This window comes from Sorex fumeus, unplaced genomic scaffold (genome assembly GCF_029834395.1).
Source record: "Sorex fumeus unplaced genomic scaffold, SorFum_2.1 ptg000037l, whole genome shotgun sequence".
Taxonomy (NCBI): domain Eukaryota; kingdom Metazoa; phylum Chordata; class Mammalia; order Eulipotyphla; family Soricidae; genus Sorex; species Sorex fumeus.
In genome coordinates, this window is record NW_026606094.1 from 41,704,148 (window position 1) to 41,776,236 (window position 72,089).

Sequence of the window (72,089 nt, forward strand, 5' to 3'; positions counted from 1 at the left end):
GCAAATGCGGCCATGTGGTCCAAGGAATACATTCACTCATGGGTGAGGCTTGGCCTGAGAGTGTGGAGAGCGGCCATGAACTTGGCAGCCATTGAGTTCTGGAGGTTTTTGGCTGCCATGACTGGGTCCCGTGAGGCAAGGAGGGGTCTCACCCGCCCCTCTCCAGGGTGCCCCGAATGAAGCAGCCTGGCACAGGGTCCGGCAGCATGGTTATGGCAAGTGTCATGTAAAACTCAATCTTAAAAAATTTAGAATATCAGGGTCTGGAGAGATAGTACAGTGGGCGAAGTGGTTATATCTTGCCCTTTGAACCAGGGAAAACCCAAGTTTGATCCCTGGCATCCCATATGGTCCCCCAGGGATTGTACAGAGTGATCCTTGAGCACAGGACCTAAGAGTAAGTCCTAAGAACTGGGCATAGTCCCCCCAATATGTCAAGAACAAAATAATGTGAGACCTTAAAACTGGATTATATTGTAATTCTAGACAGAGATTGGAGAATTTTAAGCTATAAAATAAAATTATCTAGTTATGATTCCAAAAGACTCAGTCTACTCAATAAAACATAAGACAAAAGTGTCAAGGGTAGAGGTGAAATTAATTAGGAGTAATTTTACTAGAGTTTATTAAAAAATAAATAAGGGTAAGAAGATGATGAAGAGGTTCCAGCAAATATTTAGAGGTTTAGTCAACTGAATTCACTAATAGGAAGCCCTAGAGAGAAATCAAAATTGAGTGGGGTTTTTGCCTTGATAGGTGAGTGATGATGCAAATAACTATGTAAGGCTGCCTGGGGAAAGTTGATGTTACACAAATGGTGCAAATGAAATTTCTGTGCTTGCAGGGGTAGACTTTAAAGGATCCCTGAGAGCCCACATGTGGACTCGGGACTTTATATATATATATATATATATATACACATGTATACACACACACAGATATATATATGTATGTAAAAGGACTTTGGGTGAGGAGCATACATCAATTCCATCAAGTTCCTAGGAGAATAATAATTTAAAAAATCTCTGGAAGGTTAAATCAGGCATTTCCTGACATCTTGTCTTCTGAATTTTCATTCTTTTCTTTTGTATTTATGATTATATCAAAGCAGAAATGTGAACAGAAAATATTGGTAATGAATTTAAAATACTTGCAAATCAAAAGATATTTTGGAGGGTTCTCTTTTAACAAAATAATACTCATTAGTCAATAAGACACCATATGTCTCTGAAAAAATTAAAAAATAAACTTCATTTATTAATTTTCTGTCAGAAGTCTTGCATGAATGACAAGATCAACAGTACTGACATTTTACCCTGGGATGACATTTCATATGAGAGATGATTTCCTTAATGGAGATGCAATCATTCCTGACTGTTGGAGAGACAATTTACACAGTAGGGAAAGAGATGTCCAAATTTGAAATGAATGGCACACAAAAATAGAAGTTTTCATAATCCAAGATTAGTTCTTAGAGGTTTATTTGAAGAATTATTATTTTATTTAAGTAACAGAAAAGGGAAAAAAGATAAGATATATCATCTCAAAATAAATGTATAAAAATAGAAAAATTGTGAAAAACCGCTTTTATACCTTCTTCAGCTCTCTGTAGTTAAACTGTAAAATTAACTAAGAAGAGAAACAACAACTTAGTTTATATCATGCAATGCAAGAAAGAATAGAAAAAGTTTATGTCTTAATAAAATTTTGTGAACTCTCTAAATTTCCTCTTTCCCAGAAAGTGACTATTTGAGGATACTAAGTGACAAGTTACAGGTGACCCATCAAGCGAAAATGATTTAAACCAAAGTAAGATTTCTAACCCAAATTCAGATTTTAAAATAGCAGTTTCTGTTTTTTTTTCTTTTTTTTTTGTAGGAGTACTGCTATTTATTCAGCCACTGATTAGCTGATTGAATTGTGCATGAACTCCACCTTACTTTTTTTCCCCATTTTTTATAATTTTATTTATTGAATCACCGTGAGAGCAGTTACAAAGCTTTCGGGTCTAAGTCTCAGTCATACAATGAAACACCTGTACCTTCACCAGTGCCCATTCTCCACCACCAAAAATCCCAGTATACCCCCATCTCACACCCTCCCCCTGCCTGTGGGGCAGATGAATTCCACATTACTCTCTCTCTACTTTGATCACATTCACTATTTCGACATCAGACCCACCATTATTTGAGATTTCACCCCAACACTCAGATCTGCTGAAAAGGCAACAATAGACAATTTGTGTTCTATTGCTGGTTATGAATAACATATGATGTCGTGTGGCTGCAGTAGGGCCATGTGATTTTGAAATTCTGAAATTTTAACACTTAAATCTGGAGGGATTTCTGCCAAAAGTCACTGGGTTTAGAGATCTGCTCCTGAGTCTCTGGGATCATGGCCGTTGAGCAGCTTGATGAGGATCCAGAGAGGCCGTTCGTGGGCGATGACTTGGGGGTCTCATTGGGGTGGGGAGGACAGGCCCGGCTCCCCCCCCCCACCCCATCCCGTGAGGCCTAACAAGTTTCGTCACTGCGGGCCCAAGCCTGACTGTCCAATGGTCTCTGGAGGATGACAGCCACCAAGTCGCCAAGAGGGAGCAGGCGGAGGGACAGCACCCATTCCCCCCTGGGGTGGCCTGGCGACAGTAACCTACTGTGGGGTCTGGACACATTTCTGCCAAAAGCCACTGGGTTTCGAGATTTGTTTCTGAGTCTCTGGGATCAAGGCCGTTGAGCAGCTTGATGAGGAGCCAGAGAGGCCGTTCGTGGGCAATGACTTGGGGTCTCGTTGGGGTGGGGAGGACAAGCCCGGCTCCACCCCCATCCTGTGAGGCCCTGTGTGTCTCGTCACTGGGGGCCCAAATGTGACTATCTAGTGGCCTCAGATGGATGGCGGCCACCGGGCCGCCAGGGGGAACAGGCCAAGGCATGAAACCTATTCTCACCTGGGTTGGCCCAGCACCAGTAGCCTACTGCAGAGACCAGACGCATTTCTACCTAAAGCCACTGGGTTCTGAGATTCGTTTCTGAGTCTCTGGGATCATGTCCATTAAGCAGTTCAATCAGGAACCAAAGAGGCCTTCCCTCCAATTATATAGCTGAGCCGGAGGTGGTTTGTGGGTGTGTTTCCCACATACCTAACTTTTGGCCGTTTACTTTCTTGGTAAACTTTGCCCCAAGTTTTTGGGGTCTGGCCAAAGGCATAGCAGCAATTTTGGGGTATCTGGAAGTCTGAAGGCGCCATGAGGCTGCTGATGCACTCGCCTCACAGGTACAGATTCACCTGCTGGCAGCACCATACACCTGGCAGTTTCTGTTTTTATGTGACACGTCTAGTGATGCTAAGAGGCTATTCTTATGCTTAGGAGGTCACTCCCAGTGGCACTAGGGATTAAACTGGGGCCGGCTGCATGCAAGGCAAGTGCCTAAACACTGCACTCTCTCTCTAGTCCCCAAATTCATGTTTCAAAAGAAAATCACCACAAAGTTCCTGAAACTCTCACACTCTCCATTCTCAACTTTCAGAAAGTATGAGATACCTTTTCCTTAATCTCATTCTTATTTGGTTCTTGTTTGGGGGTCAGGATGGCCAGTGTTCAGGGGTGACACACGGAAGTGTCCACAAAACCATATGTGGTGCTGGAGTTTCAAACTGGGATAAGCTACATGCAAGGCAAGCACTTTAGCCCCTATTTTATCTCCTCACCCTTCTCATATTTGGATGTGCACTGAATAAACCCACAGAGAAAACATATCATTACTTCCATATAGTGGAGCAAAATGACTCTACTCTGACACTTGTCCCGGGAAATCAGGTAATCAAGAAATTGGCCAATTTCTTTGGCAGTAAAAGAGTTTCTTCTTTTGGATATTGGATATTGGTTTTTACTCTAAAGTAGCCAGGTATGTTTACTGGTCTTAGTTTTCCTATAGTCTTGGGTTGTAGGGTATATAAAGAAGAGCTTGCACTGAATATGGCTCAGTAGGGCTACTAAAAGGGGCCCCATCTGCAAAGACAGTATTGAAATAGACCTTAGGTCTATTTCTAAATTAACCTAGATAGAAACTTATATGGCCGCAATTATGGAGAATTTTAAATCTTCCATCAAGTATAAGCCTACTAGGGAATCAGAGGTGAGAAATTCAATGATGAAACTCTACCCAGTACATAAAAAGCACCTATGGGACTGTTAATCCTAGCCCTGTTTAACTGACAATCCCCCACCAAATTCAAAATCTAGCCTATCAAAGACAAATTAAAGTAATAGTTTTTAAAAATTATATTTTTCTTTCTCTCTTATCCTCCAAAGATAGAAAATCTTGAAGCGAATGTTAGCAAATTGACACATAAAATTACACTGGTTTGACAAAATGGAAGAATTTTTGCTGAAATTTGATCTTAAGTTTTGACCACTATATATATAGCAACAGATACTGAATGATTTCTGAATCTAGTGTCATGAAGCTTAAATTTCATTAAGAATCCACCTGCGCTGGAGAGAATACAGGAATTAAGGCTCATGCTTTGTATGCATGCTTTCATTGCAGCACTCATACTCTTGTCCTCACATTGAATGGCAGGCAACGGTTGGCCAGTAACTTACTAGGAGTGACCCCCAGACCTCCTGAACACTGCTCGTTAGGTCAACCTCCACCAGAAAAGAATAATTATTATGTATAAGTAGGAAATAATGACACCATAATGTGATGGGGAGGAAAAGGTCCACCCTTGAAAAGATTTAAATAAAGGGAAGGAAAAGCTGTTGTCTTATACTGAGGACTTACTAAACATAAAATTAAGTTATAAAGATAATTTTACAAATGTCATTCTATAAGTTTCCTTAAACAATTCTTCATAATTATCATTAAATATAGACTTATTCTCTCTTTTTTTCAACTATTGACATATCCTTTGACTCATCAGAAATTCTCTTGGGTTTCTAAGGATCAGAATGGGCTGGTGCTTAGGCATAATTGCAGAACTTTGTGTTTGATTCTTGGCCCCAGTTTTGTTACATACTATGAGATGAGTCTAATATTCTTTTTTGCTAAAAATTATGTAAAATCAAAAATTTTGGTACTGGGGTTAAGCAGCTTGCCCTGCATTCCACTGATTTGATTAGAATTCCCTGCACCATATACAGTCATTCAGGTACTGCCAGAAGTCATTTGTGAGCACACTCTGTGCTCACCAGGTATGTCTCCTCCCAAATCAAATAATAAAATAAACAAAAGGTTATACAGGTGTGAAAGATGGCTCAGTGGCTTAAAACACATTTCCAGAAGCTCAGAGCTCAGTGCTCAGAGGTGTCACAAGGTCCCAGGTGATCCTGACAGCTTCACTGTCAGGCATTTCCAGATATGGGAAAAAATCAAAACTATCAAAGGTTCTATGAATTATATTATCTTTTCATATCCTTATTACCCACACCCACCTCCATTAATAAACAGTTTGGTCAACAAAAATGGGTTATATCCCATCTATCTAATGGCCTCACCAAAAGATACTTCTAATCCAAACAAAATATGAACTGAGAAAGGATCTTGTGTGTGTGTGATTTCAGTGAAATAGTAAGAACAGAAATAAAGTTCTAGGTGGCTGAACAGTAAGTGGGACAGATGAAAAGTTCTACAACAACAAAATGAGCCTCAATGCTTCTATGAGTACTAGAATGAATTAATTAAAAGACCAAATAGAATCATAGCAGATCTAATTTTTAAAAGTTATATCAACGGAACCACCATCTCCGAATGCAACAGTTATATATACCTAGGTAGAGAAATCAACATGATGAATGACCTGGCACCTGAGTTGCGCAGGAGAAAGAGAGCGGCTTGGAATGCCTTCAAGAGCATTGAAGAAATAACTAAAAGGACAAAGAACCTCCAGCTACGAGCACATCTCTTTGATTCCACTATTCTTCCTGCACTAACATATGCCTCAGAGACCTGGACCCTACGAAAACAGGATGAGAACGCTATTCGGGTCTCTCAAAGAGGAATCGAAAGAACTATGCTTGGAATATCACGATTCACTCAAATGAGAGATAGAATCCGGAGTTCTGATCTTCGTCAACGCTCAAGAATCAGGGACGCTGTCTCATTTGCCAAGACATCAAAAATCAGATGGGCTGGAAACGTAATGAGGTTTACAGACAACCGCTGGACTAGAGCCATTACTGATTGGATTCCACGGGACATCAAAAGATCACGTGGATGCCCACCTATAAGATGGTCAGACTTCTTCGTCAAGACCCTAAATGATTGGTTTGAGGCTCTGCATGTTCCTAGAACGAACAGATACCATTGGGCTACGCTAGCACGCAACCGGGATGAATGGAGACGTTACTGGCACCCGCTCGAATAAATCGATGAATAACGGGGATTAAGTGATTAAGTGATTAAGTGATATCTTGGGTCAGAAACACAGCTCAGTGGTAAAGCATTTATTCTCCATGTATGAGGACCTGGGTTCTACATCCAGCACCACACTAAACAATAACCAACCAACTATTCAAGCAAAAAAAAATCACCTAACTTACAAAATTGTTAAGTCTCTTTTAAGTACCTATGACCTTTAGTATTTTTATGACCCTCTAATGCTTTCTAGCTAATAAATTATGATGTGGGAATGAGACTGAAATATAATGTATTAGTATGCTAATATAGTCATTTCCTTATTCTGAATTATATTCAAATGATATAAGAATTCTATTCTACTATAAGTGGGTACTGCTTTACATTTCAGTAACAATAAAGAAAATAGGTTAGATAAAATGAGAATAGTTTATATACTACTAAGTATGAGTACTCTTGTTTCTGACAAACTGGAAGCATCACTACCAAAGATTCTTCTTGTAATTTTACTCCCATACTTCTACCTGCAGATTATTAACAGGAAGTATAAGAAAAGAGCACAATCAATGATTCGTGGTATAGCAGAAGCCCTGAAAAATATTTTTATTCCTCTAATATTAATGGTTGACAATGGGGAGGTGGGGTTGTCATAAAAACATGACTCAGAAATTCTTAGGATTTCTAGAAATAGTTCTAAGAAACTAACCTTTTAATCATATCCTCAATGTTAACAAGGTGCACTAAGAACAAAATAAAGTTTTTTTGCATAGGGATAAGATTTGTCCATTATGAATTAATGTATCAGAAACATTAAAACATGTATAGGGCTTAAGGCACTAACCTTAACTAAGTCAATCCTGGTTTCATGTCTAGCATTACATATGGTCCCTAAGAACCTCCAGGAGTGACTCAGGAGGAAAAACAAAAACAAAAAAATGAGTCTTCCCTCCTTTTTACCTACCTACTTCCTTCCTTCCTTCCTTCCTTCCTTCCTTCCTTCCTTCCTTCCTTCTATTCTGCTTAATTATTCTTTCTTAGTTATTTTTGTAACAACAGCTGTGTCTCAGCAGATAGCTGAGTGGGAGAAATTGCTCGAGCGGGCCCAGTAACGTCTCCATTGGAGACTTTGTTGTTACTGTGTCTGGGACAAATTAGGATTCAGTAATTTTTATATAAATGAACTAACTGTAAATCCTTAGGAAGAAAAGCAATAAGGGAAATCTGATACTTTCCCTTCACATATGCCTTATTTCAGAAGAATTATGAGGCCTCAGGCCCTCGACTTGACATTGCTATATTTTAATTTAGAAAGATAAGGAGTTTAGTCAATACATAGTCCTCATTTCCCAGTGGGACATGAGTTTTTGGTTAGGAAGAAAAAGAGCCAGAATTTCGAGGAAGCTAGTGAACACCAGAGAGGGATGTGAAGTTAATGACACTACCTTTGCACTTTCACATTCAGGCCTTTAACCTGTTATGTTGACTATTTATGGACTAGCAGAAATAAAAGCATCATAGATGAAAGATGTGAGTTCAATTAAGAGACAAAGACACAAGATCAGTGTGAAAAGTCTGAAATTCAGACAATACAAACACTTTTCATTTTACACAGACATGCTTGAATAGTACAATTTCACAACATATTAGATTTGTTAATTATTCATTGTCATGATTAAAATAATAGCTACACTAAAATATTTATTAAATATAATGTGATATTTAGGATTGGATTCTGAAAAAAATGACTATTATAGCTTAAAACTAGTGAGATCAAATAAAATCTATAGTAAATAGTATTTTCAACACTAATTTCTTAGTTTTGACAAAGAGTTCATAAGATGCTAACATTAGAGTAATCATAGTAAAAGGTATATGGGAAACTTTGGGGTTATCTTTGCAAGTTTTTGGGATAAAGGATTACACTGAACCAGATGTTTGGATGATTTTTATATATATAATTATGCATTTATTAAAAATTTATCATAAATCAAATTTTATTCCAAAATAATTTAAAATTAGAATACCTTATTTATATTGAAATAATGTGAATCAAACAATAAGTTATTCCAATGGCTTATTAGAGACTATTGGGTCTGTTAATGCAAAATTCTCTAGTGCCGTTGAGTTTAATGGGTTGCTGATACTTTAATCTGAACAGCCATGGAGAAGGCATTCTGTCAATGGCATTCTTTCAAAAACAACGTCTGCATCCGGTATGGATAATATCTTGGTTCATTTCATTTCATGTTTATTTTAGCAGCATATTTTAAAGGGGACACTTCAGTTTCACGTTTCTTTTACTATGTGGCAACCAGAGATGCAATAAATACCTACAGTTCTGACAGTGTTTTGTTCAAGGAAAACATTATGCTCTGTCTTTTGTTTATAGTACATAATGTTCCTTAGTGTTTTGGGATATTTTTATATCCATTTCTCATTTATCTTTTATTTGCTGTTATCATTTTCCTATGTGTATATTAAGGGAAAGGAAACTATTTGGATATCTCTTCACTAATAAGAACAAAACAAAACTGAGGTTACCAAGCAAGGGCAGAGTAGAAGAAGATGATCAGAAATGACATAAGGTCTATGGTGAAGGATATTGGCAATGAAAGTGCAGTGACATTGTACACCAAAACCATAAATGTTAACATTACTGTAACCATGTTATTTAATCTACAATATAAATAAAATTTTTAAAAGAAATAAACCTTGAAGCTATAAATAGTTTTGTATCTATATTACTTGTTGTTACTGTGTTTGGTGTATCGAATGCGTCACAGGTAGCTTGCCAGGCTCTGCCTTGCGGGCGAGATACTCTCGGTAGCTTGCTGGGCTCTCCGAGAGGGGGAGGAATCGAACCAGGTCGGCCATGTTAGCCGCTTGTAAGGCAAATGCCCTACCACTGTGCTATCTATATTATTCAGGCTTAATGGGAAGGCCCAGAAAAGGCAGTAATCCAAATGACAACAAATAATACCAAAATTGAAACTAACACTGACAACATACAACCTAATATCCTAGTGTTGTATGTTGAGTGGCAATGATGGCCCTATTGATTGGTGAAGAGGAAGAAGATTCAGTAGGGCAAAAGAATTATGATCTAATTCAAATAGTCACTGTCACAAGGATAGAAATGTGAAAAATATTTGTGGAATTAGTTCTGGCGGTTAAAAAAATTATTCCAACACGACTTCAGGGGAGCCAATTTTCGTTATGGTCATTTATCCTTGAATGAGAAAACAGAGAAAACCCAATCACTGTCAGTCCTGTTAGGCAGAGGAAAGGTGACCCCTAGTCTCATCAAGCCAAACTTCAAATGAGAGGTGGATAAAGACTCACTATTGCTTCCCCTCTTGAGGAACAGTTTCCCTTCTCACTAATCATTGTATCACTGTCATCTGTTGTTCATCGATTGCCTCGAGCAGGCCCCAGTAACATCTCCTTCATCCTAGCCTTGAAGTGCCACATTCAAGGCTCTTCCAGGGTCAGGAGAATGAGATCCATCATTGTTAATGGTTTTTGGCATATTGAATCTGCCACGGGGAGTTTGCCAGACTCTGCCAAGTGGGCAGAATACTTTTGGTAGCCTGCCAGGTTCTCCAGAGTAAGAACTAGATAATAAGATGCTTCCAGAAGCAGGGTTTTATAGCCTCTGGGTCTTGGCCGTTGATGAAATTACACGCGTTGGGGGCAGTTGGTGGGTCTATTGCCTAAATACTGGAAGATGGGGGATCTGGGTGGAGAAGGCCCCAGTCCCAATCCGAGCAGGCTTGGACATCTACACCCCGGGTCCCGCACACCTGGGTTCCTCTGCCTGTTCCTTCTCACTAACCATACTGAAATTCTTTCGTTTGGGCCTAGAGAGATTTGGGCCCAGAGAGAGACAGAGAGCTTGGAACGTAAGGCACTTGCCTTGCACGTTGCTGGCATGGGTTCAATCCCTAGCATCAAATTTGAGTCCACCAGTACACCCAGGAGCTAGTTACCCCCGAGCCCCGAAATGTAAGACAAAAACCAAAAAGGGGTGGGGGGGGGGAAGAGAAATGATTGGATTTCAGATCCCGTATCTTTATCACAAGTTTTAAATTCATTGTCTCCTGGGTGTTTAATTTAAAGATGATGCAAACTGTGAAGGAATCAACAAAATTGGGTTTTTTGGGGAGAATTTTTATGTCTTTTAAACTTTTGTAATATATATATTTGACTGTTTCACAAAGATTCTTAATTCCGAAGGCACCCATTTGTGTATCTTAAATCAAGCCCTAGGGCTGCTGGGCGCGTTGTCGATGTTTTATGCAGTATGTCCTCACATCAGGCCCACGCCTTCAACCTGTCGAGAAGACCAGGGCACCACCCCATCACCCGCGGGCTTCGCAGGCGTAGGAGAGAGCGCATGCGCAGCAGCCCGCGGCGGCGGCGGCGGCGGCGGCCGGTGATGACGTAATAAGCCGCGCGACGCCTCGGGGTAGTCAGATGTCGAGAGCCGGAAAACGGTGGTGGTCGCTGTCATGGTACACTGCAGTGGCGTGTTTTTCAGAAAGGTCCGTGACTGGTGCCTCTCAACCTGATGCTTCGAGCTGACCTGAAGGCATACCTTGAGGGTTCTGGTTCTTCGCTTCCCGTGATCCCCACGATTTCTGTCTCGGTTCCTCTTTCCTTCTTGGTGGTACCACAGTCCCCCCGGCATCTCCTGGACCGGGTTTGCCAGTGAGGGACAGATGTGTGTTTATCTACCTGGCACACGCGTGTTGGGGGGCGGGTTTTGAGGTTTCACCTGCCTATCTTTGAGACGCGCAGAAGAGCTTAGGTGGTGTTTAGCGTTCCCCATCGGTTTCAAATAGTTTATATTTTTTTGCCCTTTAATAACTTTCTCCAAAGCCTGCCCTTATATGTTTCCCTCGACTGCATTGTTTTTACGAGCTCTCTAAAAGCGATTTTATAATCATAGGACCCAAAATAGGCTTACCTTCTTGCAGAAGTGGTTAGTTTTTGTGCAGTGGTTGTTAGTATTGTTCTTGCTAAAAAACAAAACTTAACCAAAACACTTCAAATTGAAGAAAATATTTTTAAGAGCAAAAGTAATAAATGCAAACTGTGAAGGTGGCAGCATAATTTGTCCTAATGATTAACTTTATTGTTTATGACAAGGTTCTATTTCCAAACTTATGAATAAAATATACAGACATACTAAGAAATGTGACATTTAATGGAACTTTAAAAAGTTTTCTTTCAGAGGAAATGCATGGTTAGTAGTTCTTTGGAGTGAAGTTATGTTTTATTTAAATCTATTTTTCAGAAAAAATATTAAAAACGGATCTATTTGGACATGCCAGATAATCTTTCAGCCAACAAGGAAAATGCTTTGCATTTTTGTGGATAGGTGCTTAAGAGCTGCTTGTATGGAGCTTTACTCCTTTTGTCACAGTTTGTCTTGGCAAGGGGAATATTTGTTGATTTATTTGTTCACTTACAGGGTACATCTCTGATCTAGCCTTCCTGAATTAAAGTATATATTCTTCATTCCAGAGGAAAATGTCAGCTCTGATGACATTTATATTTCCTTACTATTGCATACAGCACTATTTTATTACTTATTTGAATACTCAGATAAAAATATATGCCTTTTCCCCCCTTCAGTCACACGTGACAGTGCTCTGTTTGCTTGAGGTTATTTCTGGCCCTGGGGAACCATGTATCGCAGGGTATTTAAACAAGACTACTGCATGCTAAACAGCTTTCCTCCCATCCTGCTTTCTCTTTGAGTCTCAAAGTCTGTGTAAGCTACATCTTTCCTGTGCCATTGACCACTGCAATGTCTGGTCAAGACTGCACCAGAATCATCAAGGCAGTCTTGGCTAAACAGGTTGGCTTGACTAGCTTCTTTTTTTAGAGTATTATAGAATAGTCAGTGGTATATCTGTATTTTGGTTTTGTTCTTTTTTAATTTCTTTTTGGCGGGGGCAGGGGTGGCACACCTAGCTGTGCTCAGGGTTTGCTCATGGCTCTATGTGCAGTGATCGCTTCTGGCGGTGCTTAGGGACCATATGTATTGCCAGGGATTGAACCCTGGTCAGCATTTTGAGAAGCAAGCTTTTTATCTACTGTACTATGTCTCCAGCCTTGTATCTGTATTTTGGAGAAAATTCCCAGATGTTTTTGATACATATAATTATACTAAATGGCTAAATACATAAATATTATTAATTTGAGAAATAAAGGGATTTTGGTAGACTGGAAGATGTTAGGACTGTAAAGTTAGCTCAGAAGGCTAGTGCATATGTTTTGCATTCTGGAGGCTGTGGTTCCACCTTCAGCTTCCATCGTCCCCTGAGTACCCCTGAAGCTCAGTAGGTTGTGACCAAAAATAAAACAGAAGTGTGCATGCACACACAGACACAGACACACACAGAAACTAGTTGACTGCACATCAAGTTCAGAGTTTAATGGGGGAAACAGAAGTTAATGCTAAGTGTAATGTGAAACTTCAAAAGTTGTCATAATGGAGTTGCTGAGATTGTGGAAAATTAAGACCTGAAAATGAATGTTCAGAAAGTAGTGATATTCTTAGTAGAGGAAAAGCATGAGCAGTGTCATAGGGATGTGATAGTGTATCAGTTACTACAGTGCAAGGAGAGGAAGGAAGTGAAACTAAAAGGGTAGGTGAAAAGCTTGAATGTAGTACTGAGAATTTTAGACCTGTATGTTGTAAAGTGCAAAAAAGCAAACCAAAAAACGTCAGTTTGAGTCAAGACAAAGTACAGAGTTAAAATCCATTTTCATAAAGGTAACAGCAAAATGAAGGAAATATCCAGGAAGATATGGCTGTATGCTGAAAAACCAATTAGGACCTAATGTTCTAGTTAAGATACTAGGACAGGTTGATCAGAAGTTCAGGAAAAAAAAAAGGGGGTGCTTCACAGAAACAAGCAAGTTTGGGTTAGAGATTCCCATATGGAGTTTTAGTGAATAAACTGTTACTCAGTTATTTCAGAGAACCTTGGAAAAGTTTGGTTTAGTCATATTAATATGTTGTGCTTGAAGTGACTTACCATTTCACTAATATTTTGAGAAAAATTACATATTTGAAAGCTTAAAATATCATTAATATCATTGAAATACATGTTTTGTTCTCAGTTGCTAACATCCTGGTGGACCTGTCTGTCATTTGGGTATAGAGACTGTTTCATCTAGATGATGATTACAAGTACAGGCTAGATCACCCCAGGAGAGAAAGTCTGTGAAAAAAAAAAGTGAGTGAAGAAAAGAACTAAATCTGATGCACAGAAAGCCATTATTTAAGTTTTAGTTTGCTGGAGTTTGATAGCATCAAGAAAAAGTCCAAGTTGAGAAGAAATTTAGAAAGGAATTCTAAATTGGTAAGATGTTTAATACACACATGTTCTCTTTTCTCTCTCTTTTGTAAGTATGGAAACTTCATTGATAACCTGAGACTCTTCACCAGAGGAGGAACTGGTGGAATGGGTTACCCTCGTTTCGGTGGAGAAGGTGGAAAAGGTGGTGATGTCTGGGTTGTTGCCCATGACAAAATGACTTTAAAACAACTTAAAAGCAAATACCCTAAGAAACGATTTGTAGCAGGAGAAGGAGCAAACAGTCGGTAAGTATTTACTGAGTGGCTTTGAATGTAAAATCAGTCTGTTCTGGAGAAAAAAAAAAGGTAAAGATAAGAATTTAATTTAATTTAACTGGAACCAATAGTATAGTGGGTTAGGTACTTGCTTTGCTCTTGGATAAACTGGATTCAATCCCTAGCACTATGTATAGTCCCCCGAGCACCAGGAGTGATCTCTGAGCACAAGCTGGGAGTAAATCCTGAGAACTGTCAGATTTGGCCCAAAATCAGGGAAAAAAGAAATTCAGCTTGTTTATTGATATATCCCTGCTATGTTTTCTATTTATTTAGGTTGTGGTCATCTCTTTAAAGACCAAAAAAAAAAAAAAACAAAAAAAAAACAAAAGAAACCTTCTCTTTATTTTTTTGTTAATGTTTGTTACTTTTTGTGTATTATGTTCACCTCAAAATATGAGAACAATCTTTCTCTTTCACTTTTATTTTTTATTTTTTTGGCTTTTTGGGTCACATCTGGCAATGCTCAGGGGTTATTCCTGACTTTGCACTCAGGAATTACTCCTGGCAGTGCTCAGGGGACTATATGGGATGCTGGGAATCGAACCTGGGTTGGCCACGTGCAAGGCAAATGCCCTACACGCAGTGCTATTGCTCCAGCCCCTCTCTTTCACTTTAAATAATAAAAACATTTTTTCCTATACATTTAATAATTATTTAATTATTTTTATGCATATAAAACTTAGGCACAAAATGAAATCAAAATGCTTTCCATCACTTTTACTTTAGTCTTTTTATTTTCCCTGTGCCAGAAAATTGTTCAGAATAGTTAAATAGCATTATAAATAGATAGTTATTGAAATCCATCTGTAGGAACTTACTATTTTACTATAATAATCGCGTTGCAATATACATCCTTATATAGGTAGTAGTATACTTGGTTGTTCAGCAATTTTTGATTTTGTTTTCTGGGCCACATCCAGTGGTGTTCAGGGGTTACTCCTGGCTCTGCACTCAGAATTACTCCTGGTGGTGCTCAGGGACCATACAGAATGCCAGGGATTATGTAAGGCCAAAGCCGTACCCACTATACTATTGTTCCAGACTCTCAAGTACTATTTTAGACTAAATTTCTGGAAGTATAATTATTAGTAGAAGTTTGTATCAGTTTATTTTCTTGTGAGAGTAGTCAGATGAGCCTCCTAAAATGAAAGTATTCTCATTAAAGATCAGGGTCTTCTTGGGGTTTTGTTTGTTTGTTTTGGTGGAGCGGGAGGCATTGTACTATACCTTGAGGTACTCAGGGACTAATCCTGACTCTGTGCTTAGAGGTCACTCCTGGAGTGGCAAGAGAACCATATATAGTACTGGGGAATGAACTGGGATTGGCTGTATACAAGACAAGCACCTGTATATCTCTATAATATCTCTCTCCAGGCTTAAGGTGACATCCCCACTCCTCCCGGGTATTGCCATTTTCTAGTCTGTGTTGTAACAAAGATCATTTCAGCTGTACAATAATTTATTATGAGTTTCGATGATTTAACAATGGTTTGTTGGTTAGTTTGACATCTTAATTCATTACTTAACATTATTTCTTGGGACTAGAGAGATGACTCAGAGGACTGGAGCACGTGCTTTGTATGTAAGAGATGCAGGTTTGATCCCCAGCACTGCATCTTCTCTTGAGCACCTCTAGGAGCCACCCTTGAGCACAGAGCTGGAAGTAATTCCTGAGCACAACTGCTTGTGGCTCGAACAGACAGAAAACTAACTTCTATTGTAATATGATTTCTAAAATGTAAATAAACAGATGTAATTTAATTTTCCTTATATATTTGACCCTTTAGGATCTATGTTAGAAGATTTTGTTGGTAGGCTTTGTAATCTCAAAATTTATTTTTAAGCTTAAGACATTTAATTCAGTGGATTTTTAATTAATTTTTTTTTGGGGGGGTGTAGAGTTAATGCACTGAAAGGCTCCAAAGGAAAAGACTGTGAAATTCCTGTACCTGTTGGTGTTTCAGTGACTGATGAGCATGGAAAAATTATAGGTAAGTGGCCTTTAGATTTTTTTTTTTTCTTTTTGGATTTGCCCGGTGATGCACAGGGGTTACTCCTGGCTCTGCACTCAGGAGCTACCCCGGTGGTGCTTAGAGGACCATATGGGATGCTGGGACTCAAACCCGGGTTGGCCATGTACTAGGAAAATGCACTATCTGCTATGCTATTGCTCCAGCCCCAGCGTTTAGATTTTAGGTTGAGAAAAATGTGAAAATGTACACATTTTCTTTAGTTATTCAGAAGCAGGGTTGGAGAGATAATATTGCAGATAGGATGCTTGCCTTGAATAATCCTTGCATCCTACGGGTCCTCTGAACACTGTAAGGAGTGGTTCCTGAGTGCAGAGCCAGGAATAACCCCTGAACATCGCTGGTGTGTCCCCCAAACCTAAATAATACAAAATATAAAATTGTTGGAAGCTATGGGAAATGTTTTGTGAGTTATTAAATTTTGATACTTTAACTGTTGATAAATGAGCTTCTCTCCTTATCCCATGTAAGGATTAACACAGAGCTTTACACATGCCAGGCAAGTGCTCTACCACTAGGCAATGTTCATGCTCTGTAAAGAACTTTTATTTGATTATTTTGTTTTGTTTTGCTTTTGTTTCAGGCAACACCCAGCTGTGCTCAGGGATCACTCCTGAGGGTGCTCAGGGGACCGTATAGGATGCCAGGATTAGAACCTGGGTTGGTGCATTCAAGGCAAATGAGAGTCAGTATTATCACTCAGACTCTCCAGCCCTGAACTAAAAAACAAAAAGACTACATAAAAACTTCTTAAAATTGACTGCTAAGTTTATGAATTGTAAAAATAAGGATATGTGCATGTTTTTTAAAAAGTTAACTTCTGACAAAAGTGTTGTGGGATCAAACTTTTAAGTAGAAAATTAATCTTACAGGGGATGGAGAGATTATACAGTAGATAGGATGTTTGTTTGGCTCACTACTGACCCTCGTTTGGTCAGTACCTTGAATGGTCCCCCAAACCTGCCATGAATGGTGCCTGATTGCAGAGCCCAGGAGTAAGCCCCAGGTACAGCTGGGTATGGCCTAAATTTCTTAGTGTTTAGCTCTTTAAATTTGTGAATTGTACTCTCTTGCTATCTGTTTCTATAGAAAAATAAAAAAAAATCTTTAGTAATTAACTCCACTTAGTATCATTCTTTCTCTTTTTAAGGAGAACTAAATAAAGAGAAAGAAAGAATTTTGGTAGCGGAAGGAGGTCTTGGTGGTAAACTACTTACGAATTTTTTACCATTAAAAGGCCAGAAACGAGTAATTCGCCTTGATCTAAAGCTTGTAGCTGATATAGGACTTGTTGGGTAAGTGTTATTTCTTTTAGTGTTTTTTTTTTTTTTTTATTGAATCACTGTGGGAAAAGTTACAAAGCTTTCAGGTTTAAGTCTCGGTCATGCAATTATCAAACACATTTCCCTTCACCAATACTTATTTTTCACCACCAAGAACCCCAATAACCACCCCCTCCCAACCCTCCCAATGCCTGTGAGGCAGATGTATTCTAGTTAACGCTCTATCTACTTTGATTAGATTCATTGTTTCGACAAAAGATGCACTATTATTATTTAGAGTTTACACCCCCAAATCAGACATGCCGAAAAGGCATTGTGAAATAATTTGTTTTCTACAGCTGGTTACAAGAATCAAATTATGTCACCCGGCAGTAATAGCGGCCGCACAATTTTGGATTTCTGGTATTTTACTTATTAAGCCTGGAAGTATTTCTGCTGAGAGTCAGATAATTATGAGATTGGTTTCTGTGCTCTGGAGCCTTGGCCGCATAGTCCATTTACTTTTCTGCCACAAACTTCCGGGCTCTGCATTAAGTCCTTGTGCTTCTAGAGCCATGGCCATGCTGGAGAGCCGCTTGTGGGGGGCAACTTGTGACCTTGGTAGGGTGTGAAGGATGAGCCGGGAATGCTCCCCTTCCCATGAGGTTTCAGTCGTCCTGTCATGACCAGCTCATACCTGGCTTTCCATAAAGCTCCGAAGTGGCTGCCATCTTTCTTTCCCTGTTTTTTTTTTTTTGAGAGATAATTTATGGATTTGGGTGTAGGAGGGGGCCATACTTAGGTGATTGGGGCTTATTCCCACTCAGTGCTCAGGAATCATTCCTAGAAGTACTTGGGGGACTACATAAGGTGCTGGGAGTGATCACGTGCAAGACAAGTGCTGTACCCATTATATTATCACTCTAGTCCTATGGGGAAGTAGTTTATGAATAGAAACTAATTATGAATGATAATTTGAGGGCTGAGCGGGTTCCATTCCTCCACCCCTCTTAGAGAGCCTGGCAAGCTACCGAGATTATCTCGCCCGCACAGCAAAGCCTGGCAAGCTACCCATGATGTATTCGATATGCCAAACACAGTAACAACAAGTCTCACAATGGAAACATTACTGGGTCTGCTCAAGCAAATCGATGAACAACGGGAGGACATTGCTAAAATTTGAGGGCAGGATTATTTCTAGTTTATGGAATTTGTTCACTGTTTGCATACTTCAAGACTCAGGTGCTCAGGACTTCTAGCTCTGAGCTCAGGGATCACTACTGGTGGGTCTTGAGGGGGACCATATAGATTGCCAGGGATTGAACTCATGTCAGCCTTTTTGCAAGGCAGGCTCCCTCCCTGTCCACTGTATTATCTCTCCAGCCCCTGAATTACTCACCTCATTTTTATGCCTCTTCAGGTCTTACCAGTAGTGTCTTATGAGTTCACAGATGCTCCATTCCTATGGTACAACAGGAAAAGATGTGATTTGTATTTTTTTTCCCCTCTTTTTGGGTCACACCTGGCGATGCTCAGGGGTTACTCCTGGCTTTGCACTCAGAAATCACTCCTGGCAGTGCTCAGGGGACCTTATGGGATGCTGGGAATTGAACCCAGGTCAACCGCTTGCAAGGCAAATGCCCTATCTGCTGTGCTATCACTCCAGCCCTGAAATGTGATCTGAAATGTGTATTGAAATGTGTATTGACACTTACCAATTCATTTACTTTTTTTCAGCAGAATATAGTTATGAGGATTAAGAGATAATAGATTTTGTAGTACTTTTTTTTAAAAAATGTTACTGGTTTAATAAAATTTTGTGCGTAAACTAAAATCTTCATCCATTCTCAATCTCATTTGGTAGGAAAATGTGTTTCAAGTTCCATCAGGACACTTTTGCAGTCTAAGAAGAATCTAGCAAGGATAAGTAATTAGGTGGGAGATTCAGGTTAGACTCTGAGTTAAAATGTCAGATCCTCTGAAGGCTGACTCAATAATCTTAGTTAAATTAGATAGTCTCTAAGCTTCTGTTTTCTCATCCTTAGTAGTAAATGGAGATAGTTCTTCCCTTGCAATATTATTGAATTAGGTCATTATTGTTGAATGTTACTGAATTAGGCATTTGCAGCATATGCCTTGAATTTGTAGAATGCTTAGTGATTGAACTGTAGTATCATTATATATTCCAACATTTTGTAACATTAATAAGCTTAGTGTCTTATTAAATTACATAATAAGACATTAAGCTTTTCAGAAGAGATTTTAAGTTACATTAAAGCATCGGGCTGGAAAGAGCACACAGCAGGTAAGGTGCTTACCTTGCATATGGCCAACCTGGATTTGATCCCTTGCACCATATATATTCCCCCTGAGAACCACCAGGAGTCCTTAATCCTTCAGCACAGCCAAGAGTAAGCTCTTAACACAGCCAGGTATGGCACAAAAAACCCAAGAAAAACAAAACGAGAAAACAACTGAAGCATCAAGATACCCCCTTACCCCCTTTGTTTCATTACTACTGTTCTTGTAATTATAGAGGGTCACACAACTGCCTGCCTGCTGTAGTGTTCACCAGAGATTGCACATCTGGTTGTGGTGCTGCCTCACTTGTGCTACCTTGTGTTCACCAGGATCACACTCATTTAGTTTTCATGCTCATGTGCATTCTGCTATTAGAGTTTGCCAGTGGCTGAACGTCTTAGCTGTAGGACTCACATCTTTTGATTCTGATACTATCCATGAGTCAAATCTTTGGCTGCAAATGTTTACACATGCCCAGTTATGGTGCTGCTGGAAATACTTTGTGGTGCTGAGGATCAAAAAAAGTCGAACTGCCAAGATTGCCCTCAATGCATGCAAGTGCCACTGGGAATTAAAACACCAGACCTTTCACTTGTCAGGCACATGCTTTTACAAACCACTGAGTTATTGTCTGGGTGGCAAAGAGCATCTATATTCTTCTTTCTTTTTGAGGGGTCACACCTAGGCTTCTGGCTCTGTGCTCAGAGATCTCTCCTGTCTCCTGGTGGGGCTTGGGAGACCTTATGCGGTACCAGAGATTGAACCCATGCAAGGCAAGTGCCCTACCCATTGTATTATTTCTCCAACTCCAGTATCTATATATATATTTTTTAAAATTGAATCACCATGAGAACAGTCACAAACCCTTTCAGTTCAAGTCTTGGTCAGTCATACAATGATCAAACACCCGTCCCTTCACCAGTGCACATTTTCCACCACCAAGAATCCCAGTATACCCCCCTCCCACCCACCCCCTGCCTGTGTGACAGATTTCCACTTTACTCTCTCTTTCTCTACATTGACCACATTCAGTATTACAACAAAAGACCCAACATTATTATTTGGAATTTTCCCCAACATTCAGACCTACCAAATAGATATCATTAGATAATTTGTTTTCTATTGCTGATTATGAAGAGCATATGATACCGTGTGGCCACAATAGCGGCCATGTGAATTTGGATTGCTGATATTTTAGTAATAAACCTAGAGGGATTACTGCCAAAAGCCCCTGGTTCCGAGATTGGTTTGTGTGCCTCTGGGATCTTTGTCATTCAGAAGCCTGAGGAGCCGTTTGAGGGTGGCAACCTAGAGCATTGTCATGGCGGGGAGCAGGGCCAATTCCACCCCCCATCCTGCAAGGCCCCATGTGCCTCGTCAGTGCAGTCTCATACCTGGCTGTTCTTTAGGATCTAAAAGATACAGGCCACCATGCCGCCGCCTCAAGGTAGTATAGGTGGAGGGACAGAAACCCTTTCCCCTCCCAGGGCAGCATAGCACCATAGTTAAATGCACAGTCCAGGTGCATTTCGGTTGGGCATTATATTTAGCTCAGATTTTCCCACCACCATTCAAGCCTGTTTTTCAGAGACAAATGCTAGGTCATTTACTTTCCATTGATCACTTTGCATATCAGGATAGTCCTGGTACCCGCATACTGGAGCCATGCTTGTAGAAGCTTATGGTTACCGGGATTCCATCTGGAGAAGGCGGGGAGACAGCACCTACCCCATCTGGGACCTCCCGGTGATACCAGCTCAGTATGGGGCCCAGAGTATTCTCCGGGAGTTGTGGAGCCTGCCAGCCGGTTTACTTTGCTGCTGTGTGCTCTAAGATGGCACTGGGGGTGGGTTGTGGGCATGACTTCGGGGATCAGAGGTTGCCTGGGAACCAGGGCAGTCCCCATGCGGTTCGCAAAAGAGTCCTGGTACCCGCATACTGGAGCCATGCTTGTAGAAGCTCATGGTCGCCAGGATTCCATCTGGAGAAGGTGGCATCTAGATTCTTAAATACAGTGGTGAACATATATTTCTAGTACTTTTACATTTAGCAACTATTCTTAAAAAGTATTTAATATTAATATCAGCATAATCAAATATCACTTAATTGTTATATGCCAATGAATTCAATCTTAGAAGACAGCATGTAACTTATATCCTTGTATTGCTCTTGTAAGATACAATCTTTTTTTAGACTCTAAAATTTTTATTACTTTAGGGGGGCTGGAGGATAGTACAGTGGGTAGTGCGTTTGCCTTGCACGAGGCCGACCCAGGTTCGAGTCCCAGCATCCCATATGGTCCCCTGAGCACCGGCAGGAGTAATTCCTGAGTGCATGAGCCAGGAGTAACTCTTGTGCATCGCTGGGTATGACCAAAAAAAGAAAAAAAAAACACGTAAAGCACAGCGGTAGGGCGTTTGCCTTGCACGCAGCCAACATGGCTGACCCGAGTTCGATTCTTCCGCCCCTCTCGGAGAGCCCGGCAAGCTACCAAGAGTATCTCGCCCACACGGCAGAGCCTGGCAAGCCACCTGTGATGTATTCGATATGCCAAACACAGTATGCCAAAATTTTTATTACTTTATAAAAAAGAAATCAAGTGTCTGCTTCTTAATCATTCTTACTCATTTTTTATCTTGTACTTTGATCCCCTTAGAAATATTTGCTCGTGATTTTGTTTGGTGTGTGTGTGTGTGTGTGTGTGTGTGTGTGTGTGTGTGTGTACGCACACACATGTCTGCTTAATTATTACTATGAAAATATGAGACTCTTGGAAAGAATTAAGTAAGTCCATCTAATGGTGACCATGAGCAAATGTGGTTGGAATTTATAAGTGCCTGAGTATAACAGGATATAAGAAAACACTGGAATTGAACCAGGAATTGAACCAGGGTTGACCACATGCAAGGCAAGCACCCTACCCAGTCTGCTATCTCTTCAGCCCCCATAGTGTAATTTAACTATAATTGACATGAAGCTTTATACTGGCTCTAGATGTAAAAAATAGTGATTTGATATTTGCATATCACAAAGTGATAACTATAGCTACACTTGACATAATTATACTTTTAAAAAATTTTAGTTTATTTTTATACGGTTGTTTACCATTGGGGTTGAAGTGATAGAACAGTGGGTAGGACATTTGCCTTGCACGCAGACAATCTGGGTTTGATTCCCAGCATCCTATGTGGTCCCCTGAGCACTGCTAGGAGTAATTCCTGAGTGCAGAGCCAGGAGTAACCCCTGTGCAACACCGGGTGTAAACCCAAAAAGCAAAAAAAAAAAGTTGTTCTTGAGCATTTATTACATTGAATATTCCAACACCAGTTCCACCACTGTTGCATCTCTCCACCACCATTATTTTCAGTTTTTCCAACCACCACCCAAACCAGCCCCAATTAGCAGGCCCTAAATTATTTTATATTGCTTGTTATGAATAATTTTCTAAACATGATTGAAAAAGATTTTCTTAGAAGAAAGTATGTATAGATTGTTGTATCTCACCTTGGAGCCATTAAGCCCTTATATAAGAAATTACTAACATGTTGTTACAGGTTAAGCCTTGTGTGTTAATATTTTATTAATAGAGATTTGTTACCTTTTACCTTACATCCCATCAAATGTGGTATATCAGTGGTGTAGAGTATGAGATGTTGCTCCAAAAATTCTAAAATTTTGAATTGGGTGATATAACTGGAGTTAAATTTTTAACTGGATAGTGACTTTGGGGTCTGGAAGCATCTCTGCAGCTTGTTGGTCTCTTCTGAAATTTATTTATGAGTCTCTGGATAATGGGTGGTTAATGAAATTATGGGCTGGAGCAATAGCACAGCAGTAGGGCGTTTGCCTTGTGTGCAGCCGGCCTGGCTGAGCCAGGTTCGATTCCTCCGCCCCTCTCGGAGAGCCGGCAAGCTACCGAGAGAATCTCGCCCACAGGGCAAAGCCTGGCAAGCTCACTCTGATGTATTCAATATGCCAAACATAGTAACAACAAGTCTCATGATAGAGATGTTACTGGGCCCTCTCGAGCAAATCGATGAACAATGGGAGGACTGTGACCATGACCAATGAACTTATGTGGTCCCAGACGCAGTTCATTGGCTTGATTGCCAGGCTCCCAGAAGAACAGGGAAATGACGGGGAGGTAGCCTACCCCCCACTCTGTGAGAGCCTGGAGATTTCGGTCACAAAACCTGCATACGTGAGTTTTTCAGCAGATTCTTTCCTGAATGAGGCTCACCCTGAGCCTGTGGAGTTTGACCATGAGCATGGCAGTGTTTAGAGTGTGGAATTTTCAGCTGCTGGGGTTATGTTTAGGTGGGTGGTGGGCTCACCTGCCCTTACCCTCCCACCCCAGGGTGCCCTGGATCTGAGACCTAGCCTGGGTCTCGAGTCATCCTTCATAATTATACATTTTTATGTCAATTTTTAAGATTTACTTTCTAAGCAAGTTACAAGCGTGTAATGTTTATTAAACATAATCACCTTGACACCCATTACATACTCATGACACATTTTGTAAATGAATATTTATATCATTTGGACTGCCTTTACCCATTTTGCTACTTATGCGTGGATTTAGATATTTTAAATTCCAAATATAAATGAGATGATAATGTATTTGTCTTTCTCTGTCTGACTTGTGTTCATCCAAGTTGAAACTGGCATAATCCTTTTTTGAAATAACCAGTAGTAGTATTGTGTTACATCCACATAGGCAGGCAGGCAGGCAGGCAAACAGACACATTTTTCTTTATTCATTCTTCCACTGATGGATACTTTAGACTTTTTGCATGTCTTTTCTGTTCTAGCAGCAATGCAGTGATCATGTGGGTGCCTCCATCTCTTTAGGTTAATATTTTTGTTTCTTCAGATAAATAGCTAGAAGTAGAATTACTATATCATACTATACTTCTGTTTTTTAAATCAATTTTTTCATTTGAAATTTTTATTTTTCTATTTTGGATTTTTTAAGCAGCACCCAGACTTGATGAGAATTGTTCAACCATATTGAAAGGTTTAGTGCTTATCTAATTCAGTAGCAATGTGATGCTGTGATGTCAAAACCCAGCAAGGCCAAAGGAGACCTTAACATCACTGACCCACATCCAGGGACTACATTAACCACAAGGACTACACTTGGAGGTGCTTGTGGGGGGCCTCTCAGCACTTCAGGGCTGTGCTAGGTCGGGGAGTGGGATGGAGCATTCAGTGCCAGGAATTGGACCCAGGCCCTTGCATGCACCCTGTACCTCTATTTTATAATTTTTTGAGGAGCTTTCATATTGTGACTGCACCAACTTGGATTTCTGTGTGTTGGATAAATACAGTTGAAGTATTGGAATGAAATTTAGGAAATCATCTCTTATGTGACCCTCATTTCTGGTACTATTTTTATACATGGTGGGCCTTTCTGAAGGAAATTTAATAATAAAATCAAAGTCTTCAAATAAGCATTAATTTTAATCAGTATTCATGCTCCTGGGAGAGAACAAGACAGAGTCTCCTACCCTATGCCTGACTGTCTCCACCAGGGCCCAACAGCTGAAGACCACCGAGGCCCAGCCAAGGCCTTGCTGAGAGCACTCTCCACACACTTGGATGAGCCTCACGCATAAAAGAACTGACAGAGGAACCCAGGTGTGTGGGACCCGGGGCTGAGATCTCCAAGCCTGTACAGTTTGGGACTGGACCTGCCAGTAACTAGACAGTTACACCCACCAACTGCCGTGTAACTCCAACAACGGCCAGGATCCAGAGATCATCACACTCAGCTCCTGGGAGAGAACAAGACAGAGTCTCCTACCCTATGCCTGACTGTCTCCACCAGGGCCCAACAGCTGAAGACCACCGAGACCCAGCCAAGGCCTTGCTGAGAACACTCTCCACACACTTGGATGAGCCTCACGCATAAAAGAACTGACAGAGGAACCCAGGTGTGTGGGACCCGGGGCTGAGATCTCCAAGCCTGTACAGTTTGGGACTGGACCTGCCAGTAACTAGACAGTTACACCCACCAACTGCTGTGTAACTCCAACAACGGCCAGGATCCAGAGATCATCACACTCAGCTCCTGGAAGCATCTTATCATCTCATTCCTAATTCGGTCAAACTGGCAGGCTACCAAATGTTACATGCCCACACGGTAGAGTCTGGCAAACTCCCCGTGGTATACCCAATATGCCAAATACCAGTAACAATGATGGGTCTCATTCTCCTAACCCTGAAAAAGCCTTGAATATGGCACTTAAAAAAAAAAAATCTCAGGGCTAGGATGAAGAAGACGTTACTGGCACCTGCTTGAGGCAATCGACGAACAACAGGGTGGTCGTGATCGTGATTGTGATCGTGATTCATGCAATATCATCTGAAGAAATAGATTAAAAATAGATTAAAATTGAACCTTCTCAGGTTTTGAGAAGGTTCAAGGATAGCCCACTGTTTGGTTTAAAGTTTTTAGAAAAAAATAAGACAACTAGAAAATGCTTGTTTGTATGAAGAGAAACAGTTCTATTAATTCTACCACTGTTAATTCTGCCACTGTTTAATAGTGACCACTTGAGTGGTCACTATTAAAGTTGTGCATATAATTCTGCATGGAGTGCTATTTAAAATAGTAAAAAACTTGAGACACCTTAGATGCCAAGTTAAAAAATTGTTTAAATTACAATGCACCATTGAAAGGCATTCACCCTATATGATTCTATTTAAAAAGGAGGCCATCCAACTATGAAGTAATCTTTCAAAAAAAGAATCAACCCAAATTGGAGCAAGGCCTTAAATCTAATTGTAAATTTATAGAAAATCCAGGGCAAGGGAACATGTGAAATGACCTCATGGGGTTTTCTGTGGCACAAAATCCAGATTGTGGGAAAGAAACTCTACAGGATAAATGACCCCAATTCTTTCAAGTTGCAACGGGGGATGGAGCAGGAACAGTAGTACAGCAGGTAGGGTGTTTGCCTTGCGCAAAGCCCCAACTTGGGTTCAATCATCAGCACCCCATATAATCCTCTGAGCACTGCCAGGATTGATTCCTGAATGCAGAATCAGGAGTAAGCTCTGAGTACCGCTGGGTGCGGCCCCCACACAAAAAAAGAATATTGCAAATGGAAAGCACAACCAAAAGGGAGACTATACAGAAAGAAATATAAACCACTCATTAAGCTTTTGTAAATATATGAACCTTATTTATTCCCCAATTCAGGCCATACATAGGATGATATCACTTATATTAGTATTTAGAGTCACTGGATGAGGAAATGCAGTGATTTAAAAGGAATGCCCAGATTACCCTTGGCCCCAGAGAATAAGAAGGAAAGAAATAGTGTGAAGGGGGAGGGCGGAAGAGATAGATGAGCAGCAATGGGGATAAGGGTCAAGGGGATTCAGGTATGTCAGTGGCTTAAGGAATGATAGAGCTAAATATCTGTTGTACCATATTGATGGTCCCCTATTCTTTTCTTATCCCCAGCATGACATATTCCTAGAAAAATAGACTCTTTTATGTTTAAAGTGTTCATATAAAATTTTAATTTTAATCCACAAAACAATAAGAGTAATACATTGTTGATATTTTGTAGAGGTAGAGGATTGTGTTTTTTTTTCTTTTAGGTTTTCTATGATTTGCAAGTTGTTGCTTTAAAAAATGATTTAAATTACTTACTCTATAAACTGAAACTTCAGTATTCAGAATGAACCTTCTTTACTTTTTCAGTAAGTATATATTGTTTCTAGATGTTCAAAATTATTTAAGACTTATATTCTACTTTTAATCCCAGAAACTGTCAAGGTATTCCAAAATGTATGGAATTCAGACAATACTGTATTAGTGGGCCAGAGAGATAGTACATGGGTAAGGTGTGTGCCTGTTTCCATCCTAGCACTTCATTTGCTACTCAGAGTACCACCAGGATTGATTCCCAAGCACGGAACTGGGGAATAGCTCTGGGCACAGATAGGTGTGGCCCCCAAACAAAACAAAAAACTGTATTTGTTGTAATGTGTGCATATATGTTGTTTTTAAATTCCAGATTCCCAAATGCTGGGAAATCCTCTTTGTTAAGTCAGATTTCTCATGCAAAACCTGCAATTGCAGATTATGCCTGTAAGTATAATTTATTATATATTTAATGCAATAAATTTTACAAAGTTAATCTTTTTCTAGGGATGAATAGAATGGTGACTATGGAGGAGGTCCCCAAATTTACTTAACCTAGTACCCTGTTTTTAGAGAAAAAAATTACTCAGTATCCACTTGGAAATCCACTTTCTTTAAATGAACAAAAAAATGGCACACCCCTAATAGTACTGAAGGCTGCTATGATCCCACGAGATAGGGGTAGGAGAGATGGGGTGCAGTATTGTTCCCACTTTGGGAAATACTGTCCTAGAGTAACTTTAGTTTGAAAATTCTTAGCAGAAAAATACATATGGTTTTTCTTTTTTTTTTTTTTATTAGTGAGACACCATGAGGTACAGTTGTAGACTTACGAATTTTTGTGCTTGGGTTTCAGTTATACAATGATCAAATATTCATCCCTCCACCAGTGCCCATTTCATACCACCAAGTATCCCAGTATCCCTTCCACCCCCCATCCTCCGCATCCCCCCCTGCCTCTGTGGCAGGGCATTCCCTTTTGTTCTCTCTCTCCTATTGGGTATTGTGGTTTGCAAAAGAGGCACTGAGTGGCAATTATGTTTGGTCTATAGTCTACTTTCAGCATGCTTCTCCCATCCTGGGAGGAGGATCCTCCCAACACCCTTTATTTGGTGCTCCTTTCTCTATCTGAGCTCCCATTGTTCCTAGTATTTTTAAATACTCTGTTGCCATAATTTCTCTATTGCCTAATTATTTGTGCGATTTAGCTATGACTTTATAAGCACTTTCCTTTTATCTAGCACCAGGGTAAAGGCAGAGATGAGTCGACTCCTCAGCAAGCACTTATTTCTAGGAACCATAGAAGGATTTGGGGTCAGAAAGATTAATAAGCAGAAATGGATACTATTGACTATTTGAGTTTACAGAATGGGGGGAAGGCAATGGATAGATTTCTTCTGAATAAAAGGAGTTGTAAAATAGTTTTATGATCAATAATACAGTGAATAGGGTGCTTACTTTGCACGTGATTGACCTGGATTCAATCCCTGGGACCCCAATGTGGTTCCCAAAGCCTGCCAGGAGAAGTGATCCCTGAGTGCAGAACCAGGAGTAAGCCCTAAGGAACACTGGGTGTGGCCTCCAAACCAAAAATAAGTAAAAATAAAATGGTTTTATGTAAGTATAGATTACTATTTCAGACTTCTTTGGGGAAGTGTCCTGCCAGGGCTGAGATATGAAGAGTAAATAAGCGCTTGTCAATGGTGCCAGTGGAGGTGGAAATGCCTTTTAGTCAAAGAAATAGTATATGCACAATGGCTCTGTGGGACGAGGTGGGGGGGATGGGGGAGGTCTGTGTCTAGAGACCATGAAAGAATCAAGGTGAGACTGAGGATATACAGAGACCGTACATAAGAGGCCATACATATAGGCCGTATAGTCTGAATTTGTCTTTCCTTTTCTTAGGGAGAGAGCAGGGTGAGGGCCAGAGAGAGGACCTACAGACTCACCTACAACAGACTTGACCACTGAGCCGTGTCCTTGGCCACCCTTGATAGTTATATTTTTAAAGCGGTCGACAGCCTTTATGAAAGGTCTAAACAATTTTATTTTTCAAAGCTAGCTCTCTTCATGTATTACAGAAAATGGATTGACATAGGATATAAATAGTTCTGACTGAGAATTGTGAACGAATATTAGGATTCTGTCATTAAGAACATTCAGCATGAAAAAAAATTCACCATGAGATTGACCTGGAAAATTAATCCAATCCAAATTGGACTGATGAAGTAGAGTTAACCTTGGACCAACCACTATAAGTTACCTGTCCAGTATTAATCATTATAATGGAGAGGACTCTTGAGAAAGATAAAGGAAGAAAAGCGAAAAAAAAAAAAGTTATAGGGAGGACACTAATACAGGCTTAGTGTGGCTTGAAGATAGCCGAGTGTGAAGGGACTAAACATTTATTATTATCACAGACCTATGGATAGGAAAATTAAATTCTGTCCTGTGTCCCCTCCTCCCCCCAAAAAACTTTTTTATCACACTCTTTTGCAGTGTAGTAGAGGAACTTTTAGGACCAGTGTAGTAGAGGAACTTTTAGGAACTTTTAGATCTATGTCTGTGCACATTGTAAAAATATGTGTTTTTTTTTAAACTATATTATTATTCTTATATTTGCTTGTAAGGGGCCATACTCATCGGTGCTCAGGGCTCATCCTGTTGCTGCCAGGGATCAAACCAGGATTAGGGGGCCTTAACGTATTATCTCCCCTATTGTACTTAACAGAATAATTCTGTCTTCCATTTCAACAAATGAGAACAGATTTTGAATTAAATTGTTCAAGGAAAAGAATCATTGCTTCCTACATTGCCCAGCCTTTACTCTAGTCATAGTTTACTGTTACTTTTTCTTTTAGTTACAACATTGAAACCTGAACTTGGAAAGATTATGTATGATGATTTCAAACAGGTAAGTTTTTTAATTAAGAGTTGTTGCCTCCTGGCATAAAATGGATGCCTGATCTGCTGCCTCCCCCACACTCACATTATGGGCAACTTCTTGATATCAACAATATGGCCTCATCCCACCCCACTGCTTGCCTCTTCCCCTTTCCTGCCTGACTTGGAGGGGGGATATATATCTGTGCCACGTCCGGCGCTGTGGGGCCGAGCCAGGGGAAGGCTGTCAGGGTGAAAGCAACACTCGAGACACACAGGGCTCCGTCATGCAGGAGATGGTGAAGGATCTCTCTTTATTGTCTCACAGCACAGGTATATATCCCCCCTCCAAGTCAGGCAGGAAAGGGGAAGAAATTGTTGTACTTGTTTTTGGTTCATGGATTTCTTTACATTGGACTACATTCTTTACATTTTACATTTACCAGAAGAAAAAAAATTGTAAGATTTTGTTTTATGACAAGTGAAATCAATTTTTCTGAAATCTGTTATAGTGATATATTGTAATATTATGTCAGGTTTGGTACCAGTTGTCTTCTTTATTTTATGTTTTTTTCTACTTTTTTCTCTTTGTAAGTTGTTTTACTTCCATATTATCTTTTTATTGTTATTTTTATTATTTATTATTCATTTTAATTAAATAGCACTGTCCTCCCATTGTTCATCGATTTGCTCAGGCGGACACCAGTAACAAGACTTGTTACTGTTTTTGGCATATCGAATATGTTACAGGTAGCTTGCCAGGCTTTGCTGTGCGGGCATGATACTCTTGGTAGCTTGTTGGGCTCTCCAAGAGGGGCGGAGGAATCGAACCCGGGTCAGCTCGAGTTGGCTGCGTGCAAGGCAAGCACCCTACCTGCTGTGCTACTGCTCGAGCCCATAATTATATACTTATGATAATTTATTATTATTATTTATTATTATCTTTAAATACATTATGTATACATAAAAAAAAGAATTTTTTTTTTTTTTTTTGCTTTTTTGGTCACACCAGTGATACTCAGGGGTTAACCCTGGCTCTGCATTCAGGAAACACTCCTAGTGGTGCTCAGGGGGAACATATGGGATGTTGGGGCCCGAACCTGGGTCGTCCATGTACAAGGCAAATGCTCTGCCCTCTGTACTATCACACTAGCTCTGAAAAATAAATTTTAATTAAATGGGATTCTGGTATACTAATGCTATTGAATTTTTTTTAAAGAATAACTATAAATCATTTGAATGACTAGAATAGAAATGAAATAAAGGGAAAACAACTTTAAATCATAATATACAATCAAGAGTTATTCTCTTTGGTAGTTGCCAAATGAGTTGAAAATTTATTAGCCATACCAAAGTCTTTCACATAGATATTTTGTAGCAGCTTTATAATTGTAAAAGGTTGGAAGCAATCATAATGTTCTTCAGTAGATGAATAGATAAACTGATATCCAGATATATCTAGAAGTACAGGAATATTTTTGGGACTCCCCAGGTCATATCAGGTACGGGTTTCAGGGATCAAACTGGAATCAGCTGCATGCAAAGCAAGTCCCTTATCTCCTATAAAATTTCTCAGGCCAAGATTTTAATTCTTTTTTGGTGGGTGGGAGCCTCTCAAGAGGTTCTTGGGAAGTTTGGGGGCCCCCACTGGCAGTTCTTGGCCAACTAGGCCAGTGGTTCAATGCAATAGCCAAAGGATGCAGCACTGCTCAGGGACCTGAAGGACTGTACCCAGCAATATATCAGGGACCTTGTGTTGCCGGGAGTGAACCCAAGTTGAGTGCTTGCTAGCCATGTGCCCTAACCACTGTACTATTTATATATATAATATTTGTAAATATAATTATAAATATTTCCTGCTCTCAACATTTTGAGTCAGTGTATTTATTTATTTGGGTTTATGGCCACACGTGGCAGTTCTCAGGGGTTGCTCCTGACCTTGCATTCAGTAATCACTCCTAGTGGTGCTCAGGGTACCATATGGGATGTCAGGGGTTGAAACTGGGTCAGCCTTATAAAAGGCAAAAGCCCTAACCTCTGTACTATTGCTCAAGGCTTCAAGTCAATGTATTTATTTTGCTATAAAGTTATCTTTGACTTATGGAGATGCATTGTTAATCAAAAGTAGGAAGTGTTTACAATTGAAATATGAAAATTTTGAAATGTGATTGTCCTTGCCATTTTTTAATTTATTCTGTTTTGTCAAACCATTTAACTTTGTATTAGGTATCAGTAGCTGATCTCCCTGGATTAATAGAAGGAGCACACATGAACAAAGGAATGGGCCACAAATTCCTAAAGCATATAGAAAGAACTAGACAACTACTTTTTGTTGTAAGTCATATGAATACCAATGTATGGTTCAAATAAATGTTAAAATCAATTAATTTACTTTTCCTGGAAATTTTTGTAATATTTAAAGTAGTAGCATACATTATTTCACTGAGTTTGTTTAGATGGATGTCAAATACAGCAAATAATCTTTATAATATGAAGGTGAAAATAGTATTGCTTACTATATTAAATACATTTAGCCATACTTATCAAGTACTTATCAGTGCACTGCACTGCACTCTCCTGTTGTTCATCAATTTGCTCGAGCGGGCACCAGTAATGTCTCACAACAAATTGTGAGACTTGTTGTTACTGTTTTTGGCATATTGAATACAGTCACGGGTAGCTTGCCAGGCTTTGCCGTGCGGGCGAGATACTCTCGGTAGCTTGCCAGACTCTCCCAGAGGGGCAGAGGAATCGAACCTGGGTCAGTCGCATACAAGGCAAACGCCCTACCCACTGTGCTATCGCTCCAGCCCACTTATCAAGTAATTCTTTGAAAATTTTGACATCTATTGTATGATATATTTATACCTACTGCATGGATGGTGCTAGAGTTTCACATATGTACAAGAGATGTATTGAAATGTATTATCTTATCAACAGTAGTTTCTCATTTTATTGACTCATTTTCAGAATAATATAGTTATTCTTTCACCTCATTTTCTGTAACTTACTTTGAATCACAGAATTATCCATATTTAAGTTTGATAATACTGTATCTTGAGAATATTAAAGCATTTTGAAACATAGAAATGTATAGCTGTTCTCATGTTTAAGGTTTTTTTTTTTTTCAGGTTGATATTTCTGGTTTTCAGCTTTCTTCTTACACTCAGTACAGAACTGCATTTGAGACTATATTACTCCTTACAAAGGTAGATCTTCTATTTCAGTATAGTATGCATCTTGTCTAATATGTAAGCATATAAAGATGTTTAAAATAAAATTTTATACTTAAAATATATACTTTATCTCTACCTCTATTTTTAAAGGTAAAATATACAGTCATCTAAATTTGCTGCCTTTATCAATACTCCTACATTACTATTGCAATTTTAAAATCCTACTTAATTCTAAATCCCTAATAAATTCTATTCAGACTTTTGCTTGCCTGAATTTTGACACTCATTATTTCTTCCTTTTGAAACATTCCCCATTCTTGGCTTCATGAATGATAATCTGATTTTACATAATTATATTTTACAATCTCTTTTCCTCAATCCACTTTTTTCTACTAATTAGGTATACTTTTGGGGGGATGAGGGAGGGATCGGACCACAACCAATGATGCTCAGGGGTTTCTCCTTGCTCTTTGCTCAGGGATCACTCCTGGTGGTGCTTGGGGAGCCTTATGGGATACCATGGATTGAAACCACTGTACAATCACTCCAACCCCTCATTAGGTGTAGTTTTGGTAGCTATCACGTCTATAGTATCAACTCCTGGCAGTACTTGGGGGACCATATGCGCTTTGGCATGTACAAAGCAAGTGCCATGTTCCCTATGCTATCACTCCAGACCCCAGGCATTTTATTTCTAAAAGAAAATATCACTTACCTTGAGAACTTTATATACACTATATTCTTTGTTCATTTTTGCTATCAGTGTGAGTAATAATTCTAGGGTGAACATTTGTATATGGGTTTTTGTGTCAACATTTTCTTTTCTCTTGGGTATACACTTAGGAGTGGAATTGCTAGTGCTGTTTAACATTTTGAGGAGCTAGTAACCTATTTTCCAAAGGGGTTGTACCTTGTACCATTTTAAAATCCCACTAGTAATGTATAAGGATTTCAGTGTAAAAAATATTTTTTGTGCCATAGCCGGTGGCTCAGGACTTACTCCTGGCAGAGTATTGGGGATCATATGTGGTGCTGGGGATCAAATTCAGGTTGGCCACATGTAGTCAGGAGCCCTACCTACTGTACTATCAATCATTCCAGCCCTCTCTGCATAAATATTAACATATGTTATTTTCTAGTTTTACTAATTTTAGCTATCCTAAATAGACATGAAGTGATAATTATGTTTTTGATTTGTGTTTTGTAGTGATTAATGATAGTAACTATTTTTTATGTACTTATTAGCTCTTTGAATGTTTCTGGAGAAATGTCTGTTCAGATTCTTTGTCCTTTCATTAATCGAACTGTATGTCTTGTTTTGATGGGGGGAGGGTGGAGAAGGGGGAGGGATTTGGGCCATACCTATCAGTGCTCAGGGCTTACCCCTGACTCCTGACTCAGCACTCAGGAATCATTCCTGGCAGGGCTCAGGGAACCATATGAGGTGCCAGGGATCGAACTGTGGTCAATTGTGTACAAGACAAGTACCCTACCCACTGTACTATCTCTCTGGCCCCTATCTATATCTATCTATGTATCTATATAATTTTTTTGTTGTTGAGTTGTAAGGATTTTATGTTTTGGAACTAAATACTTTACTGGAGTATCTTATTTGCAAATATTTCTTCCGTTCTGCGAATTGTCTTTTTCATTTATTTGTGATGTTCTTTGAAGCACAAAGTTTTAAAAAGAAATATTTGGGGGGAATGGTTTGATGCCATGCTCTTCAGTGATCAGAGCTTACTCCTGACCCATTGCTAGGTGATCACTCCTGGTGTTGTTTGGAGGACATCTGTGGTGCTAGGGATTGAACCTAGGTTGGCTATGTGCAAGGCAGGCACCTTACCTTATCTGTTTAGCCCCCATATTTAAAGTTTTAATGAACTCCCAGTTTTTGTGTGTGTGTGTGTGTGGTTTTTTTTTTTTTTTTTTTTTTTTTTTTTTGCGGGGAGCCATACCCAGTGGTGCTCAGGGCTTATTCCTGACTCTGCACTCAGGGATCACTTGGGCTCCAAGGACCATATGGGATTCTGGGGATCTAATTCAGGTTGGCTGAATTTAAAGCAAGTGCCCTTCCTGCTCTAGTAACATACCAGCCCCCTATAGCTCCATTTGTTTTCTTTTCCTTTTGCTTGTGTTTTTGATTTTATATCTAAAAAAAAGAATTATTGCCTAATTAGGGGCCGGAGAGACAGTATAGCAGATAAGGCATTTGCCTTGTACACAGCCTACCTGGGTTCAATCCCTGGCATCCCATTATGGTTCCCTGAGCACCATCAGGTGTTATTCCTAAATGCAGAGCCAGTAGTAACCCTTGAGCATTGCCAGGTGTGTACCACTCCCAAATTTTGCCTAATTGGGATCAGAGCCTTAGTATGATGGGTAAGTGCCTGCATTGCATGCAGCTGAGCACAGTTTGATCCTCGGCACCCCAAATTGTCTTCCAAGCACCATCAGGTGTAATCCTTGAGAGCAGAGCCAGGAGTAAGCCCTGAGCACTGCTGGTTGTGGTTCTCCTCACCCCAAAATATTACTGCCTAATCCATGTCACAAGGATATATTCATGAACACATATATATTTTAAAGAATGCAAATAAATTATTATTCACTTTAAAATATTTTCTATATGCTTAAATATAGCCCAAATATCTGTACATGGTTTTAGACAAAAACAGATTTCTCTAACATCTTGTGAGCTAAAATATACTAACACATGAGCTAAACCAAAAGCATTTTCCAAATTATCTTTTATTTTTTAGTTATTCCCCCCCCCCACTTTATTTAAGCACCATTGTTTACAAAATTGTTCCTGATGATTTGCTACAGGCATTCAATATCCAGCACCAATCCCACCATTGTCTCCATTTTCCCAACCACCCTTCAAGCCTGCCCCTGTAGCAGGCCCTTCCTAATTTATATTATATTGCTTGTCATCACTAAATGGCTAATGGGATGATCAAAGAATACTTCAGTAAAAGGAAATTTGTGAAAATTGTTGTATCTCACCATGGGGACATTAAGTCCTTGTCTGAGAGTTTACTAAGCCATTGTTGCAAATTAAGCCTTCTGTGTTAATGTTTTTGTTAGTGGAGATGATACATTCCCATCCAACCTAGTGTGTTTCTACTGGGATGTTAGTATTGTAGAGATTGTAGATGTGGCTCCAGAAAATCCAGAATATATAGCTGAGCAGTCCAGCCACTTAATTGGGCATGGGCACAGCTATTGGAAGTGTGAGTGTGGCTGTCAGGGCTTTGGTAGGGCAGAAACTTGATCCAGCCCCCTCCTAGTTTCACCCCAGAAGTCTCAGCCAGGACTGAGTATCCGAGAAATTTTTTCAGCCCCAAATTGTCTTTTTTGTGTGTTTGTTTTAATTAAAATTTATTAATCCTCGTGAAAAAATCTGCACAATCACCAGATAGTCTCTGCAGTATCTTTACTCCTTCTATTCTTCAATATCCAGCTCACTTTTTGCTGGCACCAACATTGGCCTTGGCGGTCCCCCTGACGTTCTTCATTCTGTTCTTGCTTTCCTTTCTCTGTTTGTGTAAGGTCTTTTTCTTCTCATGCAGGCCATGTCTTGCCAGTTTATGTTTGGGCTCATTTTTCTTTGCATGATCCAAAGAATCATAAATCATGCCAAAGCCGGTTGTCTTGCTGCCACCAAAATGGGTTCTGAAGCCAAACACAAAAATGACATCTGGAGTGGTCTTGTACATTTTGGCAAGTTTGTCTCGGATATCTGTCTTGGGTATTGTGGCCTTCCCAAGGTGAAGGACATTGATGACCATCTGCTTGTTTTGGAGCAGTCAGTTGATCATGAACTTCCTCGTGTGGATGATGACCGTGTTGTTCATGATGGCGGCTTGGCTGTGGGAGGCAGGGAGGAAGAGCCCAAATTATCATTTTTTAAAATTTTATTTGTTTTTTTGCTTTTTGAGTCACACCTGGCGATGCTCAGGGGTTTCTCCTGACTCTGCACTCAGGAACTACCCCTGGCAGTGCTCAGGGGACCATATAGGATGCTGGGAATTGAACCCGGGTTGGCCGCATGCAAGGCAGATGCCCTACCCGCTGTGCTATCGCTCTAGCCCCTCAAATTATCTTTTTAATTAGTATGTGGCTATTGCAGTTCACTGCATTTCAGAGATGGGTGGGGTATCCTGCTTATTTGGGTCTGTCAGTTAAAAACAGATATTACTGAGTACATAATTTGCTTAAATATTTAAATAAAAATATATTGATTCTTTTTTGATTTAAAGGAGTTAGAGTTGTACAAAGAAGAACTTCAGACAAAACCTGCACTCCTGGCTGTTAATAAAATGGACTTGCCACATGCCCATGATAAATTCCATAAACTGATGGAACAACTCCAGAATCCTAAAGGTAAACCCATTTTTTTTAATTTTATGCCAGTTTAATGCATACTTATTATATACAGAGAGAGTGCCAAATGCTATAATCAATGGAAAAGAAACTGACAACTTCTATTCTCAAAATATATTTAAAGAAAAAACATCTAAATGAAATTATAATAATAATTTTAAAATCTGATTGTTACGTTTCAGAATGTGTGACCAGTTTGAAAGTTAGGTGAAACCAAAAAAAAAGTTTAATTTGAACTGAAAAGGTCATGCTTTATGAAAAAGTAAAATTTAACCTGCATTCTTGAATCGTTGTGGTATTTGAATTTAAAATTTGTAAAAGGTCAATATGTACCCATGAAGTCTTTTCTTTAACGAGCTTCACAAGTTCTTGTACTTATTCCCTAACACCCTAAATTTTATTTATTTTAGAAGAATTATGTATTTTTTAAAAATTTTTGTTAGTGAAACACCATGAGGTACAGTTGTAGACTTACAAATTTTTGTGCTTGGGTTTCAGTTATACAATGATCCAGTACCCATCCTCCACCAGTGCCCATTCTCCATCATTTACTTTTTTTTTTTTTTTAATTTTTGCTAGTGAAACACCATGAGGTACAGTTGTAGATTTACAAATTCTTGTGCTTGGGTTTCAGTTGTACAAGTCGCTCCATTTAGAAACAAATTTCAGATCAATTGTACAATAATCAAACACCCATCCCTCCACCAGTGCCCATTTTCCACCTCCACGGGTCCCAAGTAAAAATAATAATAGAATCCAGAGGTTCTGAGAATTTGGAAAAAATTAGTGATGATAAAGTTTTAGCTTTTTTGGTTCACAGTTCTTTGGTTAATAATGCTAAATTTCAGTTCCCGTTACAGACATAAGCCTCTCACATATTTTGACTTACTTTCCAGGACAGTAAAAAGCAATTTAGTTTTATGTTGTTTGTTTCAGATTTTCTGCATTTATTTGAAGAAGATATGATTCCTGAAAGAATTCTCGAGTTCCAATATATTGTCCCCATCTCTGCATTTACTGGAGAAGGAATTGATGAATTAAAGAACTGTATAAGAAAATCTCTAGATGAACAAGCTGACCAGGAAAATGATGCATACCATAAGAAACAGTTGCATACTTTACAGAGTTCCGGTATATCTTATAGTGAGCCACCATCAAAGAGTGCTTTTAATAGTCCTCAAATAAATATAAATTAATTTAAAAATGAATACAGATATGTGTCCTTTTGAGAAATTGTCCACAGACATATGTTTTTTGTACATTATTACTAATCAATTGATACATGTAACATCATAAAGAAGCCAGACTTTTTTAAAGTGGTGTTATAGTTATGAACTTGCTAAAAAATGACAGTTTATAATTTTATAGCCACTTCACATACAATAATATTCTATAATATTATGATATCTCTAGAATGATAAATATTTTTTAATTCTATGAATGGATTCCCTAGAATATTATTAGAATAATCAACTAAGTTTTAATATTTTTGAGTCTGTCATGTACTTAGTTCTTAATACATAATACTTCTCTTTTTCTTGAAAACACTTCAGATGCTAAATTTGAACATATGTTCAGTGAAAATCTTAATCCCTAATATATAACAAATCAACAGATGGATATTTGCCTTTTGAAATTTTGGAAAATTTTTATAAGAATTTTTCCTTCTTTGGAACAAACTGATCCATATCTTGTTTGCTTGCCTACTATTTCTCTTCGATTGTCTACTTTCATATTTTAGTAAAGAGGAAATAAGTAGGATACACACTCTCAAAATTAATAGCTCAATATTGCTATTCAGTGTATTCTTAGATAATAATTTCTAAATTTCTATCTGAGTTTTTTTTTTTTACAAATTACACATTCTCTCTTGAGCTTTATTATAAAATATATGTTTTAATTATTTTTAAAAAATGAGAAACAGTGTAGATACCTGAGGGTGACTCAGTGTCTAAAATTATACCTACCTATAGTTGAGATGGGTAACCTCACTTCACTCCCTGTACTTCTGGAAGCCCTCTCACATCCCTGTCCTACTATCACTGCCAATAAGCTCATCTAGACCCCCTGTTACAGAGACACATAAATGAATTTTGAGATCAACTAGCTGCAAAAAATTTTTGGATACCCAAGTCCCGACTGAGACCTCTGGGACCATCTTGGAATTGGGGCAGGCCAGCTCACGCCCTACCAAAGCCCCAAAGCAGTCGCAATGCCTCTGGCCAGGCTGCCCAGTTACATATTCTGAATTTTCTGGAGTGACATCTCCAAACTCTCCAATACTATCATCCCAGTGGTAGCACACTAATTGAATGAGAATGTAAAGTACAAACCAAACAATCTCAACTGAAAAAAAACCATTAATACAGAAGGCTTAACTTGTAACAATAGCTTAGTAAACCCTCAAGACAAAGACTTAATGTCCCCATGGTGAAATACGACAGTATTCACAAATTTTCTTTTATGCAAGTATTCTTTGATCATTTCATTAGCCATTTGGTGTTGATAAGCTGTTGGGGATTAACTGTTCCCCAACATTTATGTTGGGGAACAGTTTATCCCCAACAAGAAACATAAATTATTTGTGGGTGTGCTATGGGGACAGGCATGAGGGTTTGTTGGGAAAATGGAGACAATGATGGAGGGAAGGCAACAGTGGTGGTGGGATTGGTTTTGGAATGTTGAATACCTATAACAAATCATCATGAATAATGTTGTAAACCATGTTGTTTAAATGAAGTCAGGGGTGGGGGTGGAGAATGTGCCAGCCTTGCAAACATGAGGTCATGAATTCAGTCCTCATACTCCAAGTATTGTCTTGTCTAGGTAGCTGCACTTTTTGGCACCCCTGCCTTTGCTAGGAGTCACAACCCTTTTTGTGGTGCTTACATACCTAGCTTTGATACAACTAGAAATTACTTGTGCTGGGATCACAGCAAAAGTAGATTCAGAGAGCAGAGCTTCCTGGATTGCACTTGGTGCATATATGTTGCCAGGGATTGGAACTCATGATCATAAGCTTGTAAAACAGGACCTCTAAACCACTGCAGTATTTCTCTAAGTCTCCCTTTTATTTCTTCATTTTAAAACAAAACAAAAGAAAAGAAAAAACCCTTTACAGCCATTTACGTAGTGTCTTCCCTGTTTTACTCATTGAAAGTGGTGTTGCATGGACAGTGTTTGCCTGTAACTGTTGAAGTAACAGACAAGACCTGATGCCCTCTTGGATACCATATTTGATAGTAGAAGCCGCGAGGTTATAACAGTCTACTTCCATTTTACAACAAAGATGTAAGAGAAAGGAAAGTGGAATTTGATCATCCACACACTTCAATGTCCATTTTTTGTATTAGGTTTCTTTTAAATTTATGAGTTTATTGTCATTTAAACTTTTTACTTCTATTATTTCCTAAATAGAAGCACATAACAATCTGAGAATAGTTTGGTTAGGTGAGTTTTAGAAGTTATGACATATGATATTTTCTGCAGTGGCAAAGAATGAGAGTTGTATCTTGAAGATTAAGATGATTTCTTTATGTATTTGCTATATCAGTAATGCCTAGATTACTACTTTATGACTAACTGAAATATTTTATTAAGCAATTCACTAAAATATTCGTTATTTTTATTTTCTAGTTGCTGAAAGTTTTCTCACCTTATATAACTTTTCTTACTTATTTATTTATTTTGCTTTTTGGGTCACACCTGGTGTTGCACAGGGGTTACTCCTGGCTCTGCACTCAGGAATCACTCCTGGCGGTGCTCAAGGGACCACATGGGATGCTGGGAATCGAACCCGGGTCAGCCGCGTGCAAGGCAAATGCCCTACCCACTGTGCTATTACTCCAGCCCCAATAACTTTTCTTTTTTTTTTTTTTTTTTTTTTTATAATTTATTTATCGGGCTGGAGCGATAGCACAGCGGGTAGGGCGTTCGCCTTACACGCGGCCAACATGGCCGACCCGAGTTCGATTCCTCCGCCCCTCTCGGAGAGCCTGGCAAGCTACCGAGAGTATTCGATATGCCAGACACAGTAACAACAAAGTCTCCAATGGAGACGTTACTGGGCCCGCTCGAGCAAATCGACGATCAACGGGAGGGCCTTTACCTTTACCTTTTTATTTATTTATTGAATCACTGTGGGAAAAGTTACAGAGCTTTCGGGTTTAGGTCTCAGTCATGTAGATACCGAACACATTTCCCTTTACCAATACTCATTTTTAACCCCGAACCCCAATAGACCCCCACCTCCCACCCCTCCCAATTCTTATGAGGCAGATGAGTTCTAGTTAATACTCTATCTACTTTGACTAGATAGATTATTTCGATAGAAGATGCACAATTATTGTTTAGAGTTTACGACCCCCCCCCCCCCCAATCAGACATGCTGAAACAGCATTGTGAAATGATTTGCTTTCTACAACTTGGTTTAAGAATAAAATGATGTCGCGCAGCCGCGATAGCAGCCGCGCTGTTTTGAATTTCTGCTATTTTACTTATTGACCCTGGAAGAATTTCTATTAAAAGTTAGCTAGTTAAGAGATTGGTTTCTGTGTCCTGGAGTCGTGGCCGTGCCGGAGAGCCGCTCGTGGGGGGCAGCTGGCGACCCCGGTGGGGCGTGGGGGACGGCCCACAAAGCCCCCCTTCCCATGAGGTCCCCGCTGCTCCCCCCCCGAGCCCGGCTCAAACCCGCTTTCCACAAGGCTCCCGTGCGGCCGCCATCTTTCTTTCCAGAGAGGAGCGGGCGGGCCGGTCAACGCCCTTCCCCCTCCGGGCAGGCTTGGTGGCGCGGATCAACACAAGTCCATTTGCTTTTCTGCTCCAAGCGGCTGGTTCTCTGTGCTAAGTCCTTGTGCCTCCGGGGCCGTGGCCGTGCCAGAGAGCCGCTCGTGGGGGGCAGCTGGCGACCCCGGTGGGGCGTGGGGGACGGCCCACAAAGCCCCCCTTCCCATGAGGTCCCCGCCGCTTCCCCGAGCCCGGCTCAAACCCGCTTTCCACAAGGCTCCCGTGCGGCCGCCATCTTTCTTTCCAGAGAGGAGCGGGCGAATAACTTTTCTTAACAGTTGATTCTTATCCCAAATAGATGAGAAATTGGCATTTCATCAAAAATTAATTTTAAATTCTTATCTTGAAGTAATTCTTTCCATGTTATCTCAGTTGCCTTTTACTTTGTATTTAAACAAGACATTTCATCTTTATCCTTTAATATAGGTAGACGTTATGGAATACTTGTTAATATCTATGCCATCAGTCAACTATTATTTCTACCTCTATCTAGACATAAATAGAGATAGAGAGACATAAAGCTATTGTCCAGCAATGCTTGCAGAGATTTCTTTGGGGGAGTGGGGATGTGGATGGAGAGACACACACCTGGCTGTGTTCAGGGCTTACTCCTGACTCTGCGGTCAGGAATCCTGATTGTGCTTGATGTACCATATGGGGTGCTGGGGATTGAGCCTGGGTTGGCTGTATGCAAGGCAAGCACTCTACCCACTGTACTATCACTCCAGCCCTCCATACAGAGATTGCTTTTGGATATGGGAAAGTGAGACCTGCTGGCAGCTCAGGGGTTACTTCTGGCTCTGTACTCAGAAATCACGTATTGCATGCTCAGGGGACTATAGGGGGGGTGCCAAGAATTGAACCCAAGTTGACTGCGTGCAAGGCAAGCACTCTATCTATTGTACTATCTCTCTGGCCCCCCGTACAGAGGTCTCTGTGATTTTTATTTACCATCGTGAATTTAAAGTTTGTACTATCAGATACTTACAAGTATTAAATACGTAGTACTCTGGGTCTGTGCTTGGAAGATTTCACCTATTAACAAAATTCCAGGATGTCTGTGATCTACATCAATATATTCTTATTTATAATAGCAAAGTGAACTTTATGTAAGCTGATTTTTTGGTTATAATGTATAATGGGGAACTCTGCTTTCATAATGGGAAAAATCAGAGTATTTTATTTCAGGTTTTATGCAATCAGTTTTCTTGTAACGTTATTTTTTTTTTAATATATCAGTGTTCATTTGCTTTGAGCAGAAACAGAGATAAGGGAGTTAATGGATGGTCCAAGTGATAATTCAGTGGCTAGGATACTTGCCAAGAAAACTGTCAATTTATGTCCAATCCCAGGCAACCCCATATGGTCTCCTGAACCCGTCAGTCGTGTTTCCTAAGTTCACAGCCTCGAGTAAACCCTGAGCATAGCTGGATGTGGCCCCAAACCAAAATAAAACAGTACAAAGCAAATCAAAAGTTAATGGAAATCACAGATTATTTTCTTGCCTAAAATGCCCATAAATACATGAAACAGGATTTTTAAACTTTAGGTAAAAAACATACCTAATAGATTAAGTTTCATCTAGAAATTTATGATTTCTAGATGGAAATTGTAAGGAACATTCCACATGGAAATTGTAAGGAACATTCCACATAATGTTTAAAAGCAGTAATACAATAATACTTGCAAATTATAGCTTAAAAATTAACATCAATTATAAATCTTACATTAAATATCTTATTTCAGAAATATATTTTGCTTGAAGATCAGCGATGAATTGAATTCAATGTACATTTTAAGATCTATCAGATTTTGTTTAAATCTGTCCCTCCTTATGGGACCAGCAAGTAAAAAAATCTAGAAATGTGGATTACAGATGTGGTTGGTAATTATAATATCCTACATAGTAATGGTTTCTATGTGTTGGGACTTTTAATGTTTTTGAAGTGTTTGTTTAAGGTAACAAGGAAATAGTAAAGACACTGAAAAGTGTGGGGGTTTCAGGGCCCACAGGCAATACCCCAGTTTTAAATTAAAAAATTCTGATTCATTATTCAACAGTTGTTTAATTAATATTTGTTTGGTTCTTGGAAGACTTCATAGGAAGTAATCGCCTTTGTATATATTATTAATATTTTCATAATATAAATTAAATCCTTTGGAATGACCAGTTACCAAACCATGTAAAGCATAGCAATTATCTGAATCACGTTTTAAGACTGAATATTTGGAATTTGAAGGACAGGATATCCAGTTTATATTATAGCTAATTTTGAAGCAATATGTGTAAGGTAGTAATTTTTTCTTTATTTGGTAAGTTCTGAGTATATTTAAAGTTGAAATCAGAGGACCAAAATTTCTCTTTGTTACAGTCTTCAGAATGGGAAAGGATATTCGCCGAATACACATCTGACAAGGGGTTGATATCAAGGACATATAAAGTACTGGTTGAACTCCACAAGAAGAAAACATCCAACCCCATCAAAAAATGGGGCAATGAAATGAATAGAAACTTTGAGAAAGTTTCTTCCCTGAGGGGGAAGAAATCCGAATGGCAAAAAGGCACATGAGAAAATGCTCTATATCATTAATCATCAGGGAGATGCAGATCAAAACCACAATGAGATGCCATCTCACACCTCAGAGACTGGCCCACATCCAAAAGCACAAAAGCAACCGATGTTGGCGAGGATGTGGTGAGAAAGGGACACTCTTTCACTGTTGGTGGGATTGCTGACTGGTTCAGCCCTTTTGGAAAACAGTATGGACGATTCTCAAAAAATTAGAAATTGAGCTCCCATTTGACCCAGAATATATCCCAGAGAGGCAAAAAAGTATAGTCGAAGTGACATCTGCACTTGTTTGTTCATTGCAGCACTCTTTACAATAGCCAGAATGTGGAAAAAACCTGAGTGCCCAAGAACAGATGACTGGTTAAAGAAACTTTGGTACATCTACACAATGGAGTACTATGTAGCTGTTAGAAAAGATGAAGTCATGAAATTTACATACAAGTGGTACTACATGGAAAGTATCATGCTAAGCGAAATGAGTCAGAAAGAGAGGAATAGACATAAAAAGATTGCATTCATCTGGGGGACATAAAGTAACAAAATAGGAGATTGATACCCAAGAATAGCCGAGATCAGTACCAGGAGGATTACTCCATGGCTTAGAAAGGGCAGCTCAGATAGAGAAGGGAGCACCAAATAAAGGGTGTTTGGAGGATCATCCCAGGAGGGGAGATGCATGTTGAAAGTACACTATGGACTGAACGTGATTGCCACTCAATGCCTCTTTTGCAGACCACAACACCCAAAAGGAGAGAGAGAACAAAAGGGAATGCCCTACCACAGAGGCAGGGTGGGATGGGGGGATGGGTGTGGGAGGGATACTGGGATCCATGGTGGTGGAAAATGGGCACTGGTGGAGGGATGGGTACTTGATCATTGTATAATCAAAACCCAAGCACAAAAATTTGTAAATCTACAACTACACCTCATGGTGTTTCACTAATAAAAATTTTAAAAAATTCTCTTTGTTCATAGCACATATTTCAATGTATTTTCCTGAATTTACCAATTAGGACCAGTACCTTAATTTTTTATTGGTTGCCAAACATTATTATTGGTATTGTTGCTAAAGAAAAGGTTTAATGAAATGTGGTATATTGTTGCTAAAGAAAAGGTTTAATGAAATGTGGTATAATTTTCTTAAATAAGATATAATAATAAATGGGCTGGAGCGATAGCACAGCAGGTAGGACGTTTGCCTTGCACGCAGCCAACATGGCTGACCCGAGTTAGATTCCTCCGCCCCTCTCAGAGAGCCCGGCAAGCTACCGAGTGTATCTCGCCCTCATGGCAAAGCCTGGCAAGCTACCCATGACGTATTCGATATGCCAAACACAGTAACAATTGTCACAATGGAGATGTTACTGGGCCCGCTCGAGCAAATCGATGAACAATGGGAGGACAGTGACAATAATAAATAAGACCGGGGTTCTATCCCGGAGCCGCACCAGGAGGGATCCTGAGTGCAGAGCTTGGGGTAAGCCCCAAACCAAACACCACTACCTTCCCCCGAAAAAGGAGAACGAACAAGCAAAAACTGTCATTTTTCACCTTTTTTTTTTTAAAAGATGTTTTGGGCTGGAGCAATGACAGAACGGATGGGGCGTCTGCTTGTGCATGGACAACCTGGGTTCGATTCCTCCGCCCCTCTTGGAAAGGCGGCAAGCTACCGAGAGTATCTCGCCCCCACGGCAGAGCCTGGTAAGCTTCTCATGGCGTATTTGATATGCCAAACACAGTAACAAGTCTCACCATGGAGATGTTACTGGTGCCCGCTTGAGCAAATTGATGAACAATGGGAGGACAGTGCTACAGTGCTAAGATATAATTATGAAACTAAAATCTTTTAGTTTTATTTGTATATAGTTATTTTTCATTATGACATTTCTAGATCACATTTTGGATTGAATTGCTTCTGGTCTTAGACAATTTTAATAATTTCTGAAGCAGTATGGCACGTAGTATTACTCTTTCTCCCTTTTCCATCACTAATAATCTGTTGTTACTAGAACAACACAAAATAGTAACAGTACAGCATTGTGTGTCAGACACTGTTGTAAACTACATTATATATAGTAAGTCATTTAATGATAGTAACTCATTCTATTATTTTTGATGTAGTTATTACAGATAAAATATCAAGGCAGTTTATTTGCTCAGCATCATATGGGGCAGAGTGTGACAGCGATGAATCATCCCTCAGCTTTCTTTGAACCTAATATTGTTTTAAAACTTTATATTTTAAAAACTTTATAATTTGAAAAAAAATTTAAGATACATATAATTGAAATATTACTATTAGCACCTTACAGTAATTTTCTCCAGATTCAGGTTGCCAACATTTGTCACAGTTATCTGTGTGATAATTCAAATGTAGTAGCATCCTTTTTTTTTTAAAAAAATACTTTTGAATTTTTTAATGCAGATAGTCGCTAAACAGGGCTACAAAAATAGGAGAAGCCAAGAAAGAAAGGTACAGGGCAATTGAAATTGTGAGGGAGAGTAAACTAAAGTTAGTTCGAGCCTCATAGAGTTCAAGCATCTATGTGTTTTATTTGGATCTCTGGCTTTACCAATTTCCTTAATTTTCAATAAGATCTTATGATGATGTAAATTCATTATTCCCATACCCAACTAACGTGTAAACACACAGCCACATAAACCTAGACAGTCCATTACTAGAGTTGGCCTGTGCATCCTTTTGTCTAGATAAATTCATTGGATGGGGTGGGGGTAACAAGGTCATTTCTAATGAAACCTATTAAGAAAAAAATCACATCCACTCGAATACTATTCTGGGTTTTGTTTCGTTTGACCTTTTCATTTCAGACCCACAATCCAAATCTGCACCAAACAGACCTGAGCAGGTGGCCAGAGAGGGAAGGGAGGGGCGGAGGGGTCGGGAGACGGTAGCCGCAGAAAGTTGCGGGCGCGGTGGATCCTGGGAGTTGTAGTCTCCCGGGACTCCGGGGCCGGCCTCTCGCGGGCCTCTGGGGAACCCGCCGGTATTCCCAGAAGCCTCCGGCGCGGCTTGTCTGGGGCGCGCACTTCCGGGGACGCCGCGAGCCAGACCAGCTGAGAGCTCCTGGGGGAGGGAGTGTGAAGTGCCTCGGGTGTGAGAGACAGGTAGGTGTGGTCAGGATTTCTGGGTCTCGGGCAGACAGAGTTGAGGGTATTCGCGGGCCTGGGAAGAAGTCAGGAGACTCGGGTGGAAAAAAAAAATCGCCGAGCGCGTTCGTGGAGGTGGCCGCGGCGTGAGGAGGGCTTGGGATGCCGCCGAGGGAGGCGCGGGTGCAACGGCGGGCTTGGCAGTGCCGAGGGGCCGGGTGGGTTGCAGCCGGCTGCTGTTTTGGGTGCGATCGCGGGTGTTGGTGTGTGAAGATGCCCGGCTTGCGGGTTCGACCCGAGCATTGGGGCAGGGCTGGCTCCTGCGGGCGTTTTTGATTTCCCCCAGTCCTCGCGGCGGGCTCGCCGGCTAGAAAGCTTTTTTTTTTTTTCTCCCTTTCTTCCCGTCAGCGGGGGCGCCGGAAGCTTGGATTCTCCCCAACCCCCACCCACCCACCTCGCGCACGTTCGGGAAAGGCCGAACTTGGTGACCCCGTTTCGACTGAGTAGCGTATTCAGGCCCGGAGGGACGTGATGCAGGCTTTGCGGGTCACACTCGGCGGCGCCCAGGACTTGCTCCCTGCCTGGTGCTCTCGGTGGGGAGGAGGGAGGCCCGACCACAGGCTGCTGCTGTGGGGAATCGGCTGGGCTTGGGGGTCCAGCCCAGACCTCCAGCCTGCGGAGCTTGCGCTCCAGTGCCCGAGCTTTCTCTCCTCCCTGGCTCTTAGGTGGAGTTTTGAATGGCAAAAACTAACTAACTAAATACAATTTAAAAGGATCCACTTGACTTTGAGGCGAGCAGTTAGAATGTTTGTTGCCAACTCAAGAATCATTCATGTCCTGGGCGAAAACTTGGTTTAAATCTTTCCTCCCCGCAGTGAGGATTGCTGCAGGTGTAATAATCGGCCCTGGGCTAGTGATAAAAGCCCTGGTCCAGGAAGCGCTCAGGCGTTTACTAGTCTGCATCCTCTTGCTGGTGGAGATAAATACTGTTTGAGGAGGAAGTCCCTGATGCTTCAAAAAGATAGATTGAAACGTTTAAATGGCAGGTTGAGTCCCTGAGGCCCGTGGGGTAACCATATATTCGAAAAAGCGTTCCAGGTGCAAATTTTAGGATGCACGGTGCTGACCCACGCTGCCGGGTTTTGGGGTATCATTTTAAAAAGTATCGAAGAAACAATTATTTTACTTCCTGGACAATGCACAGTCCAGTGTTCTCTGTATTCTTTCACTGTAAGGCTCTGAAAGGAGCCTTAAAATTTCATTAAATATTGATAAGGTAATTCCAAGACAATAATGTGACTTTTATCCCGTTTCTCATCTTCTCAAATGACTAAGGGAGATTTAAATTTTTATCTATATTACATAATGACATATTAAAAATAAAATATCCCCCTCCTTTCCCTGCCTCTTACTGGACAGATATTTTGTTATATTATTTTATTGGTGGGCTGGAGCGATAGCACATTGGGTAAGGTGTTTGTCTTGCACGTGGCCGACCCAGGTTGGATTCCTCCATCCCTCTTGGAGAGCCTGGCAAGCTACCGAGATATCTCGCCTGTACGGCAAAGCCTGGCAAGCTACCCGTGATATATTCACTATGCCAAAAACAGTAACAAGTCTCACAATTTGTTGTGAGACGTTACTGGTGTCCGCTCCAGAAAATCAATGAACACCGGGAGGACAGTGCTATACAGTGCTATTTTATTGGTATTGAGCGATAATTGCACCGTAGCACTCCCACTGTTCATCGATTTGCTCGAGCAGGCACCAGTAACATCTCACAACAAATTGTGAGACTTGTTGTTACTGTTTTTGGCATATTGAATACATCACGGGTAGCTTGCCAGGCTTTGCCGTGCTGGTGAGATATTCTAGGTCGCTTGCCGGGCTCTCCGAGAGGGGTGGAGGAATCAGACCTGGGTTGGCTGCGTGCAAGGCAAACATCCTACCTGCTGTGCGATAATTATTTTAACTAATTCTGTGTGAAGTTGAATATTTAAAGAAGTACTGTAATTTAAGGTAAAGGTAAAGGCCCTCCCGTTGATCATCGATTTGCTCGAGCGGGCCCAGTAACGTCTCCGTTGGAGACTTTGTTGTTACTGTGTCTGGCATAGCGAATACTCTCGGTAGCTTGCCGGGCTCTCCGAGAGGGGCGGAGGAATCGAACTCAGGTCGGCCATGTTGGCTGCGTGCAGGGCAAACGCCCTACCGCTGTGCTATCGCTCCAAATAATATGTAATTATTTGGGTGAATTTTTTTGTTGTTGTTTCTTTAGGCTCTGAGTATTGCTACTGTGTGTTCAGATGTGTATTCTCATTTGGATAAAGCTGATTTAGAACGACCAGAAACCTCAACGAGTAAGTACTGTCTGTGATTATAGCTCATTTCTATGCATAGACATGATGCCATATATCTCGTGACACTTTTCTCTAGTTCAACAAAATTGTTACAGTGCACACCTTCCTTCCAAGTGCAAAGACTGATGATCTTCAGTTTCTCAGAAAACACGTTACAGGGAGAAAGGACTGCAATTATGACCATTAAAAATGGATATGACTGTTATCACACATGTTCTTGTATAGTTATTCCTCAGAGTTGGCGCTGAAAATTTATTATTTTGGTCCTGGGGCCACACCAGCGGTGCTCAGTGCTTATTCCTGGCTCTGCACTCAGAGTTCACTTATGGCACGGCTGGGAGGTTCCCACATGGAGTGCTGGGGATCAGACCTGGTTCTCCCCTGTATAAGGCAAACATCTGACCCATTGTATTATTGCCTGGAAAATTACTTAATGATGGGTTTGTGATGGGTTTGTGAATTCCTAAATCTCTTGGCCACTATTCCTATTGTAGACTTCTTTGAACTTTATTTTAAATCATAGGAAAAAATCCTTTTGAAATTGTTTTTACTCAGAAGGATTGCATTGAAATTGTGTAATCTTAAAATTACCAAATTTTATCTGCTTTTTTGAAAGTCACTTTGGAACATATAGTAGATGACAAAAATGGAGTGATGATTTTGAAACTGCCCTTGTTTTATTTGGTCAGCAACTGCTCTGGAGAGTGTGCTCTGTCATTGTTACATGGCTGTAATCATCTGTGATTATTTTGTCTAGTGTACAGAACAAAAGAATGTTCATAGCCAGAGAGAGTAAATAAGCCTATATATCATAATTATTATTATAAGTTTAAAGTTCTGGCTCTCTTCTGTTTTATAAAGTGCTACTTTATTCATGATCTCACAGCTACTTTGGAGAATTTTAACAAGTTAGAACTTTAAGGTGAAGTGGACAAATGATTTCTTCAGGTTGTACATGGAAGGTTGTGACTAGAATTTGGGTCTTTGGTTACCTGGGCCACAATATCAAACTGCCTCTCAGAAATAACAAACCCATGTATGTGTCTGTTATGTATATCAGAGCCTACTGCTCATGAGAGGCACTGCTTAGATTTGTTAAAATGTAATCTTAGTCTTACACATTTTTTATCATCTTCAGTCTAGAGAATTTGTATAGCAAAAAGACGCTTGCCCAGTGATGCTCAGGGGTTATTCCTGGCTCTGTACTTAGGAATTACTCCTGGCGGTGCTTGGCGGAGCCATATGGGATGCCGGGGATCGAACCCAGGTCGGCCGCTTGCAAGGCAAATGCCCTACCAGCTGCGCTCTCTCTCCGTCCCCACCTCCTTGCCATTTTTAAAAGAAAATATAGCTACAAATATAATACTTGCTTTGATAAACAGTAAGTTTAAACATTAGTTGGCTATATTGACCACTCTTAATGAAGGGGTATATATCTGCTGTAGTTCATATCCAAAAGTTGAGAACACATGAATCAGCACAGTCATGGTAGATCGACTCTCTACCCATTATATAGGTTAATCTGTGTTGCCAAACAGATACTTATTTCTAGAATCAGCACCCACGTGAAAATACTTGCGAGTGACCTCATTTCTTGGGAAGTTTCTGGGGGAAGAACATTATATTTGTTGTAAAAAATGAAATAGACTTTGACCAATAGAGATAAGAAGAGGCAGGGTATAAAAGCTTAGAGGCTTAAGAACACTGGATCTGAATAATGGAGCTAATAATAGCAAATTGATACGTTTCCTTCTGTGTCCTGGCCATACTTTTATAGGCCTTTGTTTGTTTGTTCATTTGACAAATAATTGAGTGCTTTTATGTGCCAATGCTGGACAAAGGGAAAAGAACAGAAGACTCGCTGTTCTTCTGGAATTCACTCTGGTGGAAAAATAAACACTGACCAGTATACTATAAGTATAATCACTGCTACCAATGAAAAAGTACAAAGACAATAACTAGGGGCAGAGAAAGAAAGTTTAGAATCAGCTTCCCTAGAAACCTTAGAGATATAAACGTACTGGCTAAGCAAAGAGTGGAGTTTAAGAATGCTCTTAAAGGAAGAATAGCATGAGAAGATGCTCTTAGCCAAATTAGAAGCTGAAAAATTGAAAAGTTTATAGAAATACTGTATGTATACTTTGTCTGCAATATGTAAAATGGGATGTTGACACATAAGGAGTCTGAGAATTTGGAGGAAGGATGCTAGAATTGGAAACTTGGAAACTAGGAAAAGAATTTAAAAATTAATAATATTAAAATAAATTACATGGTAAGAAATGGAGTGGGATGATTATATTTGAATTTGAGAAAAATTCTGATTCAGAATTAGCTGATATGTAACAAGACAGAGAGTGGTTTTTCACTCTTGTATTATAAACAGATCCTTAGCTGAGAGTCAGCATTGTTTTTGAGTTTTAAATTGCTAAACATGCTTCCTTGCAGTTAGTCCCATAGAATATTACTTCATCCCCTATTGGACTATATGACTTACTATTAAATCAAATATATGTGGAGTTAACAGGACATTAAAAACAAGCAAAAGTTGTAAAGTGCTGAGGCATGAGTTCTAGCACTGCAATAAAAATTTAGCTAAAGACTTGTGGTGAATAGTACTTTTTTTCTGAAGAAAATCTATCATATTAACTCTATAGGAGTTCTGGGTTCCCAGACTAAAATTTGAACTAAGAATCCTTCTACAAAGAAAGTTCAGAAGGTGGAAATAACATGCATATTGATTTGATATGGGCATTGTTCTATCTCTGTTAATCTAAGAACTGCTAAAAAATATAATGAAGGGCTAAGCTATAGTACAACAGGTACTAGTCCCATAGAATACTACTTCAAGTAATATTCAGGTAATAAACATGTAGGGCTTTAAATAAGGGTAATAAGCAGCACATTGCTTTGCATGCAGCTGACCCAGATTTGATCCGTGACACCTAATATGGTTCACCAGCCCTCCTGGAGTTATCCCTGAGTGCAGAGCCAGAAATAAACCCTGAACACTACTAGGTGTGCTCCCTCCCCCCCTCCCAAAAATAGGGATGAATTTTATTTTTGATGTTCACAAATTCTTTTATTAATTTTTTTGTTAATTATTTGTTCTTTGTAGGAAAAAAATGTAAGTACTAACCTTGGCACAAGTATTCAGGGAATTTTAGGAGGAAGTGAAGTAATGAAGCAATATAGTTTTTATTGACTGAAATTTAGAAAGTTGTGCATGGGGTTGAAGGAAAGGAATACATGGTCAAGAGTGAACACAATCTTGAAAGAACCAGGAAGCAAGCAAGAGACATACGTGTTCAACTGAAAATTCAGGCCTGAAGAGCATCCCTGAATTTATTAATGTAATTTATCCTTATTTGATTCTTCATTTGCATTGTAAGAATCAGTGGTACAGGTGAGTTTAATTGGGGTAATTTCAATTATATTGATAAATGTATTTGTTAACCACCTCTGAAAGCAAGAAGTAACTGTGATAGGGTGAATAGGTTATCTGACAGAGTTCTGAAACTTTGAGAGACATAGAGTACTGTTTTCTTTAAAGTACTCTTTTTGTTAAATCATTGTTTTATTGCACTGTCTTTCTCAGATCCTATGTGACATATTTTTTTGATCAGACATCTTATTGTTTCATTTAGCTTACTACATAATTTGCCACTTGACACTCACTGATCATAAAACTGATTTACTTTTTAGCATTTGGAGTTCTCATAGAACAGCAGCATTTAGAGTTCTCATAGAACAGCACATTCTTTTCCTCATTCTGTCTGTTAACTAACACATTGGGGCAAGGTCCAGATCTTAGTGGTTTTAATGTCCCTTCAGGACCTGTTTTGCATGTGGCTGGTACTCATTAAATATACTTTGAATGAAATATTGATAGGAATGACTGTATACTTTTTTTTTTGCTTTTTTTTTTTTTTGTGAGGGGGGGTCACACCAAGTGATGCTCAGGGGTTACTCCTGGCTCTGCACTCAGGAATTACTCCTGGTGGTGCTTGGGGGACCATATGGGATGCTGGAAATCGAACTCGGGTCAGCCGTGTAAAACACACACCGTACCCGCTGTGCTATTGCTCCAGCCCCATGACCATATACTTTACCAGTTCTACTTTATCAGTAACCTACCTTTGTAAATTACTATGGTCTTGGGGACAGAGTCCCATTTTTTGTTTTTATTGTGTCATGCGCAAGTCCCAGTTCTTATATTAGGATGACAATGTGACAGGCAGTGTGCATGTTGCTCACAGTGTATGGGGGAAATAGATTGTGTATGTCTATAGGTATGAACATATACCTATATATTTTCTATTAGAAAATCACTGCTAGTTTTACTAGTAGAAAATATTGGGCTAGAGGATCATATGGGAGATGCAACCCTTTCCATACATAGAGCTGACCCTGGTTTAATTCCCAACACCGCTTAATGGTCCCCAGACATTATCAGGAGTCACTACTGAGCACAACCAGGAGTAGCCCATACTGCCTCCTCTCATCTCCCAAATAATACTGGAGTAAATATATTGCTTTCTAAAGGACATGTTGTTCTCACATTCAGATGCATTTAGGAGTAGTATTTCTCATCATTTTGAACTCCTGAGAAAGTTACTGTATCATCTTAACAGATAATATTTTACTCAAAGTAAAAACAGTATTCTGAAGTAAGAAGATTCTTTTGTGGGTGGGAGATTGGGGTCCAGCAATGCTCAGAGGCTAAGCCTGACTATGTTCAGGAGTAATTCCTGGAGGTGCTTAGAGGATCATAGGTAGTGCTGAAACTGGGTCATCCTCATTCCATAAAGGAACTTGGCAAGTGCCTTAAACCCTTCTGTTATCTCTCTGGCCCCCAAATAAGTATATCCTAAACTTTAGAATAATCTTTTCCCTTTGTCATACAATTAAAAGAGGTAAAATGTGCTTCCCCTTGTCTGTTGCATCATAAGTGTATGTGACAGAAGGCAGAGAAAATATATTTTAATGATATTTGGACAGCGATTTTCAAACCCTTGAAGAAACGAAATGTGAATAAGATAGTGACTTTTAGAGTTTGCCATATACAAAAAAGAAAGAAAGCATTTGAATTTTGGATGAGAGAGAGAGAGAGGCCTAATTATGTTTTTCTTTTCTTTACAAATTGCCTTTAATAGAGAAAGGTGGTTGTTCAAAACTTTGCATACATCTTATTTGAGCAGTATTAGTATGATCGGTAACAATCTGAAAAGCGCTCAGGTCATCTATGAGTCATCTATGAGATAGCTGAGCAGAATAATTTCAAGGACATTTGTTTTCTTCTTTATTTTTCCTTTGGAGAGGAATCAATCCATTTACATTTCCTAATTTTCCAGTGTGCCTGACTTAAGATTGAGGTGAGTTTGCTTTTTGTTTTTTCTTTTAGGATTTATTCAGCACATATTCTTTGAACTTCTCCAGTATGTCAAGAACTTGAACTGCTCATTGAGTGCTACAAGGTACTTACTGCTTGCCTTGGTCTTATAGTGCACCAGATATGTTGTGAGCACTTGACATTATCATCACACATTGAAGAACCTATTGGAGAGGCTTGTTACTATCAGTTTTTTAGATGAGGAAAATGAGGCACAAGAAGAGCTGTTGCTGGTTCAAAATCATTTGGCTATTGAGGAAGTGGGGATTAGAACCCAAGCAGCTTGCCTCAAAGTCTGTCTACACCTGAATCTTTTATGAGCCACCTTTGCCTCTACTATGTGCATGTCTCATTTTACAACTGAGGTCCAATTTGTATTGTCTGTACTTGATGGTTGCTGTATGCCTTGAACCTAGTTTCATTTATGCATGTTGATTGTGTGAGTAGATAGCCAACTGTGAGAATTTCAGGGGCTATGTTAAGGGAATTTAAAATTGTATTGATTGTTTCTTTGATGTACTATAAAGAAAAATGCTGTGACTAAAGACTTCCCTTGCTGCGCCACCTAGTTGGTGGTGACAGAGGCATGTCTGCACCTGTGCTCTGATGCCACAGGCACATGTGTTTGTGTACATTCATGTTGTGCACAGAAAGGATACAAAGAGCAGAATTTCTCTCTTTGACATTTCAGCATTAATAGTGTTGCCACTTGGCACTACACGTCCTGCTGTATTCTTCTATTGTCCCCTCATGGTTTTTCCTCTTGTGTGTCACCCTCCCTAGTCCGACAGACAAGCCTGCACAAGCCTGCCTAACATGGGCTGTCGAGATGTCCATGCAGCCACGGTCCTGTCCTTCCTGTGTGGAATCGCCTCAGTAGCAGGCCTCTTTGCGGGGACTCTACTGCCCAACTGGAGAAAATTACGGCTGATCACGTTCAACAGAAATGAAAAGAACCTGACTGTTTACACTGGCCTATGGGTAAAGTGTGCCCGCTATGATGGGAGTAGTGACTGCCTGATGTACGACACTACTTGGTACTCCTCAGTTGACCAGCTGGACTTGAGGGTCCTACAATTTGCCCTGCCTCTCAGCATCCTGATCGCCATGGGGGCCCTACTGCTCTGCCTAATTGGAATGTGCAATACAGCCTTCAGGTCCTCGGTGCCCAATGTCAAACTCGCCAAGTGTCTGGTCAATAGTGCAGGCTGCCATCTGGTGGCTGGGCTGTTCTTTTTTCTGGCAGGTATTGTAAGCCTCTCCCCATCCATCTGGGTCATCTTTTATAATACCCATCTGAACAGGAAGTTTGAGCCAGTCTTTACATTCGACTATGCAGTGTATGTCACCATTGCTAGTGCTGGGGGCCTGTTTATGACTTCCCTTCTTCTGTTTATTTGGTACTGTGCATGCAAATCTTTGCCTTCTCCTTTCTGGCAACCACTTTACTCACATCCTGCCAATATGCACACTTACTCACAGCCCTATTCAGCACGCTCCCGTCTCTCTGCCATTGAGATTGACATTCCAGTAGTTTCACATACCACCTAATGAGGGAAATAGTTGTTAAGAAAAACTTTGTAGCCTCACATTTCCCCTTTCCAAGGAGTTGTTTGAACCTATATATGTTTTCTTTTCATTTCTGACCAGTCAGTGAAACCAAGTTTATGTGTTCTGGTAGAATGAAGTGCTGCTAGTTTTTATGAAAAGTACTTTATATTAAATGTGAATTACTTCTTTTCTTTTGCTTCTTATACTAGAAGAGTTTTTAACCTTCATATTGATGTCTAATCAGTTAAATAGGAGGAACTTTTGTCTCAGTTGAGGTGATTTAGAGCAACATGGTAAAGTTAAAAATAATGGCTAAGAGAAGGTATTATACACAATCTGAGTTTTTCAGGTTGTTTATCGTCCTTTCCCCCCCAGAATACTTTAAGTTAGAAAAAAAAATTATTTCACATATAAGAAATTTATGTTCAGTAGGGTAATACTAAACAGTAATCAGTCTGTCAGTTTAAGACTATGACTTACTTCTCGCTCACACCTACTTGTATTGAATAGGGTCCAGAATTTTGAAGATAATGTTCTTTTGTGAATTCCTTATCTTCTACCTCATGCCAATGGTTAAGAATTAAATGCAGTTTATGTGATGTCAAAGAATAAGCCTAACATTTTAAATGTTTGCTAGCAATGAATAATGTATTACAGGATTTTAAATGCTAATGATTCTATAAGTTATTGGAGTTAAAATGTGCTCGTGATTGGTGCTTCCTCTGAGGCAATACAACCTTTTCCTCTAATACTAAGTGGTATTCATATCCATCTATAATCTTTCAGTGACTGGAAGAAAGAGGACCAGTGTATTGTATTCTTTTAACAGTGATCAGATGCAGTCATCTGTTCTTCAGTGACAATATTAATGGTTCACTCTAACTTTTGATTGATGGGTGAAAGTTAAGGCATAACCTACATTCACCCTTGATTCAGATCTTTCCCCATCAATGATTATTCCTTAAGCATTTATCTGTGTCCAACACTTTAGTAGGTGCTAGAAGAGGATGCATGGCAAAGAATGAGATCTGGTCCCTGTCACAAAGTTTAATAGGGAAGATAAACCACTATTGATCTTAAAATTAATAATTAAGGGAACAGTCTGACTTTATTGGTAGCTGCTCTTAATTTCTCAGTCATTGCTCCAGTAATATATTTCAAATGCAAAGGCTTTTACAATATCAGCAATATTCTAGAACTTCGAATTTAATTCATTATAGATCCTTTAGAGCAGGGCTTCTTAAACTTACTTCATTTGCAATCCCTTTTTGTCCAAGAAATTTTTATGTGATACCCTGGTATGTTAAATAAGTGTACAAATGAAATATTTACTGAGAACTGTAAAGAAACTTTATTTTACAGTAGCCCTCATATTTAGTTATATTACCCTATGTTTGGGGTCACGACCCACAGTTTGAGAAGTTAGGCTTTAAAGGAGTGGTTTTCAACCGTTGGTCTCCAGACTGATGCATTCTATAGATGTAAAAAGGTTGAAAATCACTGCTCTGTCCCAGTGGTTATTCATTGTCAGTTCTCAAACTGACCTCAAATGGGTGGTGGTCCTGGTTGAAAACCACTGCTTTAAGTGCCTACTTTAGATGCTGTCATAATAATATGTATGGACAAAGGTATTAGAGAAATTGTTCACTTCTGAAAATATAATAGAAAATGGAGGGGTACTCAAAATATCTTTTTTACTTGGGTAAAATTTAGCGGAACTAATAATTTTGAGAAGAAGTTTAGAAATTCAGGGATGTTTGGTCTTTGCCTTGATGAATTTGAACTGCTGCTTAGTTGGTGTAGTTAGTACTGTGTTCATAAGGTTTTTATTCTGTTAACCATTACAAATTTCATGAACAGGTAGCTGCATGGGAAACAGATTATTATGCCCTTTTTGCAGATTTGCATATGGTTTATTGTTCTGTGAATATACTTCCCTCCAAATCCCAATACTAGTTTATGTATATAGCACATAATTCCACTTGTATAAATTTGAAGTATCAGTAGAAAGCATGCAAGACTATGGCTTTTTAGTTCTGGGTTCTGATTTTATTCTTTTTAGATCTTCTCAGACATAGTTGAGTCTTGATCCTTCCAAAATGATGGCAGGTAGAATTTTTACATAAAATTACTTTTTGTGTGTTTCTTGGGGGCCATCCCTGGTGGTGTTCAGGGCTTACTCCAGGCTCTGCACTCAGGGATCTCTCCTGGCAGGCTTGAGGAACTCAGTGTGGTGTTGGGGATCAAACCCTGGTTGGCCACATGCAAGGCAAAAATGCCCTCTCTGTACTATCACTCCAGCCCATTAAGATTTTTTTCTCTTCCTTTTTTGAGGGGAGGCAAGGGGCACACCTGGTGATGCTCAGGGGTTACTCCTGGCTCTGTACTCAGGAATCACCCTTGGCATTTTTGGGGGATAGTATGGGGTGCTGGGGATCAGACATAGGTTGGCCACAAACAAGGTAAGCACCCTACCCACTGTACTCTCTCTCTCTCTCTCTCTCTCTCTCTCTCTCTCTCTCTGGCCCTAAGATTAAATATTCCCCTTTGCTGATTTATTTCAGTCCCCTCTCTCACTAAAATTGTCTATATAGTGTCAAGAATTCCACCATTCTTCTTTTCCTTGTATAACAATGGTGAAGAAATTTAGACTAGCCATTAATATAAGATAGTGTTTGGACCATGGGACCATAAATATAAATGTTAAACTTTTCTTACAAGAATCTTTTGAATTTATAATCTGTAGCCTCAAAATGGTATTTATTAGGAAATCACTTAAAAGAAACAGGTGTTTCCCTTACTGCCTTTAAATGGTTCAGATTTGCTCTCAGCAGCTGTTCTTCAAAGCCATCAAAAGAAAGAGAGTGTTTATCATTCTTTTAGTACTTTTAAGGATTCATCAGGCTCTCATTGTGATGGGGATATCTTTTATGGCGGGAGTGGGGGGGGGGGGGCGAGCAGGGATTGGTCCATACCCAGTGGTGTTCAGGGCTTCTTCCTGACTATGCACTCAGGGGTCACTCTTGTGGGTTCTGGGGGACCATATGGGTAGCCGGGGCTTGAACTTGGTTCGACTGCATGCGAGGCAAGGGCCCTAGCCATTGTACTATTGCCCCGGTTCCACTTCAAATTCATGTTGTAAAAGTCTATTTAATAGTAAGCAACTTTTGTAAAAACCAATTTGGAAACCAAATTTAAATGTGGGATGAATGTTCCATATACAATTTATTCACCTTTGCGGAAAAAAATTCCTGAGTTTACTTGTAAATATACACTGCAATACATAATGTTTGCTGTAAGCTGTAATGTAAAACTTCACTAAAAACTGCACTGTACTACTTGATGTTTATTAAAAGATGTATTTTTATAAGTTTCTGTTTGTAGTCTTATTTCCTCAGTCTTTTAAGGTAGACTATCTTGAGAAATGTTAGTTGAATATATGTAAACTGAAAAAGACATATTTCACTTTAAAGCCTTATAAAATAGCCATTGAAAAGTAAATGAAAACCATGGATTTATTGTAGAAGCGTTAAGACTTCTTTGCCCGTTCTAGGAGTGGCCCTAGTTGTTTGCTGAACTGTTTTAAACTAACATACCACCAAAAAGTACTGAATGAAGTCAGTGTGCCAGATTTGTCTTTTCAGTGAATGAAGTTTCTTAATGGTCTATGATTTTGGCGATTGGGAATTCTCAAATGGTTAAATAGGAGATTTAGCTTCTATTTCCTATTTTGTTTTTGGTTTGGGGCCACACTTGGCAGTCTTTAGGACTTACTCCTGGCTTTGTGCCTGGGATCAATCTTGGCGAGCTCAGAAGGGACCATAATTTCCTATTTTTTTTCCTTTGTTTTGAGCCACACTTGGCTGTTTTCAGGGCTTAATTCTGGTTATGTGCTCGGGATCATTCTTAGCGGGCTCAGAAAGGACCTTGTGGGGTGCCAGGGATTGAACCTGAGTCATCTCTGTGCAATGCAAGTGTCCTACTGACTGTACTGTCTCTTTACTTTCCACGCCCAATTCTTTAGAACCTGAGTTTATGAAGGGATGTGATACTGATCATTAAATTGTCTCAGAATTTCTGAAATCTAGAATGAGCTTTACTCTGTCACATAAAGCTTCTTGGAATAGTTGTACCTTGGTATGCATCCACTCTCTTTCTGGTAGTTCCTTAGATTGTAGAATCTCTTTGTATTAGAATATTAATCCAAAGCTGCCATCCAGATTCAAAAAACACTGATTTACTAGTCAGAATTGAGAAAAAGAGATTATTTGGAACCATTATCCAAGGTCTGTTTTCAAAAGTACAGCCTACACAGAGCTCCTTGGAAAAGAGTGATTCTAGTTCTAGGAAGTACTACATAAACTTACTACAACTTAATCTTTCAGAAAATAAGGAAATGCTCAGAGAATGATGGAGACATTCAGTTACATAAGCTCCAGCTTGAAAAGGTTCTTAGGACTGAATCTGGGGCAATCTGAGCATTAAATAAATGAGTTATATCCCAGTGGAATGAAGGAGAAATGCATATGCCTGCTGATATGAATAATGGGAAACACAGAAGAGATGTTTCTTTATGGTTAAATTTTAAGTAGGGGAAAACCAAGACATTTATGAAGATAAAGGTAAAAAGGTAAAGGCCCTCCCGTTGTTCGTCGATTTGCTCAAGCGGGCCCAGTAACGTCTCCATTGGAGACTTTGTTGTTACTGTGTTTGGCATATCAAATACGTCACGGAGAGCTTGCCAGACTCTGCCGTGCGGGCGAGATACTCTCGGTAGCTTGCCGGGCTCTCCGAGAGGGGGCGGAGGAATCGAACTCGGGTCGGCATGTTGGCTGAGTGCAAGGCAAACGCCTTACCGCTGTGCGAACTACTTGGTAAGCATTTGACAGGAAAAAAACCATCATTTGTCTCAAAATGTTCCATAAATTGTTTTCAGAGGAAAATGTGACTTTAAAAAAATGTTTTAATTTCTTTGTTTTTGAATTTATTTTTAAGTTTTATTTCCCCTTACACTTTATATAGACACTATGGTTTATAAAGTTGTTCATGATGGTTTGTTACAGTGAATATTCCACTACCAATCCTACCACCATTGCATCTCCTCACCAGCATTATCTTCAATTTTCGCAAACACCCCTTAAGCCTTCCCACATAGCAGGCCCTCAATAAGTTATCTTCTGCTGCTTGTTATCACTGAATTCATAAAAGACGAGAAATGAGTCAGAAAGAGAGGGACAGACATAGAATGACTGTATTCATTTGTGCAATATAAAATAGCATAATATGAGACTAATAGCCAAGGACAGTAGAGACAGGGGCCAGGAAGATTGCTCCATGTTGGAATCCTGCCTCATGAGCTGGAGGAGAAGGCAGCTGGGATAGAGAAGGGATCACTAAGTCAGTGATGGTTGGAGGAACCCTCAGGGTGGGAGATGTGTGCTGAAAGTAGATATAGGACCAAACTTGATGGCCTCTCAGTATCTATATTACAAATCATAATGCCCAAAAATAGAAGTAATACGGAAATTGCCACAGAGGCAGGGGAAAGGATGGGGTGGGGGTGGTTGGAGGGATACTGGGGACATTGATGGTGGAAAATGTACACTGGTGGAGGGAGGGGTGTTGACTGAAACTCTAATCATGAAAGCTTTTTAAGTATCTCACAGTGGTTCAGTTAAAAAAAAAAAGTGATCAAAAACTGTTTTCTTAGAAGAAAGTTAGTGAAGATTGTTGTATCTCACCTTGGAGCCATTGAGCCCTTGTATAAGAGATTACCAGGATGTTACAGATTAAATCTTTTGTGTTTGTATTTTGTTAATCGAGATTGGTTGCCTTCTACATTATGTCCCATCCAATCTGGTGTGTTACTCCTGGTTTATTTGTCAGTGTTGTAGAATTTGAAATGTTTCATTGCCATGAATGTGGCAGTGCACTCCAGGGAGTCCAAAATTTTTTACAGGGTGATACAGCTGGAGTTAAACTTTTAACTGGGTGGCGGCTTTGGGGTGTGTATGTGACTGCAGGAACTTCTGGAAGTACAGGGTGGTGTCTTCATTACTGCCCAGAAACTGTAGAATAAAAAAATGTACTCTATTGTTTCCAAAATACTTTCTGCTGTAACTTTAAGGAACAGTTTGAAGAGATTATATCAGGTTTTCTATTATGAAAAACTTAAAAAAAAATCACTGCAAAAAAAAATAATGTGCAGTCACAGAACCACAGGATTCGCGGAAACTGAAGGAGTATCTCATCTCCGTTGATGAGCAATGTCTTTTTTTTTATTTATATTTTTACAGTTGTAGATTTACAATTTTTTGTGCTTGGGTTTCAATTATACAATGATCAGATACCCATCCCTCCACCAGTGCCCGTTTTTCACCACCATGGATAATATCCCTCCCACCCCCATCCCCCCATCCCCCCCTGTCTCTGTGGCAGGGCAATCCCCTGTGTTCTCTCTCTCCGTTTGGGTGTTGTGGTCTGCAAAAGAGGCATTGAGTGGCAAACATGTTCAGTCCATAGTCTACTTTCGACATGCATCTCCCCTCCTGGGAGGATCCTCCAAACATCCTTTATTTGGTCCTCCCTTCTCTATCTGAACTGCCCTTTCCTCTAGGATACCCGGCTGGCCTCTAAGTTATGGAGTAATCATCCTGGTGCTGATCTCAGCTATTCTTGGGTATTAATCTCATACTTTGTTACTTTATATCCCCCAGATGAATGCAATCTTTCTATGTCTATCCCTCTCTTTCTGACTCATTTCGCTTAGCATGATACTTTCCATGTTGTACCACTTGTATGTAAATTTCATGACTTCATCTTTTCTAACAGCTACATAGTACTCCATTGTGTAGATGTACCAAAGTTTCTTTAACCAGTCATCTGTTCTTGGGCATTCAGGTTTCTTCCAGTTTCTGGCTATTATAAAGAGTGCTGCAATGAACAAACAAGTGCAGATGTCACTTCGACTATACATTTTTGCCTCTCTGGGATATATTCCCAGGAGTGGTATTGCTGGGTCAAATGGGAGCTCAATTTCTAATTTTTTGAGAATCGTCCATACTGTTTTCCAGAAGGGCTAAACCAGTGGACATTCCCACCAACAGTGAAGGAGTGTCCCTTTCTCGCCACATCCACGCCAGCATTGGTTGCTTTTGTTCTTTTGAATGTGGGCCAGTCTCTGAGGTGTGAGATGGTATCTCATTGTGGTTTTGATCTGCATCTCTCTGATGATTAATGATGTAGAGCATTTTCTCATGTGCTTTTTTGCCATTCGGATTTCTTCTTTGAGAAAGTTTCTGTTCATTTCATTGCCCCATTTTTGGATGGGGTTGGATGTTTTCTTCTTGTGGAGTTTAACCAGTATTTTGTATATCCTGGATATCAACCCCTTGTCAGATGTGTAGTTGGCGAATATCCTTTCCCATTCTGTAGACTGTCTTTGTATTTTGGTCACTGTTTCTTTGGAGGTGCAGAAGCTTCTTAGTTTAAGATAGTCCCATTTATCTATCTCAGTTTTCACTTGCTCGGCCAGTGGCGTGGCATCTTTGAAGATACCATTAGCTTCAATGTCATGGAGGGTTTTGCCAACTTTATCTTCAATGTACCTTATGGTTTCTGGTCTGATGTTGAGGTCTTTAATCCATTTTGATCTTACTTTTGTACATGGTGTTAGGCAGAGTTCTGAGCCTATTTTTTTGCATGTAGCCGGATGAGCAATGTCTTAATCCTCAGGCATACTCTCAGATCCACCTAAGGTCTCTCTCTTCCCTTGTCTTCCCTGCCCACGTAAGAAGGAACTTTTTTAGGAACAGGTCATTCTCCCTGTACTGCAGGCTACCTCACCACCCTCCAGCCTTGAAAGACTGTCAGTGTATTCACATTCCTGAATCCTGTAAACCTCACTGCAGGACTGGAATAAGGTTAGAAAAAGTGGTGCTTTTTGGTACTTGATATCCTATCTAACATTCATCTACAGATCTGTTCATAGTGAGCAGATCTGCATTTATTGTATTTTGTCTGGAAAACTAGAATCCTCTAAAAGGTTATCTAGCAAATTTTAAGAAAGTGAGATAGAGGGTCAGATAAAAAGAAAAAAATGTATTTTGTATGAGAAATCCAGTGTGATGAACTGTTAACAGGCATCAGGGGGCTGGAGAGATAATTCATTGGTAAAGTGCTAGCCTTTCATGCAGCTGACCTTAGTTTGATCCCTGGCACCCTATATAGTACCCAGAGCACTGCCAGGAGTGATTCCTGAGTGCAGAGCAAGGGGTAACCCCTGAACATTGCAGGATGTGGCCCCCAAACAAACAGGCACCTGACAGTCATGATTTTAAGTGCTCATTTGCCAAAGTCTTCAGTAGAAAGTATATTTATGTTTCCAGAGGTTTGCTTCTTATTAGGAGAAAAAAGTGAACAGTTTCTTATTAAGAGAAAACATTATTATTGAGCTTTGTGTTATTGTATCTAGTGCCTTGCTTCAAGAGTTGCAACACTTTGAAAAGATACATCTAGTAAATCAAGAGACTCCACTAAATGTTTTAGAAAATGCTTCTTATGCCCATTTTCATGTCCTTACTCTCAAGTGCTAATCCTGTGGTCTGGATGATACAGGTGGTGGTTTATTTAACAGGAAGAGACTACTACAGATAGTACAGATAGTAGGAACTCCCTTCTATATCTCAGTTGCCTTTTTTCCCAGCATGTGAGGCCAGCTTCTAAGCCATGGAGTCATCCTCCTGGTCCTTATCTCTGTTATCTCTATTATTCTTGGGTGTTAGTCTCCCATTACTTTATATTCCACAAATGAGTGCAGCCATTCTATGTCTGTCCCTCTCTCTCTCTCTGACTCATTTCACTTAGTATGATACTCTCCATGTCCATCCATTTATATGAAAATTTCATGACTTCATCTTTTCTAACAGCTGCATAGTATTCCATTGTGTAGAGTACCAAAGTTTCTTTAACCAGTCATCTGTTCTCGGGCATTCAAGTTGTTTCCAGATTCTGACTATTGTAAATAGTGGTGCAATAGACATACAAGTGCAGATATCGTTTCTACTGTACTTTTCTGTATCTCTGAGATACATTCCCAGAAGTGGTATTGCTGGGTCAAATGGGAGCTCAATTTCTAATTTTTTGAGAAACATCCATATTGTTTTCCAGAAGGGCCAAACCAGTCAGCTTTCCTACCAGCAGTGAAGGAGAGTCTTTTTTCCCCCACATCCATGCTAACACTGGTTGCTTTTCTTCTTTTGGATGTGTTCCAGTCTCTGTGGTATGAGATGTTGTCTCATTGTTGTTTTGATCTGCATCTCCCTGATGAATAGTAATAAAGAACATTTTTTCATGTGCCTTTTGGCCATTCAGGTTTCTTCTTTGAGAAAGATTTTTTATTCATTTCATCGCCCCATTTTATGATGGGATTGGATGTTTTCTCCTTGTAGAGTTCAACCAGTGCCTTGTATATCCTTGATATTAACTCCTTATTAGTTGGGTATTGGGTAAATATCCTTTTCCATTCTGTTCTACAGAATGTCTTTGTATTCTGTCTTTGTATTCTGGTCACTGTTTCTTTTGAGGTGCAGAAACTTCTTAGTTTAAGATAGTCCCATTTGTTTATCTCTGTTTCCACTAGCTTGGGTAGTGGTGTGTCGTCTTTGAAGATACCTTTAGCTTCAAAGTCGTGAAGGGTTTTGCCAGTCTTTTCTTCAGTGTACCTTATTGATTCTGGTTTGATGTTGAGGTCTTTTATCCATTTTGATCTGACTTTTGTGCATGGTCTGAGCCCATTTTTTTTTGCATGTAGCTGTCCAGTTTTCCAGCACCATTTGTTAAAGAGGCTTTCCTTGCTCCACTTCACATTTCTTGCTCCCTTATCAATGATTTGATTATCATATTTTATAGGGTGTGTGTAAGGATATTCAACCCTGTTCTATTGATCTGCGGCTCTCTTTTTTCCAGTACCATGCTGCTTTAATTATTACTGCTTTGTCATAGAGTTTGAGGTTGGGGAAGGTGATGCCTCCCATCTTCTTTTTCCCAAGAATTGCTTTAGCTAATCGTGGGGGTTTGTTATTCCATATGAATTTCAGGAGTGACTGATCAATTTCTTTGAAGAATCTCATGGATATTCTTTTTTTTTATTAAAAAAAATTTTTAATAGTGAGACATCATGAGGTACAGTTGCAGACTTACACATTTTTGTGCTTGGGTTTCAATTATATAATGATCAAATACCATCCCTCCACCAGTGCCCACTTCCCACCACCACACATCCCAGTATCCCTCCCACCCCCCTTCCCCCCCATCCCTCCCTGACTCTGTGGCAGCACATTTCCCTCTGTTCCCTCTCTCCTTTTGGGTGTTGTGGTTTGCAAAAGAAACATTGAGTGGCAATCATGTTTGGTCTATAGTCTACTTTCAGCATGCTTCTCCCATCCTGGGAGGGTCCTCCCAACACCTTTATTTGGTGTTCCCTTTTTTATCTGAGCTCCCTTTTCCCTAGTATGTGTGGTTGGCCTCCAAGTCATGGAGTAAAATTCCTGGTACTAATCTCGGCCATTCTTGGGTGTTAGTTTCCTATTTTGTTACTTTATGTTCCCCATGGAGTCGAGCATCTTCCACCCAGATCCTCCAAATTCCAGTAGGCGGGGGTCACACCCACCACCTGGCCCCTGGCGCCGTATAATCCCATCAGCGGCCAAGACTCAGAGACTATAAAATCCAGATCCCGGACGAGAGCAGTGCAGTCTCTGCCCCCGCGCTTGGGTGTTCCTTCCCGGAGTCCCTTGGAGGGGAGCGGGTTGAGCTTTCCTCCCCGCCCCGACCAGGGCTACGGCAGCCGAAGACCTCCAGGACCAGCCACCACCATGCTGAGACCACTCTCCGCACACTTGAAGGTACTGGCAGAGGGACAAAGCCACGCGGGTTCCGGGGCCGAGACCTCCAAGCCTACTCGAATTGGAGTCGAGCATCTTCCACCCAGATCCTCCAAATTCCAGTAGGCGGGGGTCACACCCACCACCTGGCCCCTGGCGCCATATAATCCCATCAGCGGCCAAGACTCAGAGACTATAAAATCCAGATCCCGGACGAGAGCAGTGCAGTCTCTGCCCCCGCGCTTGGGTGTTCCTTCCCGGAGTCCCTTGGAGGGGAGCGGGTTGAGCTTTCCTCCCCGCCCCGACCAGGGCTACGGCAGCCGAAGACCTCCAGGACCAGCCACCACCATGCTGAGACCACTCTCCGCACACTTGAAGGTACTGGCAGAGGGACAAAGCCACGCGGGTTCCGGGGCCGAGACCTCCAAGCCTACTCGAATTGGAGTCGAGCATCTTCCACCCAGATCCTCCAAATTCCAGTAGGCGGGGGTCACACCCACCACCTGGCCCCTGGCGCCGTATAATCCCATCAGCGGCCAAGACTCAGAGACTATAAAATCCAGATCCCGGACGAGAGCAGTGCAGTCTCTGCCCCCGCGCTTGGGTGTTCCTTCCCGGAGTCCCTTGGAGGGGAGCGGGTTGAGCTTTCCTCCCCGCCCCGACCAGGGCTACGGCAGCCGAAGACCTCCAGGACCAGCCACCACCATGCTGAGACCACTCTCCACACACTTGAAGGTACTGGCAGAGGGACAAAGCCACGCGGGTTCCGGGGCCGAGACCTCCAAGCCTACTCGAATTGGAGTCGAGCATCTTCCACCCAGATCCTCCAAATTCCAGTAGGCGGGGGTCACACCCACCACCTGGCCCCTGGCGCCGTATAATCCCATCAGCGGCCAAGACTCAGAGACTATAAAATCCAGATCCCGGAACCGCGCGACATCTTATTACCTCATTCCTACTTTGGACAAACTTGCAGGCTATCCGAATGTAGCCTGCCCACAGGGCAGAGTCTGGCAAACTCCCCGTGGCCTACCAAATATGCCAAATACCAGTAACAATGATGGGTCTCATTCTCCTAAAGAGCCGTGAATATAATCTCAGGGCTAGGATGAAAGAGACGTTACTGGGGCCTGCTCGAGGCAATCGACGATTAACAGGATGATGAAATGAAATGAAAATGAAATGTTCCCCAGATGAATGCAATCTTTCTATGTCTATCCCTTTCTTTCTGAGTCATTTCGCTTAACATGGTACTTTCCATGTAGTACCACTTGTATGTGAATTTCGTGACTTCGCCTTTTCTAACAGCTACATAGTACTCCATTATGTAAATGTACCAAAGTTTCTTTAACCAGTCATCTGTTCTCGGCCACTCAGGTTTTTTCCAGATTCTGGCTATTGTAAAGAGTACTGCAATAAACAGGCAATTGCAGATATCACTTCGACTATACTTTTTTGCCTCTCTGGGATATATTCCCAGGAGTGGTATTGCTGGGTCAAATGGGAGCTCAATTTCTAGTTTTTTGAGAATCAACCATACTGTTTTCCAAAAGGACTGAACCAGTCGGCATTCCCACCAACAGTGAAGGAGTGTCCCTTTCTCACCACATCCTCTCCAGCACCGGTTGCTTTTGTTCTTGTGGATATGGGCCAGTCTCTCTGGTGTGAAGTGATATCTCATTGTGGTTTTGATCTGCATCTCCCTGATGATTAATGATGTGGAACATTTTCTCATGTGCCTTTTAGCCATTCGGATTTCTTCTTTGTGAAAGTTTCTATTCATTTCATCTCCCCATTTTTTGATGGGGTTGAATGTTTTCTTTTTGTGGAGTTGAACCAGTACTTTGTATATCCTTGAAATTAACCCCTTATCAGATGTGTAGTTGGCGAATATCCTTTCCCATTCTGTAGACTGTCTTTGTATTTTGGTCTCTGTTTCTTATGAGGTGCAGAAGCTTCTTAGTTTAAGATAGTCCCATTTGTCTATCTCTGTTTTCACTTGCTTGGCCAGTGGTGTGACATCTTTGAAGACACCATTAGCTTCTATGTCATGAAGGGTTTTGCCAACTTTTTCCTCAATGTACCTTATAGATTCCGGTCTGATGTTGAGGTCTTTAATCCACTTAGATCTTACTTTTACATGGAGTTAGGCAGAGATCTGAGCCCATTTTTTTGCATGTAGTCGTTCAATTTTGCCAGCATAATTTGCTTTCCCTGCTCCACTTCACTTTTCTTGCCCCCTTATCGAAGATTAGATGCTCGTATGCTTGGGGGGAGATTCTCATGGATATTCTTATAGCAAATAAAATAATATTTATGTTATTTACAAGATTATTCATATCCTCATAGGGATCTCATTGAATCTGTATAATGCTTTGGGGAGTATTGCCATTTTGACAGTGTTAATTCTCCCAATCCATGAGCAGAGGATGTGTAACCATTTCCTTGTGTCCTCTTTTATTTCATGAAGTAGCATTTTGTAGTTTTCTTTGTACAGGTCCTTTACCTCCTTAGTTAAACTGATTCCAAGGTACTTGATTTTCTGAGGTATGACTATGAATGGGATTGCTTTTTTATATCGTTTTCTTCTCTCTCATTGTGTATAGGAAAGCCATGGACTTTTAGGTATTGATTTTATAGCCAGAAGCATATTTTCTTGACTCCAGTAAAGTTTTATTGCTAGCTTATTGAGAGCAAGTCAGAATCACCCAACTAAATTGCCTCCAATTTTCATTTTGTTTTTGGGCCACTCTTGGTAGTGCTCAGGGGTTATGCCTGGCTCTTCACTCAGTAATCACTCCTCATGGGCTTGCAGTTTCAGATGTGATGCTGTTGATCGAATCTGGGTCAGCTGCATGCGAGGCAAGTGCCCTACCTGCTATACTATTTCCCTGACCCACCTGCAATTTTCTGACCTACGTACATGATGTGAAACAGTGTTTATTACTGTTTTGACATTCTATGGTGATCCAGTATATGACAGTGGAAGACTAATTAAGCATTAGATCAAATGCTGGTAGACAGTTGTGTTTTAAAATTTAATTTTATTAAATTTATATTTATGTTATTTACAATGTTATTCATAGTTGACAACCTTGATTGCTTTTAAGCGTTGAAAGGTGTTATGAGCTCTTCTTGCTTCCTTTTAGAAAAAAATCTCCCATGATCCTAGTTGTGGTCAAAGTGCTCAATATTTAATACTAAATTGTATTTATGGAGCTGGGTGGGGAGAAAAATCTGGTCTTAGACTGGGAGCAGAATTTATTCTAATTTTGGTTATACTATGAGCAGCTGCTGATGTTATTACAGATTAAACCAAAGAATGAATATATACAGAGTTTGGGATAGAGATTAAATACATTTGCAGTAAAATTATTTTGAAATACATAGTAGTTAAGTTTGTTACATGACTATCAAGAACAGACATATTAGAATAATAAAAACCATATTACTTGTTATTATGGAATTTTTCTGAGATCAGTCATTTAATGTTAACCAGTTTAGGTCACATCCTTCAGACCAACTTGGGACAAGTCATTCTTTTTTTTTTTTAATTTTTATTAGTGAAACACCATGAGGTACAGTTGTAGACTTACAAATTTTTTTGCTTGGGTTTCAGTTATACAGTGATTGAGTACCCATCCCTCCACCAGTGCCCATTTTCCACCACCACTAATCCCAGTATCCCTCAATAAACTGATTGTTTTTCAGGTCAAAAGGAAATAGCTGGTTCTA

General features: G+C 40.1%; 2 protein-coding genes and 1 pseudogene across 4 annotated transcripts; 2 read left to right on the top strand and 1 right to left on the bottom strand.

Annotated features, from left to right (window-relative positions):
• Nucleotides 1-10,791: 10,791 nt before the first annotated feature.
• On the top strand, nucleotides 10,792-38,930 carry GTPBP10 (GTP binding protein 10). The gene is made up of 10 exons (XM_056118547.1): nucleotides 10,792-10,900; nucleotides 13,784-13,977; nucleotides 15,910-16,001; nucleotides 17,191-17,335; nucleotides 27,637-27,710; nucleotides 30,125-30,177; nucleotides 32,373-32,480; nucleotides 33,278-33,355; nucleotides 37,585-37,708; nucleotides 38,645-38,930. Exons 1-10 carry the CDS (start codon nucleotides 10,868-10,870, stop codon nucleotides 38,902-38,904), a joined length of 1,161 nt encoding a protein of 386 aa, XP_055974522.1. The 5' UTR covers nucleotides 10,792-10,867; the 3' UTR covers nucleotides 38,905-38,930.
• LOC130027697 (40S ribosomal protein S24-like) lies at nucleotides 36,696-37,179 on the bottom strand (annotated as a pseudogene).
• Nucleotides 38,931-48,098: 9,168 nt separating the features above from the next.
• Nucleotides 48,099-61,177, top strand: CLDN12 (claudin 12). 3 transcript variants are annotated; one of them, XM_056118548.1, is made up of 3 exons: nucleotides 48,099-48,192; nucleotides 55,933-56,005; nucleotides 56,704-61,177. In XM_056118548.1, the coding sequence occupies exon 3, from the start codon at nucleotides 56,737-56,739 to the stop codon at nucleotides 57,469-57,471; it is 735 nt and encodes a 244-aa protein (XP_055974523.1). In that variant the 5' UTR covers nucleotides 48,099-48,192; nucleotides 55,933-56,005; nucleotides 56,704-56,736; the 3' UTR covers nucleotides 57,472-61,177. The 3 variants fall into 3 exon arrangements, with proteins under 3 accessions (XP_055974523.1, XP_055974525.1, XP_055974524.1); XM_056118549.1 differs by lacking the exon at nucleotides 48,099-48,192 and adding an exon at nucleotides 50,510-50,531; XM_056118550.1 differs by lacking the exon at nucleotides 55,933-56,005 and having other exon boundaries at nucleotides 48,105-48,192.
• Nucleotides 61,178-72,089: the final 10,912 nt, after the last annotated feature.

Excerpts from the sequence above, each read along its gene's own strand:
- GTPBP10 (XM_056118547.1), top strand. The coding sequence starts at position 10,868 with ATGGTACACTGCAGTGGCGTGTTTTTCAGAAAG. Across the intron at positions 13,978-15,909 it reads GGAGAAGGAGCAAACAGTCG|AGTTAATGCACTGAAAGGCT; the intron begins GTAAGTATTTAC and ends GGGGGGGTGTAG. Across the intron at positions 32,481-33,277 it reads CTAGACAACTACTTTTTGTT|GTTGATATTTCTGGTTTTCA; the intron begins GTAAGTCATATG and ends TTTTTTTTTCAG.
- CLDN12 (XM_056118548.1), top strand. The coding sequence starts at position 56,737 with ATGGGCTGTCGAGATGTCCATGCAGCCACGGTCCTGTCCTTCCTGTGT.